General features: G+C 38.2%; 3 protein-coding genes across 3 annotated transcripts; all 3 read left to right on the forward strand.

The window, feature by feature from the left end:
• Positions 1 to 16,433: 16,433 nt before the first annotated feature.
• On the forward strand, positions 16,434 to 19,399 carry LOC110779726 (uncharacterized). The gene is made up of 3 exons (XM_056835691.1): positions 16,434 to 16,635; positions 16,730 to 17,073; positions 19,214 to 19,399. The coding sequence occupies exons 1-3, from the start codon at positions 16,434 to 16,436 to the stop codon at positions 19,397 to 19,399; spliced, it is 732 nt and encodes a 243-aa protein (XP_056691669.1).
• A 3,370-nt stretch (positions 19,400 to 22,769) lies between these two features.
• On the forward strand, positions 22,770 to 23,366 carry LOC130467240 (uncharacterized). Its single transcript, XM_056835692.1, has 2 exons — positions 22,770 to 22,793; positions 22,899 to 23,366. Exons 1-2 carry the CDS (start codon positions 22,770 to 22,772, stop codon positions 23,364 to 23,366), a joined length of 492 nt encoding a protein of 163 aa, XP_056691670.1.
• An 11,649-nt stretch (positions 23,367 to 35,015) lies between these two features.
• Positions 35,016 to 35,594, forward strand: LOC110779862 (glutathione S-transferase T3-like). The gene has a single exon (XM_021984325.2). It carries the CDS (start codon positions 35,016 to 35,018, stop codon positions 35,592 to 35,594), a length of 579 nt encoding a protein of 192 aa, XP_021840017.2.
• Positions 35,595 to 72,089: the final 36,495 nt, after the last annotated feature.

Consider the following 72,089-nt stretch of genomic DNA (forward strand, 5'->3'; position numbering starts at 1 on the left):
AGACTTTTCCGCTAAGGGTGGACGCCCCGCTCGCTGGAGGTGAGCGAACCTGTATTCGTCTTTTTGATTTGGGATTCGCGTGCCGCGGTCTTGCCTGATTGAGGTGGACAAGTCCCTATTTTATTTTTTCTTGTGATTTCTCTTGAGAATTTCTTTTCGTTCATTCTTGTAGGAGCGAATTCTTTCGAGGGATGCTCGGATTTATTTGTAACCTGAATGTGGGTTGACAATGTGTTTAGATGGACCATAGTCTCGTGGTCATCACCTTTTCATGGTTTTGAGCTAGTCCTTTCGGCTCAATTTTGCCACTACCTGGGTCCTTGATTAGGGGACTATGTATAAGTATCAACGGCGACCTTTGTCTTGATGTCGTAAACCGGTTTTATTTTTTGAGACATCCAAACACGGGACTTCGTACAGCGTAGTCTGGGAATATTGTTTTTAACTTTGCATAATATATTCCCCAAGCATTCGTGCTTGATGGTCATTTCTTGTCACAAAGGTTCCTTGGGGATAAGCATTTGTAATGTCCTTGATCGCGTTTGGGATCGTGCTCGTAAGTGCGAGTGATCTTTATAGTGGTGTGCTACTCTTAAAAAAGCCGTGAGGTGCGACTTTCAGTGAAGAAATCGGCAATTTTCAAGCCGAATGAATATGGCAGGGCCCAATAGAAGTTAGGTCCTTTTGAGCCTGGGTTCATTTTCGGCGCCCAGGCCTGGGCGTTGAAATAATTCACGCCCAGGTGGGGCGTCGAAAGTGTTGTTTGGGCTGGTCTTTTGATGACACAGTTGGCCTCTTGTTCATTCGTTTATTTCACTTGGAAGTTCTATGTATTCTCTTTTCTTTTGTTTTTTCTTTGTTTTTAGAACGTGATGATTTTCTTGAGAAGCCGTAGCCGATTGGTGGACTACGGTGCTTGTCGCTTTGGGGCGATTATTTTAAGGAACTGTTGCTCTTAAGGTGTTCAGTTATTGCAATAGTCGGGCGAGTGTATATGGCCCGAGGAACATACCTTGAGGTGTAAGACTTTGATCGCTCTTATATTTTTTGAACGTGTTCGTGAATGATGATATGTATGTGCAAACGAGCGTTCATAGAATGGCCGTTGTGTGCGGTCCATTAATCAGTTTGCTTGAATCATTTTTTTTTTTTTGAGCAATGACTGATTTTGAATAGTTTGCTTAGAAGTTTGATAGGGGTCAGGTCCATTCATGAAGTGGGCTCAAACATCGTGCCCTTTCGATTGTTCAAACATTTTCTTCGAGATTTTTTTATTTTGTTATGGTTGTTTCGTAGCTTGGAGCCCCCAAGCATGCATGTTGGGATGCTTCCTTTTGGAGTACGATTTTGTAGGTTCTTTCGAGAAAGATGCCTTGGGGTTTCGCTCGTGTAGGTGCGAAATATCCCTTCCGTGGTAGGTAATGTTTTGCTACCTTTAATCCTTAATGTAGAAGTCGTGTGGCTTGCATTTGGGCGATAAGTAGTCTTTGCCTCTTACTCTTGGTCGTGCTTGCATTAGTGCAATGTGCCTTACCCTTTTTTAGACTTGTACTGTGGGATTATGGTGCAACGCAGGCTTGTGTGGCCTAACGGCATGTCTTAGAACATTTCTCCAAGTGTTGGGATATCATTATTCGGAGTACTTCATCATGCCTCGTTCAGGTGTCCGAACAAGTGCGGCATTTTCTGCATGGGTTAGCACGGCTTATTACTTCGTTCGATGCGAGGATTCATAGGTGTTTCTTTCTTATTTTTATATCTGGGCAAAACTTGGCTAGCAGAAAGATTCAGCGCCCAGGCTGGGGCGTTAAAGATATCGGCGCCCAGCTCTGGGCGTTGAAAATGATTTCTGGGCAGAACTTTGACAGTTTTTTTTTTGATTTTTTTTCCTTTCGCTTTTGCTTTGGAACGATGTAGACTGTGTAACGGGCGCTTTATAGGGCGAGCGTTATGTGCAGTGGTTTGATCGGAGTTTTGGTGACTCGCGATTTTCAGTTACCCTTGTTAGTGGGGTGACTTTATATATTCTAAGTAGTGCTTTAGGATTTGGGAGGGGTTGTAGCCATTCTAAGGTTCGTTTTGCACGATTAAAGCTTAGGATTGAGCCCCTATGACATATGTATAGCATTAGCGTCGAGAATTTGCGATAAAATCGTCATTTCGAGTATTTTTAGAGTGTTTTTCTCAAGCCCCCAATTATAGCTACGGGATTGGCTTGGTGTTATAATGCTTTGCATACGTCTTTATGCATTCATGGTGACATGGATCATGAATAGTTTGAACCAGACTCGTTTAGTGCGAGGTACGTTCGAGTAGTGATTTTGCTACTTCTCTTGTAAATGTCGTATTGTGCGACATTGCCATGGTCAAGGTAGTCACATGTCGAAGTGTGCCTTGACCAATAGCTAGGTGCCTTTCTTTACCCATAATCATATTTAGAAATCTTTTGACTCACTTGCAATATCGAGACAAACGTATACTTAGATTAAACCAACGACTATTTATTATGTTCGAAGAAGTCTTTAAAAATCATTTGAAAATTATTTAAAATCCGAGTCCTACTGTGTACAATCCGAGGTGTCCTAAGTAGGTTGACTTATAGAAGGGTTCGTACATGATTACATGAGTGAATCAAAATACTGTTACGATTTTTGGAATGTTGTCTAAGGATTAGCTGGAAGCCAGGGTGCAGGCGTCAAGATATACTTGTGCCCGTTTGGCATAGCTTTTAGGGCCATCTTTTCCAAAATTGCGGGAATATAAACCGTTTTCAAATTGAATTAGATTTACTTGGTGTATGTCTGCATAAAAGGTCAAGGTATACTTAGTTCTTTCTCTAGCTCTTTCATTTCAATTTTTAGCCCTCAATTGCTATTATGTCTTCCCATTAATGATGCTTTTAGATTTCGATTTTAGATGTCCGTGTCATATGTCTGAGTCGGGTGAGCCTTGGTTAAGTGCCAAGTCCTATTGATAATGTACCATTTTTTTCAAAGGGGATTCGCAAACATTTGAATTACCATGAACGGGTGCCCTGAGTTCGAATGAACGATGGGGAGATGCCGTAGAAAAATCCTCTTCATTGCAAGCTTACTGCCTTTACTACTTGTTGGCGATTATGACTGTGTCTAGTGGTGAAAGAGGGTCTTTAAGTGAACGACTATGTCTAGTGGTGAAAGAAAGTCTTTAAGTGAGTTAGTTCGCTTTTAGGGAGGGTCAAGTTGAGTACTTTAGAGGTCATGGACGCTTGCACTAGCCCCCATTTAATTGAGGCAAAGCGATCTTTTGAGTCTTGGCTAAGTGCCTAGGAGTGTGAGTGCTCCTTCTGGCAAGGGTACGTGCCCTTATTATTTTTCGATGTGTGCTCATTAATTTTGGCATCTTGATGACTTGGATTCTTCCTTTGACTTAAATTTTTCTTTCGACTTGGGTTGCAAGTAATAAAATTTCAATAAGGGACTTCTATTTTTTATTCTTGTTTTTCTATAGGCTTTAATATTTTTGCAAATTGGTTGGACCGAATCATGGATTGCCTACGTATCCGCCTTAAATAGATTTAATTTGGAATCAGGTCTTGCGTAGTTCTTAGTCCTAGAAAATGGTTTCATAGAATGCCGATTTTAAACAAGTATGTTCTAAGGTGGAAACATATTATTTGAAATGGTAGAATAAGTGAAGTTTATCATTATTTTAATATGCTGATTTGCCGTAAGCCAAAAATTTGTTTTATATGTTTTTTTTTGAGTACATGTATTTTTTGGTGGTACGTATATCTAAATACGTGTTGTACCCCTCCAAGTGTTCGTTATTTTTCCGTGCGTGTGCGGATAAAATGACGAGCACTCCTGGACAAAATTTGGCAAGCAGAGAGATTCAGCGCCCAGGCTGGGGCGCTAAAGATTTCGGTACCCAGCTTTGGGCACTGAAAATGACTTCTGAGAGGATCTTTTTTTTGTGCGCTAAATGCTTCTTTTTCTTTTTAGACTAACTTTAGAGGCGCTGTGCAAAGTTCCTTTTTTATTATCTATTTCTTTTTTGTATTTTTCATTTTTTTTATTTGTGACTCAAGACGGCTTGAAAGATGGGTTGAATGAGATAGGGTAATTTGTATAGGTATTGGTCAAGCATAAGGATTACATCTGCTAGGATTCATATTTTACGGCCTCAGGCTAGTGTCACGAGTTTACATCGATCAAGGCCAATGAGTAGCATAGGGACGACTCAAGGGTACATTAACAGGATGTATCCACACAAGTTATATGGTCATTATGCTAATGGTGGTGTAAGAGCAGGTTTGGACTTTGGAAATGATGAGCATGACGCACGTGTCAATGGCCGTGCGTGGTTTGCGGTTGATAACAAGTTCAAAGATAAGAGTTGAGGTAATGGTTTCTTGGGTTATGGCAATGAGAACATGGATGGGTTAAATGAGCTGAACAGGGACCCCAGAGCGAAGGCGTCTAAGAGCATAAGGATTGGAAAGGGTAGACATCGTAGAATTTTATGATTTGGATTGGTTGACTTGATTCTTCTCCTTCGTTTACTTAGGTAAATGTTGCACTACGGGATAAGTATTCCCTGGCTTGCTCTTTTCGCTCTCCCTTTTCTCTTTTCTATTTTTTTCATTCTTTTTTCCTTGGGATTCCTCCCCAACATAAATTCTTCAATTTTTAATTTGGGCTAAAAGGTAGATGGTTGTGGTCTTTGAGTCACGAGGCGAGACTGAGTGAGCCTCGTTTGGTAGGCCTATAGTGGACCTTTAATTTTAGTAGGCCTAGGGTGGACCTTTTAAATTGTCTTACTTTGCAAGCGTATTTAGTCGTTTCTTAAAATATGCAAATAGCGTAGATTCAGAATGTTGTTTTTACCTTATTGAATTCTAACGAAAGAATTACATCGAAAATAGTTTTTTGCTTCTTTTCAGATTCCAGTTTCTGGGATTTAATTGGAAGTTGTGATTTAGACTCATACTTTCATTAATCTTTCTGATTATAACCCGTGTATGAATACAAGGAGGTGGCCTAGACTCAAAATAATGACATGGCGTAAGCCTATAATACTTGACCAAGCGACTCTCAGACTTAGGCTAATTGGACCATAACTTTCGTTGGTCGACACTTTAGATTTTAACCCTTGGGTGTTCATTTGTCATGTGCCATTTTGCTTAATGTCGGCGAGGTAGTTAATTGGGGAGATCGAATTTTTATTTTTGCAAGACTAGAATCATTAATGCGGCTTCTCTCTTAGTGTGTATTTCTTTACCCCGATGGTAGCTTTATGGTATGCCGATTTGGGTATTTTCATGGTTGGTCATGTTGCATTCATGGAAAATATTTTAGTCCGTACTTAGTAATATTTCAAGGAGTGAGTGACTTGAGAGGACTATGATAGTCGTGACCCAATGTGATCATAAGCCCTGAGGCCATTAATTTTGCCAATGGTATTGATACCTTAGGTTCACTTTGGGGGTTGTGCGACTATGGGGGAATGATTTTCAGAATGTGACCGTTTCCATTTTGCAAATACTATAGTATATTCTTTTTATTGGTGAGAGAGTATTGAGGCCGTGGATTCTTAGCAAGGGATGACAATTACATATGGGTGCTTATTGATTTAAATGTTAGGAGGAGAGACTCAATATGGTTTAACCTTTTAACTTGCAGAACGACACCAAGCATTGGGACCGATTCTATGGATAAGACAACTAAGACTTAGGATTTGGATTGTACTTTGGCATAGCCTAGTCTAGACTCGGATTTATTTTTTTATTCGAACATTATTTTTCTTGAAAACTTCATTTGAACATTATTTTTGAATACTTTGCCCATGTGACATTCATAATTATTAGCATGTTCGGTTTTGATGCCGAGCATTGTCGTCGTAGGAGGCCTAACAACGACACAAAGAGTTATTTATTTTTTAAAAGTCGCTTCTAGAATCGAGTGCTATTTCATACGCCCTCGTAGAAAAAAAAAATCGAAAAGTTTTTTTTTTTTGCTACGTGTTTTTTTTTGCGCGGGCACCGAGGCTGCTGTGCCTGACCAAAAGGCCAAGCAGCAACTTCAGCGCCCATCAGTGGGCGTGAGAAATTTCGGCGCCCAGCCAGGGGCGTTGAAAATGCGTCCCTGGCTGGTTCTCAATTTCTGTTTGCGTATACTTTTGTTTTTGCGACTTTAATTTAGCGTGCTTGTCTTATAACGTCCTTTACGCGTTGTGCAGCGTTTGTGGGATTCGTTACAGGCCATCCCGAGCGTCTCTTATTTTTGTGGCGATCACAAGGGAACCTACGGCCGTCGTGGTCAAACATAATTGCACTCCCTTTATGTCACGATAACCGGGTTTTGTCAGTTTTTCTCATTGTTGTTAAAAACTGAATGGCGACTCCTGTATTACTAGTCAATTGGGTGTATACTCACAGGAAATCCAATTACACTTGATTGAATAAAAAGAATCGTCACACCCACGAGGGACAAGGTCACGCGTTAGCCTCGCGCTTTTTCGACCCCCTCACAGTGGCGACTCCACTGGGGATAGTGAAGGAAATACTCGTGCTGGTAGGTAATCAAAATAGCCGAAGGGTGAAACGATCCTACCCCGCGTTTATTTCCCCATCAAGTTGGGACGACCTGAAAATCAACATATTAATGTGAACGGGCAGAACCGCATAAAGAATCTCGGCTCCCTCGGGAGTCGGGACTAAGGATACCTTTATTCGCCAATAGGGGGGTGCATACGCCGCGCATGTTGCCCACTCGGTACTTGTGTAGGTAGTACACCTATCCCGAACCCAATCGCTCGCTCATTAGGTCCCTCTCGCCTGCATGCCCCCTTGGCTTGCACTTGCGGGTTGGCCTCTTGGGAGAAATTCGTCTGTTGAAGACACTACCTCGACCGGGGCATGTGTTGGATCTACGATAGAAGCGGTACCAAGCCAGGCGCAAATACTACCCATAGAAGCCTATCATAAACTACGTGACATATTTAATTTTCAAATCCATGTTTGTAATGTAGTTATGTGTAGCGAACTCTGTGACTATGTTATGATTGTGCGTACGAATAATGCTAGACAAATAATGCTAGAAAGCCAACGACCTTAAAAATTCCCCAAACATTCATGAACCAATTGGCCAAAGAGTTATACCAACATACGTGTTCCGCAAGCCCGAACGATCGCCACAAAAATAAGCGACGCTCGGGATGGCCTGTAACGAATCCCACAAACGATGCACAACGCGTAAAGGACGTTATAAGGCAAACACGCAAAACTAAAGTCGCAAAAACAAAAGTATACGTAAATAGAAAACGAGAACCAGCCAGGGACGCATTTTCAACGCCCCTGGCTGGGCGCCAAAATATCTAACGCCCACTGCTGGGCGCTGAAGTTGCTGCCTGACCTTTTGGTCAGGCACAGCAGCCTCGGTGCCCACGCATGAAGAAAATACGTAGCAAAAAAAAACTTTTCGTAAAAATTGCTGCAAGGGCGTATGAAAAGGCACTCGATTTTAAAAGCGACTAAAAAATAAAAAAAATTAATAACTCTTTGTGTCATTGTTAGGCCTCCTATAACGACAATGCTCGGCACCAAAACCGAGCATGCTAATTAAACGACCTTGAATGTCACATAGGCAAAATATTCAAAAAATAATGTTCGAATAAAGTCTTCAAAAAAAAAATTGTTCAAATGAATCCGAGTCTAGACTAGGCTACGCCAAAATACAATCCAAAACCTAAGTCTTAGTTGTCTTATCCATAGAATCGGTCCTAATGCTTGGTGTCATTCTGCAAATTAAAAGGTTAAACCATATTGAGTCTCCCTTTCTAACATTTAAATCTATAAAGCACCCATATGTAATTGTCATCCCTTGCTAAGAATCTACGGCCTCAATACTCTCTCTCACCAATAAAAAGATTATATTATAGTATTTGCAAATGGAAACGGTCACATTTTGAAAATCATTCCTCCATAGTCGCACAACCCCCAAAGTGAACCTAAGGTGTCAATACCATTAGCAAAAAAGTAATGGCCTCAAGGCTTATAATCACATTGGGTCACGACTATCATAGTCCTCTCGAGTCACTCACTCCTTGAAATACTATTAAGTACAGACTAAAAGATTTTCCATGAATGCAACATGACCAACCATGAAAATACCCAAATCAATAGGGCTACCATTGGGGTAAAGCAATACACACTAAGAGAGAAGCCGCACTAATGATTCTAGTCTTGCAAAAATAAAAATTCGATCTCCCCAATTAACTACCTTGCCAACATTAAACAAAATGGCGCATGACAAATGAACACCCAAGGGTTAAAATCTAAAGTGTCCACCAACGAAAGTTATGGTCCAATTAGCCTAAGTCTGAGAGTCGCTTGGTCAAGTATGATAGGCTTACGCCACGCCATTATTTTGAGTCTAGGCCACCTCCTTGTATTCATACACGGGTTATAATCAGAAAGAGTAATGAAAGTTCGAGTCTAAATCACAACTTCCAGTTAAATCCCGGAAACCGGAATCTGAAAAGAAGCAAAAAATTATCTTCGATGTAATTCTTTCGTTAAATTTCAATAAGGTAAAAATAACATTTTGAATCTACGCTATTTGCACATTTTAAGAAACGACTAAATACGCTTGCAAAGTAAGACAATTAAAAGGTGCACCCTAGGTCAACAAAAATTAAAAGGTCCACCCTAGGCCTACTAACATTAAAAGGTCCACTATAGGCCTACCAAACGAGGCTCATTCAGTCTCGCCTCGTGACTCAAAAACCACAACCATCTACCTTTTAGCCCAAATAAAAAATTTAATGTTGAGTGGGGAAATCCCGAGCAAAAAAGGAAAAAATAGAAAGAAAAAAAAGGGAGAGCGAAAAGAGTAAGCCATGAAATACTTAGCCCGTACCTCCCAAATTGCGAAATTTACACAAGTAAAACGAAGGAAGAGAATTGAGTCAACCAATCCAAATCATAAAAGTTCTACGATGTCTACCCTTTCCAATCCTTATGTTCTTAGACGCCTTCGCTCTGGGGTCCCTGTTCAGCTCATTTAACCCATCCATGCTTTCATTGCCATAAACCAAGAAACCATTACCTCGACTCTTATCCCTGAACTTGTTGTTAACCGCAAACCACGCACGGCCATTGACACGTGCATCATACCCATTATTTCCAAAACCGTCTCTTACATCACCATTAGCATAATGACCATATAACTTGTTCGAATACATCCTGTTGATATACCCTTAAGCCGTCCCCATACTACTCATTGACCTTGGTTGATTTAAACTCATGACACTAGCTTGAGGCTGCAAATTGTGAGCCCTAGCAGGTGTAATCCTCATGCTCGACTAATACCTATACAACTTATCCTATCTCATTCAACCCGTCTTTCAAACCGTCTTGAGTCACGAATAAAAAAAAGAAGACAAATGAAAAGTACAAAAAAGTAATAAATAATAAAGAAGGAACCTTGCAAAGCGCCTCTAAAGTTAGTCTAAAAGAAAAAGGAGCATTTAGCGCACCAAAAAAAGATCCTCCCAGAAGTCATTTTCAGCGCCCATAGCTGGGCGCCGAAATCTTTAGCGCCCCAGCCTGGGCGCTGAATCTCTCTGCTTGCATAGTTTGATGCCAAATTTTTTCCAGAAGTGCTCGTCATCTTATCCACACATGCACGGAAAAATAACGAACACTTGGAGGGGTACAACACGTGTTCAGACATACGTACCACCAAAAAAAATACATGTACTTAAAAAAATAAAAAACAAAATTTTGGCTTACGGCAAGGCAGCAGATTAAAATAATAATAAACTTCACTTATTCTACCGTTTCAAATAATATGTTTCCGCCTCAGAACGTACTTATTTAAAATTGGCATTCTAAGAAACCATTTTCTAGGCTAAGAACTACGCAAGACCTGATTCCAAATTAAATCTATTTAAGGCGGATACGTAGGCAATCCATGATTCGGTCCAACCAATTTGCAAAAATATTAAAGCCTATAGAATAACAAGAATAAAAATAGAAGTCCCTTATTGAAATTTAATTACTTGCAACCCAAGTCGAAAGAAAGATTTAAGTCAAAAGAAGAATCCAAGTCATAAAAATGCCAAAATTAATGAGCACACATCGAAAAATAATAAGGGCACGTACCCTTGCCAGAAGGAGCACTCACACTCCTAGGCACTTAGCCAAGACTCAAAAGATCGCTTTGCCTCAATTGAATGGGGGCTAGCGCAAGCGTCCATGACCTCTAAAGTACTCGACTTGACCCCCCCTAAAGCGAACTAACTCACTGAAAGACTTTCTTTCACCACTAGACATAGTCGTTTGCTTAAAGACCTTCTTTTACCACTAAGACACAGTCACAATCGCCAACAAGTAATAAGGGCAGTAAGCTTACAATAAAGAGGATTGTTCTATGGCGTCGCCCTACCGTTCCTTCGAGCTCAGGGCACCCGTTCATGGTAACTCAAATGCTCGCGAATCCCCTTTGAAAAAATCAGACATTGTCAATAGGACTTGGCACTTAACCAAGGCTCACCCTACTCAGACATATGACACGGGCATCTAAAATCGAAATCTGAAAACATTAATAATGGGAAGACATAACAATAACTGGGGGCTAAAAATTGAAATGAAAGAGATAGGGAAGGAACTAAGTATACCTCGACCTTTTATACAGACATACACCAAGTAAATCAAAGTCAAGTTGAAAACGGTTTATATTCCCGCAATTTTGGAAAAGATGGCCCTAAAAGCCTAAAACATATGCCAAACGGGCACAAGTAATATTTTGACGCCTGCACCCTGGCTTCCAGCAAATCCTTAGACAGCATATCAAAAATCGTAACAGTATTTTGATTCACTCATATAATCCTGTACGAACCCTTCTATAAGTCAACCTACTTAGGACACCTCGGATTGTACGCAGTAGGACTCGGATTTTAAATAATTTTCAAATGATTTTTAAAGACTTCTTCGGACAAATAAAGTGTCGTTGGTTTAAGCTTAGTATGCGTTTATCTCAATGTTGCAAGAAAAACAAAGGCTTTCCAAATATGATTATGGGTAAAGAAAGGCACCTAGGTTTTGGACAAGGAACACTTCGACATGTGACTACCTTGAACATGGCAATGTCGCACAATACGACATTTACAAGAGAAGTAGCAAATCACTACTCGGACGTACCTCGCACTAAACGAGTCTACTTCAAACTATTCATGATCCGTGTCACCATGAATGCATAAAAACGTATGCAAAGCATTATAGCACCAAGCCAATCCCGTAGCTACAATTGGAGGCTTGAGAAAAACACTCTAAAAATGCTCGAAATGACGATTTCATCGCAAATTCTCGACGCTAATGCTATACACACGTTATAGGGGCACAATCCTAAGGTCAATCGTGAAAAACAAACCTTAGGATGGCTACAACCCCTCCCAAATTCTAAGCACTACTTAGAATGTATAAAGTCACCCCACTAACAAGGGTAACTGAAAATTGCAAGTCACCAAAACTCCGATCAAACTACTGCACATAACGCTCGCCCTACAAGCGCTCGTTACACAGTCTACCTCGTTCCAAAGCAAAAGCGAAAGAAGAAAAATCAAAGATAAAGAATTGTCAAAATATACCCAGAGATAATTTTCAACGCCCAGAGCTGGGCGCCAATATCTTTAACGCCCTAGCCTGGGCGCTGATTCTTTCTGCTAGCTAAGTTTTGCCCAGATATAAAAATAAGAAAAAAAAAACACCTATGAAATCCCGCGTCGAACGAAGTAATAAGTCGTGCAAACCCACACAGAAGGTGCTACACTTATTCGAACACCTGAACAAGGCATGATGAAATACTCCAATACTCCAAATAATGATATCCCAACACCTGGAGGAATGTTCTAAGACACGCTGTTAGGCCACACAAGCCTGCAATGCACCATAATCCCAAAGTACAAGTCTAAAAAGGGTAAGGCACATTGCACTAATGCAAGCACGACCAAGAGTAAGAGGCAAAGACTACTTATCGCCCAAATGCAAGCCACACGACTTCTACATTAAGGATTAAAGGTAGCAAAACATTACCTACCATGGAAGGGATAGCTCGCACCTACACAAGCGAAACCCCAAGGCATCTTTCTCGAAAGAACCTACAAAATCGTACGCCAAAAGGAAGCATCCCAACATGCATACTTGGGGGCTCCAAGCTACGAAACAACCATAGCAAAATAAAAAAATCTCAAAGCAAATGTTTGAACAATCGAAAGGGCACGATGTTTGAGCCCACTTTGTGAATGAGCCTGAACCCTATCAAGCTTCTAAGCAAACTATTCAAAATCGGTCATTGCTCAAAAAATGATTCAAGCAAACTGATTAATGGACCGCACACAACGGCCATTCTATGAACGCTCGTTCGCACATACATATCATCATTCTAAGTATCGAACATTCACGAACGCGTTCAAAAGGAAAAAAATATATACAACAACTAGAGCGGTCAAAGTCTTACGCCTCAAGGTATGTTCCTCGGGCCATATAGACTCGCCCAACTGTTGCAATAACTGTACGCCTCAAGAGCAACAGTTCCTTAAAATAAATCGCCCCAAAGCGACAAGCACCGTAGTCCACCAATCGGCTACGGCTTCTCAAGAAAATCATCACGTTCTAAAAACAAAGAAAAAAAACAAAAGAAAAGAGAATACATAGAACTTCCAAATGAAATAAACGAATGAACAAGAGGCCAACGGTGTCGTCAAAAGACCAGTCCAAACAACACTTTCAACGCCCCACCTGGGCGTGAATTATTTCAACGCCCAGGCCTGGGCGCCGAAAATGAACCCAGGCTCAAAAAAGGCCCTAACTTCTATTGGGCCCTGCCGCATCCATTTGACTCGAAAATTGCCAATTTATTTACTGAAAGTTGCACCTCACGACTTTGTCAAGAATAGCACACCACTACGAAGGTCGCTCGCACTTACGAGCGCGATCCCAAACACAATCAAGGATATTACAAAATGCGTATCCCCAAAGAACCTCTTTGACAAGAACTGACCGCCAAGCACGAGTACTTGGTGGCTCGAAAGGAAAAATATATCTCAAAAAAAAAGGGGGGTATGCAAAGTTAAAGCAATATTCCCAGACTACGCTGTACAAAGTCCCGTGTTTGGATGTCTCAAAAAATAAAACCGGATTACGACCTCAAGACAAAGGTCGTCGTTGATACTTATACATGGTCCCCCAATCAAGGATCCAGTCAGTGGCAAAATTGAGCCGTAAGAATTAGCTCAAAACCATGAAGGAAGATGACCACAAGACTATGGTCCATCTAAACACATTGTCAACCCACCAACAGGTTGTAATTACAAAAGCCCTTCTACATAGGCAAAATAAGAAATTCAAAATGGGCTCGCCCACCCTCAGCGGGCGGGGTCTGCGTCGCAAACCACGTAGGTCCTTATTTTCAAAAAAAACAAAACAAAATTTCAAAACAGATTCGTCCACTTCTATCGGACGGGGCGTCCACCCTCAGCGGACAGGTTCTCCATCTTCAGCCGGCGGGGTCTATGTCACAAACCGCGTAGGTCCTTATTTTCAAAAACATCAAAACAGATTCGTCCACTTCTATCGGACGGGGGGTCCACCCTCAGCGGACAGGCTCGCCCACCTTCAGCGTGCGGGGTCTGCGTCACTAACAGCGCAGGTCCTTAGTCGCTGCAGCGATAACTTTTATCGGTTTTCCCTTTTTCCGAAAATTAAAGGATCGGTTTTCCCTTTTTCCGAAAATTAAAGGATCGGTTTCCCTTTTTCCGAAAATTAAAGGATCGGTTTTCCCATTTTCCGAAAATTAAAGGATCGGTTTTCCCTTTTTCCGAAAATTAAAGGATCGGTTTTCCCTTTTTCCGAAAATTAAAGGATCGGTTTTCCCTTTTTCCAAAAATTAAAGGATCGGTTTTCCCTTTTTCCAAAAATTAAAGGATTATTTTTCCGTTTTTCCAAAAAAGAACGATGTGCTGGATTTTCCTTCGTTTTACGTCCTATAAAAAACAAGGGGGTTTTCACGTTTAGCTAGCCCTGAAAATGAGAATCTTTAAAAACGTTTTACCTCGTGATTGGGCTTGGCCAGGCCCAATTACACTTTACAGCTTTAATTTCGAAAACATCTGTAGTTACTCCCAATGACAAAGTGAGGGAGTTTCTACCCACCTTTATATCCTTCCAATGATAAAATGAGGAAGTTTCTATACTATCAGTTGACAAATCCCAATGACACGTGAGGGATATGTCGACACTTCAAGTGATGACCCTTAAGTCAAATGTTATCACTCGGGGGCTCGTAAGACCCTCGCAAAACAGGTCACATACACCATGGCTTGTGTAACGCACTCCGTCTAATACTTTGACCATCGTCTTACTCCAAGACTCAGGCAAAGTGGGGGCTAACTGTAGACACCTACTTTTGTCCCCGTTCCCGCAAGGGAAAGGTTCGATGATGAAAGCATAAAAACTCCACTTGACAACGCATCTCCTATAAAATAAACGAATCTCGATTCCCCATTTCATTTCACCCGAAACCTGCTATTTATGGAAACCTGCTAAAAATAGTAACTGCCGTAAAAGGTAGCTTCTAAAAGTGGCAAATCATAAAAGATAGAGACCTGTCAGAATTAGGTGTTGCATTCCAACATAAATCCTAAATGAGATAGAAAACTACGAGAATCCTATTCCTAATAGGATTCGGAAATAAGAGTCACATATTAATTAAAATCCTAACGAGCCTAGAGTTCGTAACGGGCCCAGACGCATTCCGTCATAAAATTGATACGCGCTAAAAGACTCGAATTAATCTCAAACTCTACGGATTTCAGGAATCCGAATCTGACCAAAGAATTCTGCCAGACCTTATTTTCAACGCCCAGCCCTGGGCGCCGAAAATTCCAGCGCCCAGAGTTGGGCGCCGAAAATACCTGGGACGGATTCTTTTCCTTATCCGTTTCGTATTCAAATTCCTGAAAAACTATCTTTCTACGCCACTTTTTCCTATAAATAGACCCCTAGTTTCGACGTGAAAGGACACACAACAACACATAATATATTCTGAGTATTGACTTTAAACCCCTAGCCTAAGCCTCTCGCTGCGAAACTGTTCACGCGTTCTGTCGCAATCGATCCATAAATCGAACAGAACGTATCCTGTCCCATAATTGAGATTCGTTAAATAAAAAGGAGAAATAGCAAAGTCAAAGTTGGTAATTTTCTGAGAACCGTGACGCACCTCTCAATGGTGCGTCGTAATGTGTCCCTTTTCGATGATTTAACTGCTTTCCTCGCCCTTTTTATGAACTGTTAAACTAACCTAACTTGATTGTTCTATCACGCCTAACAAATATAATATTTTTGGGAAATCGGATTATCATGCTAGGTCTCTTAATGTTATTTAAATTAGATAATCACGATCGAATTAGTATTATATATTGCATATTGCTAAAATCAACTCAGATAGGTTTAATAGTTAACGCATGTCCCTTCAATTATTTATGCTGAGCTAGTAAGGATATCCTGCCTCTGGAGTTATCGACGAGCGAATTACTCCTCTCGGTAGTTACAGTCCCCCGAACCCTCAATCTCTACCTTGCGGGTGTATATTGAGAGATCCCCACACCAGGGATCACAAGGGAACCTACGGCCGTCGTGGTCAAACATAATTGCACTCCCTTTATGTCACGATAACCGGGTTTTGTCAGTTTTTCTCATTGTCGTTAAAAACTGAATGGCGACTCCTATATTACTAGTCAATTGGGTGTATACTCACAGGAAATGCAATTACACTTGATTGAATAAAAAGAATCGTCACACCCACGAGGGACAAGGTCACGCATTAGCCTCGCGCTTTTTCGACCCCCTCACACTATCTTATCCGTACGTGTCTATAAAAGAAGAATTACATTGCACTTGTTTTTCAAAACAACCTTCTTCTTCCAACAAACACAAGAGCTTTCCCCTCTTCAAGTTCCTCACAAACATGAACCCAAATTAAAATTCCTCTAGCTCAAGTGATGATTTCTTTGATGAATATTTTAACAACATCATCGCTGTGAATGAGTGTCTAGATGAAGACAAATATTACATAATTGAGCAAGCTGCTCAATTGATTGTTGCCCCAATCGCAGAAGAATCCAGCAATAGAAGAATATCTTACAAGAAGAGTAGGTGCATTGATAGAGATCGTGAAGCTGCAAACACGAGGTTAATGAACGATTACTTTGTTGATCGTCCATTATACCCAGAATATGTGTTTCGACGTAGATTCCGTTTGCGTAAGCATATATTCCTTCGAGTTGTAGAGGCAGCTACTGCAAAACAACACAAATACTTCTAGCAACGTCCCGACGCTACTGGGAAACTAGGAGCCACCCCTATCCAGAAATGTACGGCAGCGTTGAGGATGCTAGCCTACGGAACTGCAGCTGATTCAGTTGATGAGTACATAAAAATAGCCCAGTCAACTACAAGAGAAAGTCTTGTTCACTTCGTTAAAGGGGTTCGACTAGCATTCACAGAAGAGTACTTGAGGAGGCCAACTGCTACAGATTCGCAGCGCCTCCTACATGATGGGGAAAGACGGGGCTTCCCAGGCATGATGGGCAGTATAGATTGCATGCATTTGGCAATGGAAAAACAGCCCGCGTGCTTGGAAAGGATTATACCAAGGAAGGAGCAAATCTATAACGGTTGTCTTAGAAGCAGTTGCCTCTGGTGACTTGTGGATATGGCACGCATTTTTGGGAACACCTGGAACTTGCAATGACATCAACGTGTTGCAACGATCTCCGGTGTTTGATGATATATATCAAGGTAAAGTTCCTGAAGTGAACTTTACAGTCAATGGGAATACATATACCAAAGGGTACTATCTAAATGATGGGATATACCCTAAGTGGCCAGTGTTCATCCCAGCTATTCGACTGCCAATGAATCCCGTGGATGAGTTATTCACTCAGCGCAAAGAATCGGTCCGAAAAGTTGTGGAGCGTGCCTTTGGAGTTCTTCAATCATGTTTCGCAATAATACAAAGACCAACTCTTGTATGGGACGAACACTTGTTGTGAGAGATTATGTTGGCTTGTATAATTCTTCATAATATGATTGTTGAGGATGAGCGAGATACATACCAGAATTATCATGACATGTCGGAATTTGAGCAAGAAAATAGGACAGTGATTTCTGGTCAACTCGTACAAACTATTCTGTGCAACCTGGTCAATTTAATGGTGTTGGACTTGACTAATATATGGAAAGGAGAGCTGACACATGGGATAGAAATGTTCACAATGCCTTACAAAGAGACCTGGCTCAACATATTTGGAAAAATTGTGGCCTGTCTACCGATGACGATTGATTATCAAAATTATTGCAATCTTTAAAAAATATATAAATTGTATGGTTTCCTGTCTAATTCATCTATGTGTTCTTTAATGAATTTATATTTTTTTATTTCTAAACCAAATTACAAATCTTATTTATTAAGTATTTATTTTTTCCAGTGATAAAAATTATCATCAACATCAGCGCGATTAATGATTAAATTAACGATCAAATAGCAATTAACGATTAAATTAGTGTAATTAAAAATTACGCTTTTTTTAACGTACTACAATTAATTATTTAATCCGATTAATTAAATGGTAATTATTTAATTATAATTAACAAATTTTGATTTAATTAATAACAAATCTTATTTATTAGAAAAGGTAGTGGGGTATGGAAAAGTAGGAGAGAGAAGGTAAATGGGGAGATTAATGAATGTAGGTATGAAATTGTGAAATGGGAAGGTTATGTGATAAAGTTAGTGAAAGTGATGTGGACCAATGAGATGAGGGGAGAGAAATTCATGGGTTCCCCATGAATGTGGAAACTCTTATGTGAAAAAGTTAGTGGAAAGTAATGTGGACTAATTAGGTGAGGGGGGAGAAATTGATGGGTTCCCATGAATGTGGATGCTCTAAGCATCAACATAACTTAATCTCCCCATAATTTTTCTATCCTCGCCTCATCAGTCCACGTCATTTTCACTAACTTTAACATATACCTTTATCATTTCACAATTTCATACATATATTTATTAACCTCCTCATTTACCTTCTATCTCTTACTTTTCCATACCCCATCGGCCACCACTTTTTCTCCCTCCTACTTCTCATACCCCACCAATATTATAAAAAAAATTGATTAATCACATTAATTTTAGATAATATTAAATTAATTTAATTTGTAAACGGTAATATTACCGTTGAAGATAATCAGGTTTTGTTGAAGAAATATTATCGTTGATGGAATGTATCAATTTTTTTTTTTTTTTAAATGGAGTCTGCTGGGGAGGGGGAAGCAGTGCCGCACGACAGTTTTTGTTGGGAGAGAGGACCACTAGTTTGGTTGATTGATTTTATGGGATGCTTCCATATTTATTAGGTTCCCCAATTTTTGCCAGTTTACGGGAAGGCTACAACATTGGTGGAAATGTTCCCATTTCCATTTTTTCACAAATGGGGAACCTATTTTCCCAGCAATGTTGATGCTCTCTCCTAAGAGCATCCACATTCATGGGATTTCACCCTTCCCATTTGAGCAAAAATGGAAAAGGGATGGGTCTCATGAATGTAAGGTGTATCTCATAATTCGAAAAGAAATGGGGAGGCAAATAATATAGGAAGCATCCAATAAGCTAGTGGTCCCCAAGAATGACCAAGTGGTTTCCCACTACCTCAATCAGCCACACGTTTTATTTTATTTTTTAAAAAAAAAATTAAAAAACCAAGAAATGCCCAAATGAAGTTGGAATGCAGCAGCAACCACACAATTTCTAACAGTAATATTACCGTTTATTAAATAAACGGTAAAAATACAATGTATTAAAAAAAATACACCAACAATCATATTTTTTTATCCTCTATAAAAGAGACCAATATTGATATATTTTCAACACATCCAAAAATCCATAATTTTTCATCATCCTTAAAATTTTTCATCTTTATAGTTATGGATCCCAATCATCCTAATTATGAAAATAGATATCAAAGACACTCAAATTACCAACAAAATCCAAACCAATCAAATCCAAATTACCAACCAAATCCAAATTACCAACAAAATTCAAATATAAATTATGATCCAAACATGCTAAACAATCCTCAATTCCTTGCTATGTACCAAGCATTTTTACACCAGAATACTTCACAACATTCCTCACCCGGCACACTGTGTCCAACATCTCCACAAGTAGATCCATATCCCACAACTCCCAGAGGTGACTGGAGTAGCACCAGAATGCCGTTTGAGAACCAATATCCAACACAATCACTCGGTGAAGATGAAGATGAAGATGAAGATGAAGTTCAAGTTCAAAACACTTAAGTAATTAAAGGTAAGAAAGGGAAGCAGAAGAAGGACAGGTGGTGTGCAGAAGAAGAAAAACACTTGGTGTATGTGAGGGGGTCGAAAAAGCACGAGGCTAATGCGTGACCTCGTCCCTCGTGGGCGTGACGTTGTCAGATCAAGTGTAATTGGATTTCCTGTGAGTTTACACCCAATCCACTAGTAATATAGTAGTCGCCATTCAATTTTTAACGACAATGAGAAAAACTGACAAAACCCGGTTATCGTGACATAAAGGGAGTGCCATTATGTTCGACCACGACGGCCATAGGTTCCCTTGTGATCCCTAGTGTGGGGATCGCTCAATGTACACCCGCAGGGCAGAGATTGAGAGTTCGGGGGACTGTAACTACCGAGAGGAGTGCTCATCGATAATACTCCAGAGGCAGGTTATCCTTACTAGCTCAGCATAAATAATTGAAGGGACATGCGTTAAACTATTAAACTATTCTGAATTGATTTTAGCAACATGCAACACATAATACTAAATCGATCGTGATTATCTTATTTAGATTGATTTAAGGTACCTAGCATGATAATTCAATTGTCCAGGGTATTATCTTATTAGGCGTGATAGATCAATCAAATTAATAGTTTGACAATTTTATAAAAGTGTGATGAAAGCGATTAAATCATATGAGGGACACATTACAACGCACCCTTGAGAGGTGCGTTGTGGTTCTCAGAAAACTAACCACTTGGCTTTGCTATTTCTCCTTTTATTTAGCGAATCTTGGGTTTCTAAGCAATGTTCCAGTATTTAGGCTTAATTCATCAAGCTACAAGGGGCAGGATGCTTTCTGTTCGACTTTTGGGTCGATTGCGATAGAACGCCGGATCAATTTCGCAGCGTGAGGCTTAAGCTTAAGGCTAGAGTCAATACTCAGATTATGGAATTGTGTGTTATTTTCACGTCGGTTTTAGGCCGTATTTATAGGAAAAGAGTGTGTGGAAAGATAGATTTTAAGATACGAATCCAAAAAGAATCCGGAGATAAAACGGCCCCAGGCACTTTCAGCGCCCAGGGCTGGGCGCCGAAGATTTCGGCGCCCAGATCCAGGCGTTGAAAATGGGATTTGGGCCGAGTTCTTGTCAGATTTGGACTCTTAGAACACGGAGCTTTTTGGGAGATTTATCCGAGTCTTTTAGTGCGTATTAACTTATGACGGAATGCGTCTGGGCCCGTTACGAACTCTAGGTTCGTTAGGAATTTAATTAATACGTAACTCTTATTTTCGAATTATACCAGGAATAGAATTCCTTTGTGAATTCTATCTCTTTTAGGATTTATGTTGGAGTGCAGCACCTAATTCTGACAGGTTTCTATCTTTTATGATTTTGCCACTTTTAACAACTACCATTTACGGCAGTTACTATTCTTAGCAGGTTTCTATAAATAGCATCTTTGGCTGAAATGAAAGGGTGATTGAGATTCGTTATTTTATAGGAGATGCGTTGCCAAGTGGAGATTTATGTTCTCATCATCGAACCTTCCCTTTCGGGAATGGGGACAAAAGTAGGCGTCTACAGTGTCTACTTACATAAATTGTTCCGGTGATCCGGAGAAAGGAACAGATCGGAAAAAGGGAGCGTTATGGAATGAAATCAAAGGATCTTATGACGCAATACTTGTTAATAATCCGAATCTCTTGCACAAAAGAACCATGAAATCTCTTAAAAAGCGTTGGGGTCAAATCAACGAAGCTGTTACTTCGTGGGTTGCAGCACTTGCTTTAGCTGAGCGTATGCAAGCTAGTAATGAGGTTATTAACGACCAAGAGGCAAAAGCACATGAACTTTACAGACAAAAAAAGGAAAGATGGTCAACCTTTCACATTTCACCATTGTTGGTTAGGAATGCAACACCTTCCAAGATGGATGCCTAGTAGAGATTCAACCATTGTGAGTGAAGGGAGTTCTAAGAGATCGAGCGATGAAGCCGGAATGCCAAAGCGTCCCGACGGGGTGAAGAAAGTGAAAGCCCAGAAGAAATTGAAAGGTGTTACAACTAGCTTGGATGAATTCAACAACACTTTAAGTGGGATGTCAAATGAGTGAGGTCTGATAAGAAAAGGAATGTCTAATATGCTCGAGTACCAAAAACATCGAGATGAAACAAAATTAAGGTTTAAGATGTTTCAATTGTTGATGACAAAATCGCATCTTGAACCATTTGAGGAAGAGTATCTTGCGAAGCTGAAAGAAGAGTTTATGAAGTAACTCATGTTTTATGATAAAGGTAATTGTGTTTTAATGCTTAATGTAGTAGTATTTTATGATTAATGAAATTGTATTTTAGTGTTTCATGTAATCGTATTTTAGTTAATTATTTATTAGTATTTTATGATTAATGTATTTGTATTTCAGTGCTAAATGTAATCGTGTTTTTGTTAATGGAATTACTAATAAATTAAAATTGATATCTTATCCACTGACGTTATAGATTGCATTCTTATTTTAATTATATACTGGATTCTCATGGATAGATTACAATCTTATCTTCAAAAATAACGGATGACAAAGCTTATCAACAGAAATAGATTGCAATCTTATCCACATAGATAGAATGCTATCTTATCCGTAGACAAAGATCGCAATCTTATCTGCAGATATATGGAATGCAAAGTTATCAGTAGACATAGATTGCAATCTTATCCGTATATGTCTATAAAAGAAGAATTACATTGCACTTGTTTTTCACAACAACCTTCTTCTTCTAACAAACACAAGAGTCTTCCCCTCTTCAAGTTCCTCACAAACATGAACCCAAACGAAAATTCTTCTAGCTCAAGTGATGATTTCTTTGATGACTATGTTAACAACATCATCGCTGTGAATGAGTGTCTAGATGATGAAGAAGATTACATAATTGAGTAAGCTGCTCAATTGATTGTTGCCCCAGTCGCAGAAGAATCCAGCAATAGAAGAAGATCTTACAAAAAGGGTAGGTACATTGATAGAGATCGTGAAGCTGCAAACACGAGGTTAATGAACGATTACTTTCTTGATCGTCCATTATACCCAGAATATGTGTTTCGACTTAGATTATGTATGCGTAAGCATATATTCATTCGAGTTGTGGAGGCAGTTACTGCAAAACAACACAAATACTTCCAGCAATGTCCCGCCGCTACTAGGAAACTAGGATCCACTCCTATCTAGAAATGTACGGCAGCGTTGAGGATGCTAGCCTACGGAACTGCAGCTGATTCAGTTGATGAGTACATCAAAATAGCATAGTCAACTGCAAGAGAAAGTCTTGTTCACTTCGTTAAAGGGGTTCGATGAGCGTTCACAGAAGAGTACTTGAGGAGGCCTACTATTACAAATTTACAGCGCCTCCTACATGATGGGGAAAGAGGGGGCTTCCCAGGCATGATGGGAAGTATAGATTTCATGCATTGGCAATGGAAAAACTGCCCGCGTGCTTGGAAAGGATTATACCAAGGAAGGAGCAAATCTGCAACGGTTGTCTTAGAAGCAGTTGCCTTTGGTGACTTGTGGATATGGCACACATTTTTTTGGAACACCTGGAACTTGCAATGACATCAACGTGTTGCAACGATCTCCGGTGTTTGAGGATATATATCAAGGTAAAGCTCCTGTAGTGAACTTTACAGTCAATGGGAATACATATACCAAAGGGTACTATCTAAATGATGGGATATACCCTAAGTGGCCAGTGTTCATCCCAGCTATTCGGCTGCTAATGAATCCCGTGGATGAGTTATTCACCCAGCGCCAAGAATCGGTCCGAAAAGATGTGGAGCGAGCCTTTGGCGTTCTTCAATCACGTTTCGCAATAATACAAAGACCAGCTCTTGTATGGGACGAACACTTGTTGTGGGAGATTATGTTGGCTTGTATAATTCTTCATAATATGATTGTTAAGGAAGAGAAAGATACATACCAGAATTATCATGACATGTCGGAATTTGAGCAATAAAACAGGACAACAATTTCCGGATCAACTCCTACAAACTATTATGTGCAACCTGGTCGATTTAATGGTGTTGGACTGGACCAATATATGGAAAGGAGAGTTGACACATGGGATAGAAATGTTCACAATTCCTTACAAAGAGACATGGCTCAACATATTTGGCAAAATTGTGCCCCGTCTACCAATGACGACTGATTATCTAAATTATTGCAATCTTTAAAAAAAAATATAAATTGTATGGTTTCATGTCTAATTCATCTATGTTTCTTTAATGAATTTATGTTTTTTTATTTCTAAACCAAATTACAAATCTTATTTATTAAGTATTTATTTGTTCCAATGTTAAAAATTATCATCAACATCAACACGATTAATAACATCGAGTAAATTAGTGTAAATAGCAATTAACGATTAAATTAGTGTAATAAAAAATTACGCTTTTTTTAACGTACTACAATTAATTATATAATTCGATTAATTAAATGGTATTATTTAATTATAATTACCAAATTTTGATTTAATTAATAACAAATCTTATTTATTAGAAAAGGTAGTGGGGTATGGAAAAGTAGGAGAGGGAAGGTAAATGGGGAGGTTAATGAATGTAGGTACGAAATGGTGAAATGGGTGTTAGGTTATGATACATATGACAATTCATAAATCATGCGGAAAAACCATTTAGCCAGGAATACATATTATTTACCCATAATCATATAGCATAGTTTAGATGCATACTCTTTGTTGCGTGCCTTCCCTAGCTGCGCCCGAACCGAACAAGAACAAGTCTTTAGGACTCCAAGTGTCGTCCCTCCGTAGATAGTCCACAGCACGTCCGGATCCGCCTTAAGATTGACCAACTAGAATCGCCCTTAAGGTACTGAAGATTTTCGGCACTTTTAGTCAAGGAATGTGTCTGAATTTTCTCTCAAAAAACTCACTTTGAATACTTTAATAATCTCTGAAAATATGTGACCCTAGGCACTTATTTATAGAGTTATGGAAAGGGTTTTGGAATCCTATTAGGATACTAATTTATTTAATTATAACCCTACTAGGACTCTAGTTAAATAATCATTATCTAATAGTTTTAGGATTTAATCACACTTCGAATCCTGATTGCTTCAGGATTCCCGCACAAGCATTGCACGAGCACCGTACACCCGCGCAAGCCTTGCGGCCCACGCTAGGCGCACAGCGCTCGGCCCACTGCCGTGCTCCCGCGCGCGCGCCCAAGGCCTTGGCTGGGCCTGGCCTTGCGCTGGGCCTGGTCGAGGCTTGGCGTGCGATGGTGTGCGTTGGCTCGCTGGGCGACGGCCTGGCTTCGTGCTGGGCCTTCGTCTAGCGGGCCTCGTCCGATGCTAATTCGTACGATACGCTTCCGATTAAATTCCCGATTCCGGAATTCATTTCCGATACGAACAATATTTAATATTTCCGATTCCGGAATCAATTTCCGTTTCGAACAAATATTTAATATTTCCGTTTCCGGAATTATTTTCCGATTCCGATAATATTTCCGATTCTGACAATATTTCCGTTTCCGGCAATATTTCCGATTCTGGCAATATTTCCATTTCCGATAATATTTTCCGATACGTACCATGTTTCCGTTTCCGGCAACATCTACGACTTGGATAATATTTATATTTCCGATACGATCCATATTTCCGTTTCCGGCAATATCATCGTTTCCGGAGTATTCATTTCTTGCCTGTGACGATCTCAGCTCCCACTGAAACCAAGATCCGTCGATTCCGAATATCCATAGATGGAGTATTTAATGCCATTAAATACTTGATCCGTTTACGTACTATTTGTGTGACCCTACGGGTTCAGTCAAGAGTAAGCTGTGGATTAATATCATTAATTCCACTTGAACTGAAGCGGCCTCTAGCTAGGCATTCAGCTCACTTGATCTCACTAAATTATTAACTTGTTAATTAATACTGAACCGCATTTATTAGACTTAACATAGAATGCATACTTGGACCAAGGGCATTATTTCCTTCAGTCTCCCACTTGTCCTTAGGGACAAGTGTGCATTTTCTAATTCCTTTGTCACTCGATGCTTGCTCTTGAACATAAGGTAAGAGTTGTCATCCTTATTATGTCCAGAGGTGTTTCTCGGTTTCAGAGTTCAACTGATCAAATAAACAGATAATCATAGCCTATGATTCATCCGAGCACGGCCATGCATTTTACAGTTTCTAGCTCTCCGAGTGGCCTTGTACAACTTTTAAGCATCTCATCCCAATTTATGGGAGGACAATCCCAATCTTACGATCTTGAGATTAGACTTCGTTTGATAGGTGATTACCTGAGCGTTGCCTTTATAGCCTCCTTTTACGGTGCGACGGTTGGTCAACGTCAAAGCAACCAGTTCTCAAACAAGTAATCTCAAATCACTCAGGTATTGAGGATTTAGTGTCTAATAATTTTAATGAAATTTACTTATGACAGATTTTCATCTCTTACAGTAAAGTTTCATAGGTCTTGTCCGATACTAGTCTTTCCAAAGTAAGTATCTATGCAAATGATTATGACATTGCCATGTCCACATAGTTCACGAAACAGAACTACTAGTCATCTTGCATTCTAATCGTCTAACGTTTTCTATGCGTCCAATTTTATAGAAAACTCCGACCAGGGACCTTTTTCAACCTTTGACATTCAAGTTCACTTGATAGACATTTCTTAGTCACAGGACTGGTCCTGACAGTCGATCTTGAATATATTGTCAAATTGAAGGGACTCATCATTTAATAAACCACAAATTAAATGGAAAAATGAATTCTTTTCATTTATTGTGAATGATTAACCAATAATGTTTTACAAAGATTTAAACTCTAAAACTATAAAACATTAAACAGAGACATCAAAGCCATTCTCCAATATGCTTGATTCCCATAGCTGCAGTGTGCGAGTTGTGCTTCGCCTGCGGCAGAGGTTTAGTCAATGGATCTGATATGTTGTCATCAGTTCCAATTTTGCTTATCTCGACTTCTTTTCTTTCAACAAACTCTCGTAGAAGGTGAAATCTAAGAAGTACATGCTTGACTCTCTGGTGGTGTCTAGGCTCCTTTGCCTGTGCAATAGCTCCGTTATTGTCACAATACAGGGCTATTGGTCCTTTAATGGAGGGGACTACACCAAGTTCACCTATGAACTTCCTTAGCCATATAGCTTCCTTTGCTGCTTCATGTGCAGCAATGTACTCCGCTTCAGTTGTAGAATCCGCAATGGTGCTTTGTTTAACACTTTTCCAGCTTACTGCTCCTCCGTTGAGGCAGAAGACAAACCCAGACTGTGATCTGAAATCATCCTTGTCGGTTTGGAAACTTGCGTCCGTATAGCCTTTAACAATTAATTCATCATCTCCACCATAGACCAGGAAGTCATCTTTGTGCCTTTTAAGGTACTTCAGAGTATTCTTGGCAGCAGTCCAATGCGCCTCTCCTGGGTCTGACTGGTATCTGCTCGTAGCACTGAGTGCGTACGCAACATCCGGGCGTGTACATATCATAGCATACATTATTGAACCAATCAATGATGCATATGGAATCCCATTCATTCGTCTACGCTCATCAAGTGTTTTTGGGCACTGAGTCTTGCTTAGAGTTATTCCATGAGACATGGGTAGGTAGCCTCGTTTGGAGTCCGCCATCTTGAACCTATCAAGCACCTTATTGATATAAGTGCTTTGACTAAGTCCAATCATCCTTTTAGATCTATCTCTGTAAATCTTGATGCCCAATATGTACTGTGCTTCTCCTAGATCCTTCATCGAAAAACATTTCCCAAGCCAAATCTTGACAGAGTTCAACATAGGAATGTCATTTCCGATAAGTAATATGTCGTCAACATATAATACTAGGAAAGCAATTTTGCTCCCACTGACCTTCTTGTATACACAAGATTCGTCTGCGTTCTTGATGAAACCAAAGTCACTGACTGCTTCATCAAAACGTATATTCCAGCTCCTGGATGCCTGCTTCAATCCGTAGATTGACTTCTTTAGCTTGCATACCTTTTTAGCATTCTTTGGATCCTCAAAACCTTCAGGCTGTGTCATAAACACAGTATCTGTTAAAATGCCGTTTAAGAAAGCAGTTTTGACATCCATCTGCCATATTTCGTAATCGTAATATGCAGCGATTGCTAACATTATCCGAATAGACTTTAGCATTGCAACTGGTGAAAAGGTTTCATCGTAATCCACACCGTGGACTTGCCTGTAACCTTTTGCAACCAATCTAGCTTTGAAAACTTCAAGTTTCCCATCCTTGTCCTTTTTCAGTTTGAAAACCAATTTGCTTCCAATGGCTTGGTAGCCATCTGGCAAATCGACCAAATCCCATACTTGGTTTTCAGACATGGAGTCTAATTCAGATTGCATGGCTTCTTGCCATTGCTTGGAGCTAGGGCTCGTCATAGCTTGTTTGTAAGTCGCAGGTTCATCACTTTCAAGTAATAGAACGTCATAGCTCTCGTTCGTCAAAATACCTAAGTACCTTTCCAGTTGAGATCTATATCTTTGCGATCTACGCGGGGCAACATTTCTAGATTGACCATGATTCTCACCAGATTCTTCTAAAGATCTCTGAGTTTCATCCTGAATGTCATCTTGAGCATTCTCTAGAGTTTGTTGTTCGACTCGAATTTCTTCGAGGTCTACTTTTCTCACACTTGTCATTTTGGAAATGTGATCTTTCTCCAAAAAGACACCATCTCGAGCAACAAACACCTTGTTCTCAGATGTATTGTAGAAGTAATACCCCTTTGTTTCCTTTGGATAGCCCACAAGGATACATTTGTCAGATTTTGGATGAAGTTTGTCTGAAATTAATCGTTTGACGTATACTTCACATCCCCAAATCTTAAGAAAAGACACATTTGGAGGCTTTCCAAACCATAATTCGTATGGAGTCTTTTCGACAGCTTTAGACGGAGCTCTATTTATAGTGAGTGCAGTTGTATTTAGTGCATGTCCCCAAAATTCTAATGGAAGTTCGGCCTGACCCATCATTGACCTGACCATGTCTAGCAAGGTTCTGTTCCTCCGTTCCGACACACCGTTCCATTGTGGTGTTCCAGGAGGAGTCAATTCTGATAGAATTCCACATTCTTTCAGATGGTCATCAAATTCATAGCTCAGATATTCACCGCCTCTATCAGACCGCAGTGCCTTAATCTTCTTGCCTAATTGATTCTCTACTTCACTCTGAAATTCCTTGAATTTGTCAAAGGATTCAGACTTATGCTTCATTAGGTAGACATAACCATACCTACCGAAGTCATCAGTGAAAGTGATAAAGTAGCTGAAACCACCTCTAGCATTTGTACTCATTGGTCCACATACATCTGTATTGATTAAACCCAATAGTTCATTTTCTCTTTCTCCAACTTTAGAGAAAGGTTGCTTTGTCATTTTGCCAAGTAAACATGATTCGCATTTACCATAATCCTCTAAGTCAAATGGTTCTAGAATTCCTTCCTTTTGAAGTCTTTCTAAGCGTTTCAAGTTTATATGGCCTAATCGACAATGCCACAGATAGGTGAGATCTGAATCATCCTTTTTGGCCTTTTTGGTATTTATGTTATATACTTGTTTGTCGTGATCTAATAAATAAAGTCCATTGACTAATCTAGCAGATCCATAAAACATCTCTTTAAAATAAAACGAACAACTATTGTCTTTTATTAAAAAGGAAAATCCCTTAGCATCTAAGCAAGAAACTGAAATGATGTTTTTAGTAAGACTTGGAACAGGGAAACATTCTTCCAGTTCCAAAACTAGCCCGGAGGGCAACGACAAATAGTAAGTTCCTACAGCTAATGCAGCAATCCGTGCTCCATTTCCCACTCGTAGGTCGACTTCACCCTTGCTTAACTTTCTACTTCTTCTTAGTCCCTGTGGATTGGAACATAAGTGTGAGCCACAACCTGTATCTAATACCCAAGAAGTTGAATTAACAAGTATACAGTCTATAATGAAAATACCTGAAGATGGAACGACTGTTCCGTTCTTCTGATCTTCCTTTAGCTTCAAGCAATCTCTCTTCCAATGCCCCTTCTTCTTGCAGTAGAAGCATTCGGATTCAGAAGTGGGTTGACTGACCTTCCTCTTTACAGATTTGGCGCCAGTTTGCTTAGTTGGGCTGGCCTTGTCGCCACCTTTCTTAGCATTCCTCTTCTTTCCAGATTTCTTGAACTTGCCCCCACGCACCATAAGCACATCCTGCTTATCACTTTTGAGCGTCTTTTCAGCGGTCTTCAGCATACCGTGAAGCTCAGTGAGCGTTTTGTCCAGACTATTCATACTGTAGTTCAGTTTGAACTGATCATACCCGCTATGAAGAGAATGGAGGATGGTGTCTATAGCCATTTCCTGAGAAAATTGCTGATCCAGCCGACTCATATTCTCAATGAGTCCAATCATTTTGAGAACATGTGGACTTACGGGCTCGCCTTTCTTAAGCTTGGTCTCAAGAATTTGCCTATGAGTCTCGAATCTTTTGACTCGAGCCAGATCTTGGAACATGTTCTTCAACTCACTGATGATTGTGAAAGCATCTGAGTTGATGAACGTTTTCTGCAGATCCGCACTCATGGTGGCGAGCATTAGACATTTCACATCCTTGTTGGCATCAATCCAACGATTGAGGGCTGCCTGAGTGACCCCGTCGCCTGCGGCTTCGGGCATCGCCTCATCTAGGACATACTCCTTTTCTTCCTGCATAAGAACTATTTGCAAGTTCCTTTGCCAGTCAAGGAAGTTTTTCCCGTTCAACTTCTCCTTTTCGAGAATTGATCGAATGTTGAATGAATTGTTGTTTGCCATATTAAAAACTACAATTGAAAAGAATAAACAAATAAATAACCATTCACAGTTTCTCTTAATAAACTTAAATTCTAGCATACATGCATAATTCAATGTTTATTAAGCATTTTATTCAAGTTATGTGTTCCGGCAGGTGTGAATAAAATGATTCCAAGATCCTAAAATCATTGAAGAACTAAGCACAGTTTGTCGACTTAATCCTAAAACATCTTAGGTAAGCAAAAGCCTTTTGCTAATAGTCTAGAAACTATTCTTGGTTGATAGGTACGTCTAAGAACTTATTAGGTAAACCTATCGATTTTGCCACGACATAAAAGGACTCCTTACTTATATCGTTGAGTTTCACCAAAACTAACATGTACTCACAATTATTTGTGTACCTTGCCCCTTTAGGACCAATAAGTAACACCTCGCTGAGCGAAAACTATTACTAGATTGATGTAAAGGATATCCAAGCAAGTGTATATTTTGGCATGGCACCTTTTAACTCAATTTTTAAGTTTGGAACTTAAGGCTCTTACTATGTTGGTTAGATTTTAAGTGAACTAAAATCCTTAATCATGCAACATAATCAAGCCACAATCTTATGCATAATTAAGACATATTTAAAGCAATAAATAACTTAAAGCATGCATAAGATAAATGTGATCTAGTATGGCCCGACTTCATCTTGAAGCTTTGACTTCAAAGTCCGTCTTGAAAATCTCCGTGGGAGGCACCATTTTCTTCAAATAGGATAAGCTATAATTAAAACTAATTACAACTATTTGATGGTACGCAGACCATATTTGAATTGAAAAACGACTTTGGTACTTTAGACCAATTACATTCAAATTAATGGTGCGCAGACCATATTTTCTATCCTATTTGGGCCATACTAGTCACTTCATAACCTGCAAAACAGTACATATACAATATATACCATTCACCCATTCATTATCATGAATGGCCCACATAGCTGGTTAGTAAAACACATTATGCATCACGTAAACATTTGCAGCAATTAATCAAGGGCACCAATAATCTACCAATTATTCAGTCCTTATTAATTCTAATCAAGTTGTTTTAACCTTAAGGATTTGTAGACCTAATCAAGAGTTTATGACTAAAAGGGCTCCCACTTAAACCAATAAATTCGTATGCTTTACTAATTTTAAACATAAAAATGTATTTCTAGTCTAACCGGAAACATACAAATTTAATTAAAATTTAAAGTTCATATGAATTTATAATTGAATCCAAAAAGTTTAATTTAATTTCAGTCGTATTTAAATTAATTCATGATTTTAATTTTAGTAAAATAATTAGAATAAATAAAATTTATTATAATTACAATATTCAAAATTAAAATCCAAGAAAATAATTTAAATTATTAATTTTAAAATTAATTAAAATTACGTAAACTGAAAATTTCAAATTAAACATTCAAAACGATCTAATCGCAACGCAAACACCCTACGCATCGCAAGCCCATGGGCCATACGCACACAGCCATCGCTGGCCATGTGCGCGCAGCCCATGCGCTCGTCGCATAGCTGCTGCATCTTCCCATCGCAAGCCATCGCACAAGTGGTGCTCGCTGCGCGCGCGCCAGCGCTCGATGCACGCGAGCCATCGCTCGCTGTGCGCGCTCGCCAGCGCTTGCTGCGCGCGCTCCAGCGCTTGATGCACGCGAGCCATCGCTCGCTGTGCGCGAGCAATTGCGCGCGATCAACGCTGGGTGCAGCGCTTGTGGCACGCGAGCTTGCGCTCGCTGCGCGTGGCAGTGCGCGTTGTGGCGCAACTCGCTTGCTGCCCACACGCGACTGCCATGCCTTGCCTTCGCCCATGCTCATTCATCCATAGCTCGTGGCCCACGACACAAGGCAGGGCTGCTGCTTTGTGCTCGTGCACCATGCCCCTGCTCATTGCATTCGTGCCGTACGGGCGACGAGCTCCCTTGCTCGTCGTCGCATGCCCGCACTATACAACACCCCTTAAGGGTAACACGAAGCGTCCATTGCTTTGTGCGTGCAAGTTATATGAACGAATCGCATAAAAATTTAAAATTTATATTTAAAATTAATGACAAATTAATAAATAATATTAATTTCATAATTTTAGGGCGAAAAATCGAAAATTTATTATTCAATTGATTTCCGATTATTATGGATTCAAGCCTAGGTCATAAAAATTTAAAATTTAACATAAATTTACAATTTTTATGGTGGTTTTTAATCATAGGTATCTAATTAAATTATAATTAATTATGAAAATCAAATTAATTCTAAATTATTCTAATTTTCAACAAATTAATCATAATTACAAATTAGATTGCATAATTAACAAGGCTAGGCATTCAAACTTGTTAAACATATACAGTAGGTCAATCAAAAATTCAAGATTTATCAACAAGAATCGCAAATATTTAATTTAACATCTTAAATTTACGAAATTTTGCATTCGAAAAACTAAAACCTTATTTATTAGAAAAGGTAGTGGGGTATGGAAAAGTAGGAGAGAGAAGGTAAATGGGGAGGTTAATGAATGTAGGTACGAAATTGTGAAATGGGTGTTAGGTTATGATACATATGACAATTCATAAATCATGCGGAAAAACCATTTAGCCAGGAATACATATTATTTACACATAATCATATAGCATAGTTTAGATGCATACTCTTTGTTGCGTGCCTTCCCTAGCTGCGCCCGAACCGAACAAGAACAAGTCTTTAGGACTCCAAGTGTCGTCCCTCCGTAGATAGTCCACAGCACGTCCGGATCCGCCTTAAGATTGACCAACTAGAATCGCCCTTAAGGTACTAAAGATTTTCGGCACTTTTAGTCAAGGAATGTGTCTGAATTTTCTCTCAAAAAACTCACTTTGAATACTTGAATAATCTCTGGAAATATGTGACCCTAGGCACTTATTTATAGAGTTATGGAAAGGGTTTTGGAATCCTATTAGGATACTAATTTATTTAATTATAACCCTACTAGGACTCTAATTAAATAATCATTATCTAATAGTTTTAGGATTTAATCACACTTCGAATCCTGATTGCTTCAGGATTCCCGCACAAGCATTGCACGAGCACCGTACACCCGCGCAAGCCTTGCGGCCCACGCTAGGCGCACAGCGCTCGGCCCACTGTCGTGCTCCGGCGCGCGCGCCCAAGGCTTTGGCTGGGCCTGGCCTTGCGCTGGGCCTGGTCGAGGCTTGGCGTGCGATGGTGTGCGTTGGCTCGCTGGGCGACGGCCTGGCTTCGTGCTGGGCCTTCGTCTAGCGGGCCTCGTCCGATGCTAATTCGTACGATACGCTTCCGATTAAATTCCCGATTCCGGAATTCATTTCCGATACGAACAATATTTAATATTTCCGATTCCGGAATCAATTTCCGTTTCGAACAAATATTTAATATTTCCGTTTCCGGAATTATTTTCCGATTCCGATAATATTTCCGATTCTGACAATATTTCCGTTTTCGGCAATATTTCCGATTCTGGCAATATTTCCATTTCCGATAATATTTTCCGATACGTACCATGTTTCCGTTTCCGGCAACATCTACGACTTGGATAATATTTATATTTCCGATACGATCCATATTTCCGTTTCCGGCAATATCATCGTTTCCGGAGTATTCATTTCTTGCCTGTGACGATCTCAGCTCCCACTGAAACCAAGATCCGTCGATTCCGAATATCCATAGATGGAGTATTTAATGCCATTAAATACTTGATCCGTTTACGTACTATTTGTGTGACCCTACGGGTTCAGTCAAGAGTAAGCTGTGGATTAATATCATTAATTCCACTTGAACTGAAGCGGCCTCTAGCTAGGCATTCAGCTCACTTGATCTCACTGAATTATTAACTTGTTAATTAATACTGAACCGCATTTATTAGACTTAACATAGAATGCATACTTGGACCAAGGGCATTATTTCCTTCAATGGGAAGGTTATGTGATAAAGTTAGTGGAAAGTGATGTGGACCAATGAGATGAGGGGAGAGAAATTCATGGGTTCCCCATGAATGTGGATGCTCTAGGAGCATCCACATTCATTGGAAACCACCTTTCTAATTTTAGCAAAAATGGAAAAGGGATGCTTCCCACCAATGTTCAATGTGTCTAGTAATTAGAAAACAAAAGTGAAGGTTAATAATATAGGATGCTTCCAATATGATATAGTGGTCCCAAGGCTTTACCAAGTGGGTTTCTCATCCCCTTCAAACAACCCACGTGATAATTATTTTATATAAAAAAAAGGCCAAATATGACCGGTGGATGTCCGAAATGCAGCAGCAACAACAAATCATTTCTAACGGTAATATTAATGATTACTAATTAAACGGTAACTTTAAAAATACAATTTATTCAAATAAACACCAATAATCATATTTTTTATCCTCTATAAATAGAGACCAATCTTGATATATTTTTAACACACCAAAAAATCCATAATTTTTCATCATCCTAAAAATATTCCATCTTTATAGTTATGGATCCCAATCATCCTAATTATGAAAATAGATATCAAAGAAACTCAAATTACCAACAAAATCCAAACCAATCAAATCAAAATTACCAACCAAATCCAAATTACCAACAAAATTCAAATATTACTTTTTATCCAAATATGCTAAACATCTTCGATTCCTTGCTATGTACCAAGACTTTTTACACCAAAATACTTCACAACATTCATCATCCAGCACACTGCGTCCAACATCTCCACAAGTAGATCAATATCCCACAACTCCCCGGGGTGACGGGAGTAGCACTAGAATGTTGTTTGAAAATCAATATCCAACGCAATCACTCGGTGATGATGAAAGATGAAGATGAGGATGAAGTTCAAGTTCAAAACACTGAAGTAATTAAAGGTAAGAAAGGGAATCAGAAGAAGGGCAGGTGGTGTGCAGAAGAAGAAAAACACTTGGTGTCTACTTACATTAATTGTTCCGGTGATCCGGAACAAGGAATAGATCGGAAAAAGGGTGCATTATGGAATAAAATCAAATACTCCTACGACGCAGCAGTCGTTAAAAACCCGATGAAATCTCTTACAATGCGTTGGGGTCAAATCAACGAAGGTGTTACTTCGTGGATTGCAGCACTTGGTTTAGCTGAGCGTTTGCAAGCTAGTGGTGAGGTTATTAACGAGCTAGAGGCAAAAGCACATGAACTTTACAGACAAAAAATGGAAGATGGTCAACCTTTCACATTTCACCATTGTTGGCTACGAATGCAACACCTTCCAAGATGGATGCCTGGTAGAGATTCAACCATTGTGAGTGAAGGAAGTTCTAAGAGATCAAGCGATGAAGATGGAATGCCAAAGCGTCCCGTCGGATCGGGTGAAGAAAGTGAAAGCCCAGAAGTAATTGAAAGGTGCTACAACTAGGTTGAATGAAGTCAACAACAATTTAAGTGGGATGTCAAATGAGCAAGTTCTAATAAGAAAAGGAATGTCTGATATGCTCGAGTACCAAAAACATCGAGATTATACAAAATTGAGGCTTAAGATGTTTCAATGGTTGATGACAAAATCTTATCTTGAACCATTTGAGGAAGATTATCTTGCGAAGCTGAAGGAAGAGTTTATGAAGTAACTCATGTTTCATGATAAATGTAATTGTGTTTTAATGCTTAATGTAGTAGTATTATATGATTAATGTACTTGTATTTCAGTGTTTTATGTAATCCTGTTCTAGTTAACTATTTATTAATATTTTATGATTAATGTATTTGTATTTCAGTGCTAAATGTAATCGTGTTTTCTTTAATGGAATTACTAATAAATTAAAATTGATATCTTATCCACTGACGTTATATATAGATTGCATTCTTATTTTATGGATAGATTACAATCTTATCTTCAAAATAAAGGGTGACAATCTTATCATCAGAAATAGATTGCAATCTTATCCGCATAGATAGAGTGCTATCTTATATGTAGACAAAGATCACAATCTTATCCGCAGAGATATGGAATACAATGTTATCCGTAGACATAGATTGCAATCTTATCCGTATATGTCTATAAAAGAAGAATTACATTGCACTTTTTTTCACAACAACCTTCTTCTTCCAACAAACACTAGAGCTTTCCCCTCTTCAAATTCCTTACAAACATGAACCCAAATGAAAATTTTTCTAGCTCAAGTGATGATTTCTTTGATGACTATGTCAACAACATCATCGATGTGGATGAGTGTCTAGATGAAGAAGAAGATTACATAATTGAGAAAGCTTCTCAATTGATTGTTTCCTTAGTCGTAGAAGAATCCAGCAATAGAAGAATATCTTACAAGAAGAGTAGGTACATTGATAGAGATCATGAAGCTGCAAACACGAGGTTAATGAACGATTACTTTGTTGATCGTCCATTATACCAAGTGTAATACATCGTATTTTTCTATAATTATAAATATATTTTATTATATTTATAAAGCATTTTGTTGTATTTATAAAGTTTTTATAAATTAATTCCATTTAATGAGAATTAAATGCACTTTTATTTTTAATTAATTTAATTATTCATTAATTACGAAAACCGTATTTTTATTAAATAAATTCAATGAATTTATTTAATCGGGATTTGTTGGGTCGTATTTCAAAAACGAATTTAATTTAATTAAAGCCCAGTCGTTTTGTCATGATCAAACCCAACAAAGCTTACAAGGAGTATAATTAAATGAGCCCGGTAATAAGTCCATCTCAAAATTACCTTAACCTAGCCCACATGGGAGAGAAAACCTATAAATAGACCTCATATCAAACCCTTACAAGAAAATTCAGCACACACTCTCTCTCTCCTCTCTTTTCTCTCCTTGCGGCACACTCCACGCCCCACACCCCTCTTCTTCGTCCGTCTTTTCTTGCAGCCCAAGGCATCCGTGTGCGCGTCCAAGCCTCGTGCTCGCCCAGCTCGCCCGCCTTGCAGCCGCAGCGTAGCGCGAGTGTGCCTGCGTGCTGTGTGGCCGTGCGCCCTCGCCTGCTCGCTCTCCTTGCCCCGCCCGCGTCGCGTCGCAGCACAACACCCCTGTTGTGTGTGTGTGTTCCTCGCCCCGTGCCAGCGCTAGCCTCGTCGCCCACTCGTCCCTTTGCGTGCGCCCATTGCTGCCCGCGGTGCGTGTTGCGTGCATTGTTGTTGCTTGTTGTGTTGCGTTGATCGTCGCACACACACACAAATGATTAATCGTTGTGTGTGTGTGTGTGTGTGTTGTTCAATTGTTTTAATCAAATTATATTTTCAAAAACATTAAATTTCAGTTTTGAATTGTTTTAATTGTATTATTTTAAATATTGGGTTATTTAAATTGATTAGAACGGTTATGAACACCGTATTGGGTTAGAGTTGTACTTTAGTTAAAGAGATTAGTGTGGATGATTGAAATTATTTTTTTCAGATTTAATAAGTTTATAAAGTGTTGATTTTTGAAGTCAAAACATGTTTTTATGATAAACTATTATTGGGGTTTTGATTTCAATTAATTAAGCGATTGATTCACATAATTTAACGACAATTTAAATTATGGGAATCAACTTAAATTTTCAGATTGTTTATAAGCTTTAAAAGTTGGTTTTTAATGGTTTTAAAGCTAAAAAGTCAATGTTTTTTTGTTAGGACTTGAGTTGACTATTTGAAACTACTAAATTAATGATTAATGAATGATTTCTAATTAAACTAAGAGTTTTAGAATCAATGTTAATTGTGGTTACATTCATAAGTAGCTTTAAATATTTGCTGGAAATTTAGTAAACATGGATAATAATTTAGTTTCTCCTTTTGTGTTTATAGGAGTTGATTTCTGATGAGTCGTGATTCGCACAGTGGCCCCCGTACTTAAGTATTCCAGGAACGTACAAGACTGGGGTGACCACCCATCCCCTAAGGACTTTATGAAGTGTATTGAATGCGAATCATGTGAACTTATATGTTATAATGAATTCATATTTGATGATTGGGAATGAATATGTTGTTATGAATTCATGTTTGATATTGAGAACGAGCATGTTATTATTATTATTGAATCTATGTGAACGAGCATGTTATGAATTGAATTATGCTTTATAGATTCTATTGAACTATCATGTTATTGACTTTTATAATCGTTGAATTATGTCAAGCATGTTGTTCAAGTGGGTTTGCATGTATGAGTAGTGCGCATGCAAGTTATTATTATTATTATGCTATAGTACAGGATGTCTAGCATAATTATTGAGCCAGTCGAATATTGCCAGTGAGAAATATATATTCTACCAAGGGGTAGAATATGTTAGAGAGTCTATGTAAATTAAATTAAGGACAATTCGTGCTAAGGGCACACCCCGCTTGTTAATAGGCAATGCCGGGTTATCTCAAACAGTGTTTTTGAGAAGGAACAATGGGAGTAATTTCACTTGAGTCTATGTTTGATCACAAGTCCTAAAGAAGTAAAATAATGAAGAGTAATTGTTAAATTGTTTAGTTGTTGAATTGTTTGTATGTTGTGTCTTGAGTAGAGTCTCGAGTCGCCTTGAACATAACATATTAATTAACGTAAAGTGTAACTCAAAGATCTTCAAAACTCTTGGAACGTATATACCTTGAGTATGAACAATGGGGGGAGTCTTGCCGGAAAACTTATACTCCTAGAATGATACAAGACGTTGTTTCATTCTTCTTTTATGCCATTGTGCATTGGAATTCCTGTCGGTATGGCCCGACTGTCGGTAGTAGCCCGACTTATTTTGGTGTATGGTTGGATCCCATCACCCTTCTTTCCTTTTGAGGATACTTTACTCCCTACAACAAATTGACACTTGTGCCACGAATTATGCCACAGGAATTCAAAATCCGTGGCATATTTTAATCTTGCCACGGGAAAAACAGTTTCTACCATGAAATAAAAATTGACTAAAAAAAATATGCCACGGGTGAACGTAATTCGTGGCAAACTAACACTTGTGCCACGAACTATATGCCACATGTAAACTTTTCCGTGGAAAAAATAAGAATTCGTTCTATACAAGAACTAATTGTGAAATAAAAAGGTGAAACTCGTGTTAACAATGATGAGTATTATTATTATTAGAATTTACATAAAACCTAATACTATGATTTGATAATTCATGCAAATTAAAGTATTAAATCTTTTCACCATAACAAGGTCTTAATAATCATCATAACTTTTAAAAGACTTTCGGTAAATTACATAGGAAGTAGAAACCTCATAAAAAGTGATAAATCTTCTAATGGGAAAAGTTACGGAGTGTTTAAACCGAGAAATTGCGAGGAAAGCTTTCCAATTAAATGGCAATTTACTAAATATTATGCTTGAAAATTGTAGGTAGTATAATCTTATTTGAGTATATTTTATGATTAGTGATGTATTACAAAAATAATATTTAGTTTATTAGCAAGTGATTGAATTGATGTTTATTGTATATGCTAGTTGTTGACTGTATATTATATAGTAGTTGATATATTACGAAATATAATGTTGACTGTACATGTGACCCATTTGAAGCAGTGTGACTGGATTTGAGCACCTCATCATCAATTTATTTACAAAAAACCCCTTTAAGTGAGAAGAATTTCTCAAACACTCGTTTTCACCAATTTCCAACAAGGCAACAAGTACTATTCCTTTTTACTTAAAAAAAAACTGAAAATAAAACCCAATGAGTATTCCCCACTCTTCCCTCAACTCATTACCGTTCCTAACTTCTTGTGAACTGCTAAGGAAGAAAATCAATTGTCAATCCAATTGGGCTACCACGTTCCATTGAGGTATTCTGTCTCAATTATTGAATAATTTTACCTAATTTTTCCGTCTTTAACTTATTTGTTCCGGGTTATCAAATTTCTAGGTTTTTTAATTTGCAAATGGTTGTTTCACTTGTTTGCAATTGATGCTTAGGTATGACAAAATGTGATTCGAATTTCAATTTCGGGATTTCTGAACTTAATTCAGTTACATCACCCCACCCCTTCTTCCGTCGTTGCTCAAGTGATTTAGGTATGTGTCCCTTTCCTTATCATTTCATTTTTCAGGGTTTTCTTGAAGGAAATAATGCCCTTGGTCCAAGTATGCATATAATATTAAGTCTAATAAATGCGGTTCAGTATTAATTAACAAGTTAATAATTCAGTGAGATCAAGTGAGCTGAATGCCTAGCTGGAGGCCGCTTCAGTTCAAGTGGAATTAATTATATTAATCCACAGCTTACTCTTGACTGAACCCGTAGGGTCACACAAATAGTACATAAACGGATCAAGTATTTAATGGCATTAAATACTCCATCTATGGATATTCGGAATCGACGGATCTTGGTTTCAGTGGGAGCTGAGATCGTCATAAGCAAGAAATGAATACTCCGGAAACGATGATATTGCCGGAAACGGAAATATGGATCGTATCGGAAATATGAATATTATCCAAGTCGTAGATGTTGCCGGAAACGGAAACATGGTACGTATCGGAAAATATTATTGGAAATGGAAATATTGTCGGAATCGGAAATATTGTCAGAATCGGAAATATTATCGGAATCGGAAAATAATTCTGCAAACGGAAATATTAAATATTTGTTCGAAACGGAAATTAATTCCGGAATCGGAAATACTAAATATTGGTCGTATCGGAAATGAATTCCGGAACCGGGAATTTAATCGGAAGCGCATCGTACGAATTAGCATCGGACGAGGCTTGCCAGACGAAGGCCCAGCACGAAGCCAGGCCCACGCCCAGCAAGCCGAGCGCCCAACACGAAGGCCACAGCGCAACGCCAGGCTCAGCAAGGCCGTAGGCGCGCGCGCTGGAGCGTGTGCTCGTGGGCTGCGAGGCAGCGCCCACTCGTGTGGGCCGCAAGGCCTGCGCGGGTGCGTGCGTCCCTCGTGGTCGTGCGACACTCGTGTTCGTAACGAATCCTAATCCTATCGGAATTTTTGCAATGATTAAATTCTAATCCTAATAGATTAAATTTATTATTTAGAGTTCAAATAGGATTCTAATTAATAAATCCATATCCTAGTAGGATTATAATTCCTTTCCATAAACTCTATAAGTATAGGCCTAGGGTCACATATTTAACAGACGATTATTGAAGTATTCAAGGTAAGATTTTTAAGCAAAAATCAGCCAAACACTTGCACCCAAATAGCCGAAAATCTAAGGAACCTTAAGGGCGATTCTAGTTGGTCAAGCTTAAGGCGGATCCGGACGTGCTGTGGACTATCTACGGAGGGACGACACTTGGAGTCCTAAAGACTTGTTCTTGTTCGGTTCGGGCGCAGCTAGGGAGGGCACGCTACAAAGTGTATGCATCTGAATTATGCTAAATGATTATGTGTAAATAATATGTTTCCTGGCTTTATGGTTTTTCCGCATGATTTATGTTTATTCATATGTATCATAACCTAACAGTGGTATCACGAGCCTCTTATTATTTTCATAATCTAAATTGCATGAACACGGTTAAATTTTACAAATGTGCAAAGAATTAAAGGGGTGATTAATTTTTGTAATTAATTGCAAATTGCGTTTATTTAATTATATGTACGCAGTTTTTCGGCAGTTTCTTCGTTACTCATCCAAATCGAGTGATTTTTGTGTCAATTCCGCATGTAAAAGGCATTCTAAAATTTTGACAAAAATAGTACTTTTCGGCCGAACCCAGAATTCCCAAATTCGAAGCCTAACTATGACTTTTTGGAGGTTTTAGTTTTTCGAACGCAAAAGTTTGTAAATTTATGATGTTAAATTAAGTATTTGTGTAACACCCCACATTTTCAAAAAAAAAACATATTTTGTTAATACTAATTATTATTAGCTTAAAAACGTCAAATTTTAATAACGTTATTATTAGTATAATAATTTTACTATTTATCATTTATGAATTACATATTAATTTATGAATTTGAAAACTAATCACGGAACTAGTATGAAGGGTTTAAGCCCAATTAGCCAACACTCATACCAAAATCAGAAAATTGTCCAAGTGGCAGAATTACGATTTTACCCCTAAGTCAACAAAAGAACAAAAGTCCATCTTCTTCTTCATCTTCCTCCATACTCCTCCCTTGCGTGTAAATGGAACACCATGAAGGTCAATGTTTCTTGACAAATGTCACACATGCTGCTTGCTCTAGCTAACTCAGCAAAGACAAAGTACACAGTTTTATTCTTCCTCTCTAAAATTTCCATGGTATTGAGCTTGGATGTTTTGCAAAACCATTAGCATGAGCTCATGGCTTACGTGATTTCTCCCTTCCAAACTCCCTATAAATACTCATGAAATCTGCTCATACTCCTCACTCAACCAAATTCGATTTACAGAAAAATAAGTACAAGATATTAGCTACACAAATTCGCGTAACTATCCTCTGCTTTCACGTATCACCACCATTGTCACCACCGCGGCACCGCCGCTTGTGCAACCTACTGCCACCATAAACACCTCCTCTCATTAACTAAAACAATGTAAAACCATTATCCATAATGTAGAAGCTAGATTATAGCAACCCATTATCGAACCCGCAACCCGAAAGTCACATTACCCCTCTCTCTTTCCTCACTTATGCGGACCACCACCATCACTGCCTAGGCGAAACCTTCTGCCTCCGTTCATTCGACCACCACCTCCCTGTGTCACCCTATTCGAGTTATTGCTAAGTGTTAACTCACGCAAGTCTCTTAGCCTCACCTCTCCTTTTCTTGGTTCTGTTCGTACTTTAATGTGAAGCCATGAGATTGGATTTTCTTTGCCCAAACCCAATTGAATAAGTTGCTCATATTTTAAAACAAAAGTCAACTTTCCTTACCAACCACTTAAGCTAAATTGGGTAAAGTTTCTTTTTCGTTTTTCTATACTACGTATTACTAAGATTAATTAATTTGAAAATAATTTTTGATGCAACTATATACTTAACAAACAAACTATTGTTGTTAATTATTTTTATGGAGAAGTACTAATCCGGCAAATTAATTTCGTATAACTACGAGAACAAATAGTGATCGGAGCTCAAAAGAACGGTCCATCAAACGGGAAGTATAAAACTACAGTTGAGGTAACATCTATTGTTAACACCCACAATCCCCTTATGAAATGTGTTTTGATGAGATTATGAAATATGTTTATAATGATATGTTTTTATTGGATTGTGGGATATGAAATGTGTTTATAAAGTATGTTTTATGATGATTATATTCAAGCATGTTTATGTATGATTTTATAAGAACGATGTCTATGAGTTAATAATAAGATACGAAACATGATAAATACAAGTGTAACCGGTTCTGGCAGTTAGCGGGGTTACTATTTCTAGGTCGTGCACGTACCGCCGTACCGCGGGACACCCAACAAGGGAGAGTGCTCCTTGAGGGTTACCGCAAGCTAAAAAAAGAAACGAATCAGGTACGGGCGTATGTCCAACAAGGGAGAGTGCTGCTTGAGGACAATCGCAAGGTGGGAGACGTCCCGCAATGCTAACTTGTCAGTTACCAAGTAAAATGAAGGTTTTATGAAAGATAATGGGAACTATTAAAGTTTCAAGTTATAAATGAAGTTTTATTATAATGATTATATGAAAGTGATTTACTATATTCTATTCTCCCTGATTGCAAAGTAAATAAAGTGAATTGAAATGAATTTACGTTGTTAGGGTAGTATGTTACTGGGCCTCGGCTCACGATGTTGCTTTTGTTTTAGGTACGAAGAAGATCATGGGATGCCTTAGAGTGAGGATGCAACCATCAAATTCACGATCGATGTTTAGTAAAGATAACTATGTCATTAGTAATAAAGGGATGTATTAATTAAACTCTAAGTTTGATTTCATGATTTGAGTTAGATTTTAATATTAATGTTTAATCAATGCTAGAAGTATTTATTATTAAAGTTTATTTAGTAATTTTAAAAGGTTATGTCGCCTTGTATTTCCCGCGAGGGAGGTACGGCATGTGACGCTCCGACTAAATTACGGTTTCCGCTGCTAATTAAAGATAATTAACCTAATTAATGGTGTTTAGAAGTCGGGGTGTTACAATTTGCGATTCTTGTTGATAAATCTTGAGTTTTTTATTGACCTACTGTATATGTTTAACAATTATGAATGCCTAGACTTGTTAATTATGCAACCTAATTTGTAATTATGATTAATTTGTTGAAATTCGAATAATTTAGAATTGATTTGATTTTCATGATTAAATAATAATTTAATTAGGTACCAATGATTAAAATCCACCATAAAAATTGTTAATTTATGTTAAAAATTTAATTTTTATGACCTAGATTTGAATCCATGTTAATCGGAAATTAATTGATTAATAAATTTTCGATTTTTCACCCTAAAATTATGAAATTAATATGATTTATTAATTTGTCATTAATTTTGGAAATAAAAGTTTTAATTTTTTATGCAATTCGCTCATAAAACTTGCACGCACAAAGAAATGGACGCTATGTGTTACCCTTAAGGGGTGTTGTATAGTGCGGGCATGCGACGACGAGCAAGGGAGCTCGTCGCCCATGCGGTACGATGCAACGAGCAAGAGCCATGGCACACGAGCACAAGGCAGCACGCTGCTCTGTGTCGAGTGCTGTGCGCATATGGGCGAGTGGGCAAGGGCGAAGGGCCAAGGCGCAAGTCATCGGGCAGACGTGTGTGGGCAGCAAGCGTGCTGCGCCACAGCGCGCGCTGCCACGCCCATCAAGCAAGCAGACGCGAGGCATGCAGGCGCGACGAGCGAGCGGGCGCGCGCAGCGTGGCCTGCACTGCTGCATTGCGTGTGGCCTGCTTGCGTATTGCTACACGAACAATCGAGGGGCGCTAAGCCTCGTGCACTCGACGGGGCTTGGGCGCAAGTCCAAGTTCTCGTCGTGTTACGATTGTCGCGTTTTAAATTTTAATTTGAGTTTTTCAGTTCAAGTAATTTTAATTAATTTTAAAATTAATAATTTAAATTGTTTTCTTGGATTTTAATTTTGAATATTAAAATTATTATAAATTTTAATTTATTCTAATTGTTTTACTAAAATTAAAAACCTTGAATTAATTTAAATTCGACTGAAAATAAATTAAATAAGTGGATTCAATTATAAATTTATATGAGCTTTAAATTTTAATTAAATTTGTATGTTTCCGGTTAGACTAGAAATACATTTTTATGTTTAAAATTAGTAAAGCATATGAATTTATTGGTTTAAGTGGGAGCAATTTTAGTCATAAACTCTTGATTAGGTCTACAAATCCTTTAAGGTTAAACAACTTGATTAGAATTAATAAGGACTGAATAATTGGTAGATTATTGGTGCCCTTGATTAATTGCTGCAAATATTTATGTGATGCATAACGTGTTTTACTAACCAGTTATGTGGGCCATTCATGATAATGAATGGGTGAATGGTATATATTGTATATGTACTGTTTTGCAGGTTATGAAGTGACTAGTATGGCCCAAATAGGATAGAAAATATGGTTTGCGTACCATTAATTTGAATGTAATTGGTCTAAAGCACCAAATTTGTTTTTCAATTAAAATATGGTCTGCGTACCATCAAATAGTTGTAATTAGTTCAATTATAGCTTATCCTATTTGAAGAAAATGGCGCCTCCCAAGGAGATTTTCAAGACGGACTTTGAAGTTGAAGCTTCAAGATGAAGTCGGGCCATACTAGATCACATTTATCTTGTGCATGCTTTAAGTTATTTATTGCTTTTAAATATTTCTTAAATATGCATGAGATCAAAGCTTGATTATGTTGCATGATTAAGGATTTTTGTTCACTTAAAATCTAACCAACATAGTAAGAGTCTTAAGGCCCTGTTCTTTTTGGCTTAATTTCAGCTTCGGGACTTATTTGGCAGTTCAGTTCAGTTCATTTCAGTTCAGGAGCATTCAGTTCAGTTCAGTTCAGTTCAGTTTAGTTCAGTTCAGGAGCATTCAGTTCAGTTCAGTTCTGTTCAGGAGCATTAAATTCAGTTGCGTTTAATTCAATTCAATTGAATTTAATTTAATTTAATTTAATAATAATAATAATTATTATAATATATTATTATTAATATTAATTATATTATTATTATTATTAATATTAATTATATTATTATTTATATTATTGTATTACTTATATTATTATTACTTATTATTATTATTATTATTATTATTATTATTTATAAATAAATATTTATTAATAATTAATATTAATATAATTTATTATTTATTATTTATTATTTATTATTTATTATTTATTATTTATTATTTATTATTTATTATTATTATTTATTATTTATTATTTATTATTTATTATTATTATTATTATTTATTATTTATTATTTATTATTTATTATTTATTATTTATTATTTATTATTTATTATTTATTATTTATTATTTATTATTTATTATTATTATTTATTATTTATTATTTATTATTATTATTTATTATTTATTATTTATTATTTATTATTTATTATTTATTATTTATTATTTATTATTTATTATTTATTATTTATTATTTATTATTTATTATTTATTATTTATTATTTATTATTTATTATTTATTATTTATTATTTATTATTTATTATTTATTATTATTATTTATTATTTATTATTTATTATTTATTATTATTATTATTATTTATTATTTATTATTTATTATTTATTATTTATTATTTATTATTTATTATTTATTATTTATTATTTATTATTTATTATTTATTATTTATTATTTATTATTTATTATTTATTATTTATTATTTATTATTTATTATTTATTATTTATTATTTATTATTTATTATTTATTATTTATTATTTATTATTTATTATTTATTATTTATTATTTATTATTTATTATTTATTATTTATTATTTATTATTTATTATTTATTATTTATTATTTATTATTTATTATTTATTATTTATTATTTATTATTTATTATTATTATTTATTATTTATTATTTATTATTTATTATTTATTATTTATTATTTATTATTTATTATTTATTATTTATTATTTATTATTTATTATTTATTATTTATTATTTATTATTTATTATTTATTATTTATTATATTCTGTTAAGTAAAGTTCAGTTCAGTTCAGTTCAGTTCAATTCAGTTCAGTTCAGTTCAGTTCAGTTCAGTTCAGGAGCATTCAGTTCAGTTCAGTTCAGTTTAGTTCAATTCAGTTCAGTTCAGTTCAGTTCAGTTCAGTTCAGTTCAGTTCAGCTCTAAGGAACAGGGCCTAAGTTCCAAACTTAAAAATTGAGTTAAAAGGTGTCATTCCAAAATAACACTTACTTGGATATCCTTTACATCGATCTTAGTAATAGTTTTCCGCCATAGCGAGGTGTTACTTATCGATACTAAAGGGGTAAGGCACTGTGAGGGGGTCGAAAAAGCACGAGGCTAATGCGTGACCTCGTCCCTCGTGGGTGTGACGATTCTTTTAATTCAATCAAGTGTAATTGGATTTCCTGTGAGTATACACCCAATTGACTAGTAATATAGGAGTCGCCATTCAGTTTTTAACGACAATGAGAAAAACTGACAAAACCCGATTATCGTGACATAAAGGAAGTGCAATTATGTTTGACCACGACGGCCGTAGGTTCCCTTGTGATCCCTGGTGTGGGGATCTCTCAACATACACCCGCAAGGTAGAGATTGAGGGTTCGGGGGACTATAACTACCGAGAGGATTACTTCGCTCGTCGATAACTCCAGAGGCAGAATATCCTTACTAGCTCAGCATAAATAATTGAAGGGACATGCGTTAACTATTAAACTAATCTGAATTGATTTTAGCAATATGCAACATATAATACTAATTCGATCATGGTTATCTGATTTAAATAGCATTAAGGGACCTAGCATGATAATCCGATTTCCCAAAAATATTATATTTGTTAGGCGTGATAGAACAATCAGATTAGGTTAGTTTAACAGTTCATAAAAAGGGCGAGGAAAGCAGTTAAATCATCGAAAAGGGACACATTACGACGCACCCTTGAGAGGTGCATCACGGTTCTCAGTAAACTAACCACTTTGACTTTGCTATTTCTCCTTTTTATTTAACGAATCTCAATTATGGGACAGGATACGTTCTGTTCGATTTATGGATCGATTGCGACAGAACGCGTGAATAGTTTCGCAGCGAGAGGCTTAGGCTGAGGGTTGGAGTCAATACTTAGAGTATAATTATGTGTTGTGTGTGTTCTTTTCACGTCGAATTTAGGGGTCTATTTATAGGGAAGACTTCGTGGAAAGATAGAATTTCAGAGTTCTAATCCACAAAGAATTAGGAAAAAACACGTACCCAAGTATTTTCAGCGCCCAGGCCTGGGCGCCGAAGATTTCGGCGCCCAGAGCCAGGCGTTGAAAATAGGGTTTGGGCTGTTTTCTTTAGTCAGTTTCGGATTCCTGAAATCTGTAGAGTTTGAGATTAATTCTAGTCTTTTAGCGCGTATCAATTTCATGACGGAATGCGTCTGGGCCCGTTACGAACTCTAGGCTCGTTAGGATTTTAATTAATACGTAACTCTTATTTCCGAATCTTATTAAGAATAGGATTTTTGCAGTTTTCTATCTCATTTAGGATTTATGTTGGAGTGCAACACCTAATTCTGACAGGTTTCTATCTTTTATGATTTGCCACTTTAGAAGCTACCTTTTACGGCAGTTACTATTTTTAGCAGGTTTCCATAAATAGCATGTTTCGGGTGAAATGAAAAGGGGAATCGAGATTCGTTTATTTTATAGGAGATGCGTTGTCAAGTGGAGATTTATGCTTTCATCATCGAACCTTTCCCTTTGGGGAATGGGGACAAAAGTAGGTGTCTACAGTTAGCCCCCACTTTGACTGAGTCTTGGAGTAAGACGATGGTCAAAGTATTAGATGGAGTGCGTCACACAAGCCATGGTATATGTGACCTGTTTTGCGAGGGTCTCACGAGCCCCCGAGTGATAACATTTGACTTAAGGGTCATCACTTGAAGTGTCGACATATCCCTCACGTGTCATTGGGATTTGTCAACTGATAGTATAGAAACTTCCTCACTTTGTCATTGGAAGGATCTAAAGGTGCGTAGAAACTCCCTCACTTTGTCATTGGGAGTAGCTACAGATGTTTTCGAAATCAGAGCTATAAAGTGTAATTGGGCCTGGCCAAGCCCAATCACGAGGTAAAAAATGTTTTTAAAGATTCTCATTTTCAAGGCTAGTTAAACGAGAAAACCCCCTTGTTTTTATACGACGTAAAACGAAGGAAAATCCAGCACCCTTGTTTTTATAGGACGTAAAACGAAGGAAAATCCAGCACCCTTGTTTTTATAGGACGTAAAACGAAGGAAAATCCAGCAAAAGTTATCGCTGCAGCGACTAAGGACCTGCGAGGTTTAATGGCGCAGACCCCGCCGGCTAAAGATGGCGAGCCTGTTCGCTAAGGGTGGACACCCCGTCCGATAGAAGTGGACGAATCTGTTTTTGAAATTTGAAAATAAGGACCTACGCGGTTTGTGACGTAGACCCCGCCGGCTAAAGATGGCGAACTTTGTCCGCTAAGGGTGGACACCCCGTCCGATAGAAGTGGACGAATCTATTTTGAAATTTGTGTTGCTTTTTTCAAAATAAGGACCTACGCGGTTTGTGACGTAGACCCCGCCGGCTGAAGAGCGAGCCTGTTTTAATTTTGAAGACTTTATTTTTTCGAAAACTGAGGACCTGCGCGGCTAGTGACGCAGACCCCGCCCGCTGAGGGTGGGCGAGCCCTGTCCGCTGAGGGTGGACGTCCCTGAATTCGTTTTCCTATTTAGAACTCGCGCGGTTCGTGGCGCGATCTTGCCCGATTGAGGTGGGAAAGTCCCTATTTCATTTGTTCTCGTGATTTCTTTGAGAATTTCTTTTTATTCATTCTTACAAGAGCGAATTCTTTCGAGGGATGCTCGAATTTAGTTGTAACCTGAACGTGGGCTGACAACGTGTTCAGACGGATCTTTGTCTTGCGACCGTCTGCTTTCGTGATTTTGAGCTAGTCTTTACGGCTCGACTTGGTCTTTGATCAGAGGACCGTGCACAAGTGTCAGTGACGTCCTTTCGATGAGGTCGAACCTGTTGTTGTTCTTTTTGAGATATCCAAACATGATATGGTGTATGGTGCAGTCCGGGAATGTGATTTTGATCGCGCGCTCCTTGTTGGAGTCTATTTTTTCGCGAGCCCCCAAGCACTGGGGCTCGTCGGTTGTTTTTTTCGCATCTTGTAATCATGTTTGGGGTCATGCTCGTATGTGCGAGCGACCTTTTATAGTAGTGTGCTACTTTGGCGAAGCCGTGGAATGCGACTTTAGTTTTCAGGCGACATCCGGTTTTAACTTGGCCCGGATTAACCCTTTGACAGACAAACATTTTTTTTATTTGGAAAACCAATGACTTGACGACACATATTTTTGGTGTTTCGAAGAATGACCATGATATTTAACTTGTTTTTTTTGAAAAGTGTACATAAGCATTTTCTGAGACGAGTCTATGTTTCGACCAAGTTTTAATGTTATATTTTTCTTGCTTATTTGGGAGCTAAAGGTGCTTTGGGCTTGATCCTACTTGCAATAGGGCCTCGTATTTAGCAACACGGTCTTAAGTCCTTTCCTGTTCTGTGTTTTGTGAAATCTGGGCCTTGGGCTGCATTTTCAGCGCCCAAGGCCAGGCGTTAAACATTTCGGCGCCCAGCCGTGGGCGCTGAAAGTCCTTTCTTGGTAATATTTGATTTTCGGATTTCCTAACACGTTTCCGAATGGGATCAGGATGTCATTGGGTGTGTTCAGCTATATATAGGGGCTAGATACGTCCCTATTTTCTACTACTCTCAAATTCTTTCTTTTCTTTTTATTGTGCTTTAATCATTCATTGCTTTTGCCATGTCGATCCCTACTTTCTCACTCCAACGGACTGTTAGGCGTTGGCTACGGGCCCTTTCTCCCACAGAAAAAGCTTTGTTAAAAGAATACCACTTAGAGCCACTTTTAGGCTTACAACAAATTAATATTGATTATAACTTTCTGCATGCTACCCTATGCTTTTGGGACTGCGATCATCATGTTTTTGCCTTTTGGGGCAATGAAATATGTCCTTTGCCTGATGAATTTGCTGCAATCCTTGGTTATCCTACTAATGCTACTCCTGTTACCCCTGGCACTATTGAAGAGGGTAAAACAACCATAAGGGCTTTCCTAGGGCTAGATGATAACATGTTTGCTGAAATTGTTGTAGATGATAAGGTTAACTTGGCAAAACTTGTAAAACATCACTTTAGGCCTAGTAAGAATATGACCGAACAGAAATTGAATATTCGAGCCCTTGTATTTTGCTTGTTGAATCATTCTTTGCTATCGAATAACAATGGTGAGTTCGGTGACATAAGGTTGATCCCCATGATTAGCCAGATGGAAAGTTGCTATTCTATCATGCCGTTGGTTGTTGCCGAGACTTTGCTGAGTGCGGATGAGCTGAAGAAGGATGCCAAATCTGAACATTTTAAGGGAAGCCCCCTATTACTGCAGGTAATCGATTTTTCTTTGCGCGCGTACACGTCCCTTTTGCGTATATTTCTTTTCGCCTGGGGCTGAGTTTTAGCGCCCAGGGCTGGGCGCTGGAATTTTCGGCGCCTGGTCCTGGGCGTTGAAACTGCGCCCCAGGAACCGTTTTTTCTTTCTTTTCATTCTTTTGATTCGATCGTACCTGTTTTTTGCAGATTTGGCTCGCGGAACGGCTTAGACTTTTGGAAGCTCCTGCCGATCCTAAACATTATCGCCCTATAGCTTTGGGTAACCGAAAATACTTGCACCAAGGCCAGGACGAGGCCGAATGGACCTCCTTTTTTACTTATGGCATTTGTTCTATTAAGTGGGTGGTACCATGGTGGGGTTTGACCCTTATGACAGGGGGTTCTGATGTATCGGTTTATGTTTCTTTGTTGGGGCTATCTCGTCCCATTTATATTTTCCCGAGTCATGCGTCAATATGGTTTAAGGCAGACTATCCCCTTTTCTGATACGGTACCACCTAAGGTAGCGGCCTTTTCACAAACACGGGTCTTAGCGTGGGCTAAGTATTATGATGGTCTCCCGCGTTGGGCCGTAACTACAAATGGCTTTGTGGGTCTTTCTGAAAACTACAAGTTGTGGATGAGCACCGATGACAAAGATGTGAGGACCGAGGCTCGTAATGGGGAGCCGACTGAGCTTTTGATACCTCGTATTCGTGTTAAGTATGAGGGTCCTGATTCTGCCAAACCTCGTACCTATAGTGTTAAGACCGTGAAAGCTCGTCCTGATCGAAAGTGAAAGGAAGTTCCTCCCCGTTCCAGTTTCAGGCCTAAAAAGATGCCTAACATGAAGGGGCCTGCTGTTGTTAAAAGAAATGCAAGTTCTCGCGGAGATCGTCGCCGGAACAATGTATGGGTTAGGAAGGCTCAGCCGCCTGTAGAAACAGTGGCTAGTCTAGTCGATGATAATAATCCTTCTCACACCATTGCCTGTGCCCTTGAGGCTGAGCGGGCTATAACTGAGAATGTTTCTGAAGCCTTGGCATCTTTGAAAGTTAGTGTCCAGGAGCCGGTTCTTATGGAGATTGACATTGGGGCAGTGCAGAGGACTGTGGGAGTGGATCCTGCGAATATTTCCCTCTACAAGACTTTATTTGATGATCCAGAAGAACTAGAGTAGCGTAGTTCTTGCTAGGGTGTAGGTGCCCTCTATTTATTTCAGTCGTGTTTGTTTTTTATTTTTAGCACTCTGTTTTCCTTCTTATTATATTTTAATAAAGGCGTATTTTTAGTTTTCATTTATTTTTGTTTCTCCTCTTTTATATGTATTTTATATGTCTAACACTTTTTGCACAAAGAACATTTTTTATTTTTATATTTGGACCGAATCCTTGGTAAGGATTGCCTACGTATCTTGTCCGAATCAGGTCGCGCGTAGTTCTAGCTTTAGAATAAGTTCTAGTATGTCGGATTTCGGTAGATATGCCCTGAGGTGGAAACATATTACTTAATCGATCAAATGAGTGAAGTATTATCATTATTTTCATCTACCGTTTTTTTTTGCCATAAGTCGTGTAAAATATGAAATTCGAAATTCGACTAATTTGTATGGCTATATTCTTGGTTGGTAAGCCTATTTGGATACGTACTGTACCCCCCAAGTGTTCGTTATTTTTCCGTTGTGTGCGGATAAAATGACGAGCACTTTCGAAAAGAAAACTTTTGGCAGGCAGAGAGTTTCAACGCCCAGGCTGGGGCGTCAGAAACTTCGGCGCCCAGCCCTGGGCGTTGAAAATGACTTGGGCGGTCAATTTTTGACGCTTTGCTTCACATGTTCTTGCGTTTATTTCTATTTCTTTTTTTTTTGTGCCTTGATACTTTGCTCATATTTAAAGTTAATTTTGAGGCTATTTTGGAGGCTTTTTTTGACTGTTAGCGTGAAATGCATTTTTGTCCGGATTAATTTTTTCTATTGGTGACTCAAAACAGTTTTGAAAATGGAGTTAGGGTGCGGGAGTTATGAAGACCTTTGTGTAGGCTTTGGAGGTGGGTTGTTAGTGAAGGGTATGATGGAATCTATGTTTTATGAATCTGTTTTTTTGGTAACATTGGCATTGTTTTGGATTTTGATTTCCTTTGATTTTGGGTTGCATGGATTGGCTCTTATGATGACACTGGTTGGCTTTTTAGGTTTTGGGGATATGAATGGGATAGTGTGGTTTATTTTGTGGGTTTCGGGAATTGGTTCCCATGGCACTATTTCAAAACCGAGTGGGCTTTGTTTTTTGGGCCTAGAGTGGGCCGCCTCTTTATTTTTGTATTTTGCAAGTACATTTGGTGTTTATTTAGTGTTAGAATAAAATTTTTAGGAGAAATATTACGCCTTTATTGATTCGGAAAGTAAGGAAAACACACTGAAATAAAACTGACCTATATTCTAAGCGGCCTTAGGACCATCTAAAGTCTCTATTATTTTTTCTATCAATCTAAAGAACTACTAGGCGCTTTTTACTAATGGTGCTCTATGTGGCTCAAGCCTAGGGTTTAGTCTCATAAAACTTCGGTCCTTCACCGGTACTCATCTTGAATTCCATTCCTTTTGCATTGACCCACTGATCTGTCTTTACCCATCCGTTCTCGACCTCTTCTAGTGTTGATGCAGGAGAGATTAACCGGGTTGGATCGAAACCTTCATCTTGTAAAGCTAGGGTAGTCATCACAGTCTCGTTCTCCATAGGCCTCGATTCGTTAAACAATGTCCATAGAGCCTGGTTGTCCAATATTTCAGCTGTTTTAGTCTCGGTGGGGTGGGGTGCCTCATCCAAGGTGTGGCAGTCATGGAAAATTTCAAATCCGGGTTTTAGCAAGCCATCCTGAACGAAGGGTTCAGGGAAATCACAGCATGGGTGTTCTTCTCCTTCCCGAACGAACACCCCGTTAAGGGTCCTTTGATATGGGGGAAGGAGGGTGGTTTTTTGGCTTTGTTAAGGCGTAGCTTAGATAGGCGGTCAGCCATATCTTCCTCCGTTGGTTCATAACCTAAGCCAAAGGGAGTAGATTTGTCGGGAAAAGGATGGAATGTGTATTCCTTCTTCCTTATGCCCAATGGGGTTCCTGGGAAATAACCTTGAGCTAACAGCATTCTAGGGATGATTCGGGATGCATGCGGGTCTAGGAATGCTGGATCATAATCTTCGATGAACTGGATTGTTTCTTCCATTTGAAACCCATAAAGGTCGTCTGCAGTTTCGACCGTTCCAACCATAGTACAACTGACGTCGAGAGGAGGGGCGCGGATTTCTAGTATTACCTCGTTATGGTTAAGTTTAACCATTTGGTGCAAGGTAGAAGCCACACCTCCTAAGTCATGGAGCCAAGGTCGCCCCAAGAGGAGGTTGAAAGTGGGCTTGATGTCGATTATTTGAAACTCCGTGGTGCGTGCCACAGGCCCGGTTTGTATGGTAAGGTTGATTTTTCCCAATACAGGCCTTCGGGAGTTATCATAAGGTCGTACCCCTTGCGTGGAGGTTTGGAAGTCATCGTTTCCTAGCCCCTAGCAATGGGCGGTTCGCAATGGGCAGACATTAACCGCCGAACCGTTATCTACGAGCGCTAGAGGGATGTTTTGTCCTTTGCATCCAACCACTAGGTAAAGGGCTTTATTGTGAGCACCCCCCTCTTTGGGTAAGTCTTTATCAGTGAAAACTATGGCCTTTTCCCCGGCATCTCTCGTGACATGGCTAACCAATGAGTTAGGTGTGATATCTGTAGGTACTGAGATGAGGTCAAGTGAGCGAATAAGCTTCTCGCGATGTTCCTTTGAAGTACACATAAGATCCCAGATGGTAATCTCGGCCTTGGTTCTTTTTAGTTGTTTCAGGAGAGGATTTTCAATGACTTCCGCGACGGTGGCGTGCCGTCCATTCTCAGGAGTTTGCCTAACCGGGATGTCGTCCATAAGAGGTGGGTGATTATCCGGTTGGTATATCCTTCCGGATCGGGTGAGGTTGTCGACCTCGGGCTCCTGAGGGGTGGTGTCAATGAGAGCATACCCGGGCCAAGTTTCAGTGAAGAGGTCCTGGCCCGAGACTTGAGATAGGTAAATATCTTCAGCATCATCATTCCACACACCGCACACTTCCCTCTCGACTCGATCCATAGGGACCACAGCGAGTGGTGCACCTTGAGGTGTAATATACACCGTGGGGTCGAAATTCTCTGGTTGGTCGAGAGAGATGTGACAAGAGCCGAGTGGGCTCTTGTTGTTGTTGGGTTTGCCAACGTTAGGGAGAGGTATCACTTCATCCTCTATCATATCCTGGATCGTATGTTTTAGATTCCAGCAGTTTTCAGTGTCATGCCCATTTCCTTGATGGAATTTGCAGTAAGTACCTTCGACCCAATATTTGCTTTTGACAGGAGGGTCACGGGTGGGGCCTATAGGTCTCAACTTTCCTTGATTGGTTAGTCTTTCAAAGGCTTGTACCAAAGTCGACCCGAGTGGGGCAAACTTTCGGTCTCGGACCCATCTTCCAGGGTTTCTTCGGGCGGGAGTCTCTTCTACAGCATGGACTTCTTGGGCTTGGGATGTGTTACCCCGATTATAGGTGTTGGTCTTATATGTGGGTTTGCTCTGTATGGTTTTGGCGAGGTCGTCCTCGATCTTTATTCCCACATCATAAACTCTTTTGAAAGTGTCAAGTCCCAGGTACCTAAGGTGTTGTCTGTAAGCCGGGTCCAGGTTGTCAATGAATTTTTGGACCAATTCTGTTTCGGGAGGCCTATTGATTAGCTGGGCCGCCTGGTCCCTCCATCTAGCAAAGTAGGTTGTGAAACCCTCATTTTTCTTTTGGAAGAGAACTTCCAGCTCGCGCATGGTGACTTGGAAATCCATGTTCGACGAGTATTGCTTGATGAAGACATTGACAAAGTCTTCCCAAGTGGGGAAGAGCTTAGGGTCCTGGTGATAGTACCATTTGAGCGGCACAGGTTCCAAGGACAAAGGAAAGGCAGGTAAATACATGGACTTGTCCACGCCTTTCAAGTTCATGGTATTCACAAAGCTCAGTATATGATCACGGGGGTTGTCCGTGGCCTTGAACTTTGGTAAGTCAGATGAACTGAACTTTTCTGGTAATTTGCCAGGAAAAGGTTCAGGATCGAGGGAGAAGTATTTGCTCCCCATGGTTTGCTGTAAGACCATTTTTTCAATCCTCTTCTCGCTATCGAGGTCATTTTTGGCTTGCGCAGCCGCTAAAGCTTCACTTATAAGTTGGGTCATTTGGACCGTCTGGTCTCGCAAATCTTCGATGGACATGTTTGAAGGTGCGAATCGAGGTTGGGGAAGCGGAGATCCTTGAAACGAGGGACGACGGACGGAGCTTGGAGTCACTAAACCTGATGTTGGTGGTGTATCTTCGAGATGCACTAACCGTTGATTCCCTGATCGGCACCAAGTGGCAGGACCAGTCCTAGGCATAAGATAAGCTAAAGTTTAGGTTCCCAAAGTTTCAAGCATTACTTAGTCTAGACTTCGACTCTCTAAATTGGTTTTTCACTCTTTCTTTTGTCGGTACACTTTTTGGTTTTTTATTTATTTTGGTCATTCTTTGGATTTTCGAAACACTTGCACGTGTGACATTCATAGTTATTAGCATGTTCGGTTTTGGTGCCAAGCATTACCGTCGTAGGAGGCCTAACAACGACACAAAGAGTTATTAATTTTTCACGAGTCGCTTTTGAAATCGAGTGCTTTTCTTACGCCCTCGTAGCAATTCTTTTTACGAACATTTTTTGTGCTACGTAATTTCCTTTTGCGCGGGCACCGAGGCTGCTGCGCCTGACCAGAAGGCCAAGCAGCAACTTCAGCGCCCAGCTAGGGGCGTGAGAAATTCTGCCGCCCAGCCAGGGGCGTTGAAAATGCGCCCTTGGCTGGTTCTCGTTTTCTGTCTTCTGTTTATACGACTTCGATTTGCGTGCTTGCCTAATAACGTCCTTTACGCGTAGCAGCGTTTGTGGGATTCGTTACAGGCCATCCCGAGCGTCGCTTATTTTTGTGGCGACCATTCGGGTTTGCGGAACACGTGTTTCGGTATAACTCTTTGGCAAATTAGTCTATGAATGTTTGGGCAATTTTTAAGGTCGTTGGTTTTCTAGGATAGTTTGTCACACACAATCACATATTTCGCTACACGTAACTACATTACAAACATGGATTTGAAAATTAAATATGTCACGTAGTTTATGATAGGCTTCTATGGGTAGTTTATTTGCGCCTGGCTTGGTACCGCTTTTATCGTAGATCCAACACATGCCCCGGTCGAGGTAGTGTCTTCAACGGACGAATTTCGCTCAAGAGGCCAACCCGCAAGTGCAAGCCAAGGGGGCATGCAGGCGAGAGGGACCTTAATGAGCGAGCGATTGGGTTCGGGATAGGTGTATTACCTGCACAAGTACCGAGTGGGCGACATGCGCGGCGTATGCACCCCCCTATTGGCGAAAAAGAGGTATCCTTAGTCCCAACTCCCGAGGGAGTCGAGATTCGTTATGAGGTTCTGCCCGTTCACATTAATATGCTGATTTTCAGGTCGTCCCAACTTGATGGGGAAATAAACGCGGGGTAGGATCGTTTCACCCTTCGGCTATTTTGATTACCTACAAGCACGAGTATTTCCTTCACTATCCCCAGTGGAGTCGCCACTGTGAGGGGGTCGAAAAAGCACGAGGCTAATGCGTGACCTCGTCCCTCGTGGGTGTGACGATTCTTTTTATTCAATCAAGTGTAATTGGATTTCCTGTGAGTATACACCCAATTGACTAGTAATATAGGAGTCGCCATTCAGTTTTTAACGACAATGAGAAAAACTGACAAAACGCGGTTATCGTGACATAAAGGGAGTGCAATTATGTTTGACCACGACGGCCGTAGGTTCCCTTGTGATCCCTGGTGTGGGGATCTCTTAACATACACCCGCAAGGTAGAGATTGAGGGTTCGGGGGACTGTAACTACCGAGAGGAGTACTTCGCTCGTCGATAACTCCAGAGGCAGGATATCCTTACTAGCTCAGCATAAATAATTGAAGGGACATGCGTTAACTATTAAACTAATCTGAATTGATTTTAGCAATATGCAACATATAATACTAATTCGATCGTGGTTATCTGATTTAAATAGCATTAAGGGACCTAGCATGATAATCCGATTTCCCAAAAATATTATATTTGTTAGGCGTGATAGAACAATCAGATTAGGTTAGTTTAACAGTTCATAAAAAGGGTGAGGAAAGCAGTTAAATCATCGAAAAGGGACACATTACGACAAACCCTTGAGAGGTGCGTCACGGTTCTCAGAAAACTAACCACTTTGACTTTGCTATTTCTCCTTTTTATTTAACGAATCTCAATTATGGGACAGGATACGTTCTGTTCGATTTATGGATCGATTGCGACAGAACGCGTGAACAGTTTCGCAGCGAGAGGCTTAGGCTGAGGGTTGAAGTCAATACTCAGAGTATAATTATGTGTTGTGTGTGTTCTTTTCACGTCGAATTTAGGGGTCTATTTATAGGGAAGAGTTCGTGGAAAGATAGAATTGCAGAGTTCTAATTGACAAAGAATTAGGAAAAAACACGTACCCAGGTATGTTCAGCGCCCAGGCCTGGGCGCCGAAGATTTCGGCGCCCAGAGCCAGGCGTTGAAAATAGGGTCTGGGCTGTTTTCTTTAGTCAGTTTCGGATTCCTGAAATCCGTAGAGTTTGAGATTAATTCGAGTCTTTTAGCGCGTATCAATTTCATGACGGAATGCGTCTGGGCCCGTTACGAACTCTAGGCTCGTTAGGATTTTAATTAATACGTAACTCTTATTTCCGAATCTTATTAGGAATAGGATTTTTGCAGTTTTCTATCTCATTTAGGATTTATGTTGGAGTGCAACACGTAATTCTGACAGGTTTCTATCTTTTATGATTTGCCACTTTAGAAGCTACCTTTTACGGCAGTTACTATTTTTAGCAGGTTTCCATAAATAGCAGGTTTCGGGTGAAATGAAAAGGGGAATCGAGATTCGTTTATTTTATAGGAGATGCGTTGTCAAGTGGAGATTTATGCTTTCATCATCGAACCTTTCCTTTTCGGGAATGGGGACAAAAGTAGGTGTCTACAGGTACACAAATAATTGTGAGTACATGTTAGTTTTGGTGAAACTCAACGATATAAGTAAGGAGTCCTTTTATGTCGTGGCAAAAATCGATAGGTTTACCTAATAAGTTCTTAGACGTACCTATCAACCAAGAGTAGTTTGTAGACTATTAGCAAAAGGCTTTTGCTTACCTAAAATATTTTAGAATTGAGTCAAAATACATAATGTGCTTAATTCTTCAATGATTTTAGGGTCTTGGAATCATTTTATATATTCACACCTGCCGGAACAATAAATTCGAATAAAATGCCAATAACTTGTTCAAATTGCATGATTGCTTTAATTTTCAAGTTATTACTCATGAGAAATGTTTAGACTTTGCATGCTTCAATGTATGTTTTAATTATTGTTTATAATTAAATATCTTGCACTGCAGTAAACCCTTTTAGAAAAGTAAGAGTAAATTTCCTCGATTGGTAGTGAATCCAAGAACGATTCACGGAAATGAGAGAAAATGAGCAATTTAAAATGTACGTTTCTTTTAGCGACTTTTATGGTTGTTTTCGAATATCAAAGTCGAATGGCAAACCGATTGGTGCTTGTGAATTCAAAATACAATGTAGTTTTGAGATCATAAAGCATTGAGTTTAAACGCTCAACTTTACCAATGGTTAACAACCTAAAATCCTTTTTCCATTTAATTCTCGAATGAGTCTAGTCCCTAGACATTCGAATAGATCGATGCTTAGAGAACTTTAGAAGCTTCTGGTAAGATCATCTAGTTGAACAGAATATTCAACATAAATGGTAAGAACTTTGTTGGAGTGACATTGGACATGTCTAAACAAAGTATAAAAGTCAACACTAGATAATTCAATTCTTAAGGCTATTAGAAAGGGTACAGGAAATAGGAAAACAAAGGAACAAATGAAAGGAATTTACAATTCCGTTTCTACCTATAAGTTTAAATTTAAAGAGCAGTGACCTAGAAATCAAACTTCCTTGGTATCATATACCGCTTGAGGTTCTTACTTCGGTAATAAATCAAACAATGGAAGCTAGGCTACACTAGTGGCCTACAAGTGGGAAATGAAGCATGGCAATGCTACATTAGTTTTAGGGTCATCTAGTTTGTTTTAAGTCCATTCAAGGCTGGAACTTAATGGCTATTTTGTTCCATAATCAGCATACCTAAATTCCTGTTTTCAAACACAGAAAGACTCACATTCAAGAAAAACAAAAACAATGTTTGTTTGTTTATTTGAATGAAATGGTCAATTACGGGTTGAGTCAATATGCTTGATTAAAAAAAACAACTCTTTAACAATAAGAACTTTACTAGGTTCAGATCAACCCCTTGATTTGAGTTCCACTAATCTTTGGCATTGTTGCTTAGACCATATCAACAAGTTAACATTCATAAGCTCTATGGACTTTTGAAAGTTGATTGATTTCTAGATCAATTCAAGACAAGCTAGTCTTACTTGTTGAAAGTAACAAAAGATATGAACTATTGTTAGAATGCCTAGATGATAGAGTTCAAAGCTAAAGAAAGGTTTTATGACTTTATTATTTCACACGGATTTGAGTGAATATAGGTTTATTTACTCAATGTGATATAAGTTTGAATCTGTTTGGCTAGTTCAAAGATTCAGAAGTATAAATCCCACTTGCAAGAAATCATAAAGATCTAGGTTAGATCATGTTGATGATTACTTAAGTCAAGAATGATCATCAATGATTGTGTGTAATAAATTCACAATCTAGGTCCATAAGATATGGCATATCTAAGTGGGAATGATCGAAGTCGATTAGTACTTGATTCGATCAATGATGGATCATAAAGACTTTTTCCTATAATTTCTAAAACAAAATGCTCAACTACCACCAAACTAAACCAAATTCGTCAAAGCTATTGAAAAGTAATTTCAGAATATCTTTTCATAATATATCTAAAGAGTTCCTAAACTCAGTGGGAGCTTAGTGTTTGTTATTCAACAAACTAAGGCCCCAAGTGTAGATATATGTTTCATTGTGATTTATTCAAATGAGACACAAGGGTATTGTTTCTACCACGAATTTTTGAGAACATAATGTTTGTTTGCTCGAAATGATGTCCTTTTGGAGATTCGTTTCCAAAATGACAAGTGGGAGAAAATGGACCTGGAAAGTCTTCGAGGCGAACAACAAACATAAACGGACAATCTGGAGGCTTTTCGAAGTTCTTTAGAAAATCCGAACACCTATTCTTTAAGGACTTTAGAAGTGGATTTTAAAGAATAGACATCTCTTAGAAGACTTTACAAGTGCTTCAAGGAGAACAGAATATTCAAAGGACTTTCAAGTGGCAATTGATATTCTATTGTTTGATGTTCTATACCTAAGTAGGCATAGAGTTCAAGTCACTGAAACTATGAGATTCTTCTATTAGATAGTGAAGAAACATGGAGTTCAGGTCACTGAAGCTATGAGATTCTTCTATTAGATAGTGAAGAAACCTACAACTTGCAGTCAAACTATTAATGAGTTTGTGACCTGTAAGAAAGCTATGACGAAACCCAGATTCCCTAAAATGGTTAGAGGCCATATATAGACCCAAATGTTTTAAATGGTTAGAGGCCATAAAACATACTCAATGTTTTGATGACAAAATTGAAATGTTGTTGATTTGCAAGAATAGTTTCACACCTATTGGTTGCAAGTTTGTTTTAAGGATAAAAACCATCAAACATGAAATTGTGTTCACACACAAAGCTAGATTAGTTGCTAAAGGTTACAAGCAAATTCATGGCATGGATTGTGTTGAAAACTTATGCATAATCTTAATGCTCAAGTCTATAAATCAAGCAATAATTACATATTGGTACATATGACTATTGGATGACAAAACGTATTCCTCAATCAAATGTTGGAAGAAACTATGTACATGGTATGTCATAGGATTTGTGGATCCAAATAAATGCTTGAAAAAGAAAGCTAGCTTATGAAATCTAAGTACAGATTTAAGCAAGCAATTGGGAATTAGAAATGTATTTTAGTGAAGCTAATAAGTATTTTAGTTTCATAAAATGTACATGATTCTTATAGATATATAATAAGTTTAGTGGGAGTACATAAAAACTTAATTGGTCCTATGTGTATCACACATATCTCTCTATTGTAAAATAACATTCAAATGCTAATGACTTAGATTTGAAATTATTCATCAATGATGGACCAAGGCGAAACTTAGTACATACTGGGTATTAAGATCTATTTACAAAGATCTTATGATATTGTTTAGTAATGGCATTTACTAAATCAAACACGAAAGACTCCATTGGAGATATTCGATCCATATGAATAAATCTAAGTAATGAATGTTTGAACTATGTATAAGCATTTACTAAGTTAAACATCAAAGAATCTAATGAGATTCTTCACCTATATTATATGTCAAAGAATTTAGTTGGATTCAGTATCTACTGTAACTGAATGAGCTAAAGTTACATGAATAGAATTCAATTGGGAATTATTCTGCAAAAGAATTTATCATGTATATAATATAATATGAGGATCGCCAAAAACGTATCGTATGACTTTAGGCATGACGAACATATACCAATCTCTATTGATGTAAGTGAAGATCAACTAGATTGAGATCAAGAACACTTATGGTACTTGAAAAGGTACATAGGAATAGTTCTTGATTCAAGGAAATAAAGATATGCTAAATATTGATGCTATACGCATAAACACTGGCAAAGGATCAAGCAAGACCCTTTGGAGTTAACCATTGACAAGGACGAGCTAAAGAGCATCGTGTTTTGAAATGGCAACATGGATTGAAGACCATGAGTTGTTGCGTGGGAGATTAAAATAATAATTTCTATGTTCTAAGATATAGTTGGAGAGTCTTCCACATATCTGTGAACTGCTTGGATAAGTAGATCCAAACAAAGCATCACTAGCAACCTATACAGTTGAAGTAAAAGTAATTATTGCCTAAGAAGCAATAAAATAGAGTTGTTTATATGAGTTCTTCATTGAACTTGGGAAGATCACATGTCTGTTGACTTAATGGTTCTTCATTGCAAAATGCGTAGAACCACTAATGTAGCAAGAAAGACTAGATCACAAAATAAACATACTCAAAAGTTCTTATCATCATATCACGAAGAACATTCGATGAAAAGGATGTTAAGATTGGCAAAGCGTGATAACTAAACCTATGCAACAAGTGAGAATCAACACTCACGTTGTAGCACTGGAAATCAAGCATAGCTTTGAATTCCATGAACTATTTTAAAGATGGGTTTGAGGCCCATGGTTGTAAAACAATGGGGTTGAACATTTATCATATATGAAATGTATTTTCATATTGCATTTAATCTTGGTTTAGTATTAAATGATGAGTCCCTTCAATTTGACGATATATTCAAGATAGACTGTCAGGACCAGTCCTGTGACTAAGAAATGTCTATCAAGTGAACTTGAATGTCAAAGGTTGAAAATGGTCCCTAGTCGGAGTTTTCTATAAAATTGGACGCATAGAAAACGTTAGACGATTAGAATGCAAGATGACTAGTAGTTCTGTTTCTTGAACTATGTGGACATGGCAATGTCATGATCATTTGCATAGATACTTACTTTGGGAAGACTAGTATCAGACAAGACCTATGAAACTTTACTGTAAGAGATGAAAATCTGTCATAAGTAAATTTCATTAAAATTATTAGACACTAAATCCTCAATACCTGAGTGATTTGAGATTACTTGTTTGAGAACTGGTTGCTTTGACGTTGACCAACCGTCGCACCGTAAAAGGAGGCTATAAAGGCAACGCTCAGGTAATCACCTATCAAACGAAGTCTAATCTCAAGATCGCAAGATTGGGATTGTCCTCCCATAAATCGGGATGAGATGCTTAAAAGTTGTACAAGGCCACTCGGAGAGCTAGAAACTGTGAAATGCATGGCCGTGCTCGGATGAATCATAGGCTATGATTATCTGTTTATTTGATCAGTTGAACTCTGAAACCGAGGAACACCTCTGGACATAATATGGATGACAACTCTTACCTTATGTTCAAGAGCAAGCATCGAGCGACAAAGGAATTAGGAAATGCACACTTGTCCCTAAGGACAAGTGGGAGACTGAAAGAAATAATGCCCTTGATCCAAGTATGCATTCTATGTTAAGTCTAATAAGTGCGGTTCAGTATTAATTAAACAAGTTAATAATTCAGTGAGATCAAGTGAGCTGAATGCCTAGCTAGAGGCCGCTTCAGTTCAAGTGGAATTAATGATATTAATCCACAGCTTACTCTTGACTGAACCCGTAGGGTCACACAAATAGTACGTAAACGGATCAAGTATTTAATGGCATTAAATACTCCATCTATGGATATTCGGAATCGACGGATCTTGGTTTCAGTGGGAGCTGAGATCGTCACAGGCAAGAAATGATATTGCCGGAAACGGAAATATGGAACGTATCGGAAATATAAATATTATCCAAGTCGTAGATGTTGCCGGAAACGGAAACATGGTACGTATCGGAAAATATTATCGAAAATGGAAATATTGCCGGAATCGGAAATATTGCCGGAAACGGAAATATTGTCAGAATCGGAAATATTATCGGAATCGGAAAATAATTCCGGAAACGGAAATATTAAATATTTGTTCGAAGCGGAAATTAATTCCAGAATCGGAAATATTAAATATTGTTCGTATCGGAAATGAATTCCGAAAACCGAGAATTTTATCGGAAGCGTATCGTACGAATAAGCATAGGACGAGGCCTGCCGGACGAAGGCCCAGCACGAAGCCAGGCCATCGCCCAGCAAGCAATGGCGCGCCACAACACAGCCCAAGGCTGCGGCAGGCCTACCGCAAGGCAGGCCCAGCGCGCAGCTTAGGCCATGGCAGCCTCGTGGGCTGCGGTAGCTCGCATGGGCTTCGTGGGCGTGTGGGCTGTGCGCGGGCATGGCCTGCATGCTTGCGGGTCATGCTCGTGTGTGTGTTTGTGTCCATGAATAATTCCTAAAACTATTAGGATTTGATGTATGATTAAATTCCTATTCCTATTAGGATTATTTAATTAAATAGAGTCCTTGTAGGATTCTAAGTTTAATTAAAACGTATCCTACTAGGATTCCATTTCCCTTTCCGAACCTCTATAAATAAGGGCCTAGGCTCATAATTTATACACACAATTGAAGTATTCAAAGGGTAAGTTTTTGAAAGAAAATTCAGCCACACTCTTGCACAAAATAACCGAAATTCCGAAGCACCTTAAGGGCGATTCTAGTTGGTCAATCTTGATGCGGATCCGGACGTACTGTAGACTATCTACGGAGGGACGACACTTGGAGTCCTAAAGACTTGTTCTTGTTCGGTTCGGGCGCAGTTAGGGAAGGCACGCTACAAAGTGTATGCATCTATACTATGCTAAATGATTATGTGTAAATAATATGCTTTCCTGGCTTTATGGTTTTTCCGCATGATTTATGAATTGTCATATGTATTATAACCTAACACTTGGAGTCCTAAAGACTTGTTCTTGTTCGGTCCGGGCGCAGCTAGGGAGGGCACGCTACAAAGTGTATGCATCTGAATTATGCTAAATGATTATGTGTAAATAATATGTTTCCTGACTTTATGGTTTTTCCGCATGATTTATGTTTAATCATATGTATCATAACCTAACATTGCTGTATTTTTGTTTTGTTTTTGGGATTTTGGCAGTTTTTTGATGAATTGAATTGAGATTAGGTTCTATTTAATTGATAATTTCTTTGACTTGAATTCGAGCCAATAGTCCGATGATGACTTAAACTAGAGGTTATCTGATTTCATCCTCTCTCCTTTTCTCTTTACACATTTGATTTTGATTTCTATCTCTGCTTTGTTCAATTGAAATTTGTTGTTTTATTTGTGTATTTTTAATGGTTTCGAGAATCAATTAAAATAAAATAATAGTTAGGGTTTTGAAGGGTTAGGATTCTGAATTATGTACTATTTTTTGTTAAATATGATGAACTATATAAAAGGAAAATTATTACCTTGGGAGGAAGTTTGGGTTAGAAAAACAAATTTAGCTTGGAGTAATGGATTAGTATCATTGTATAATATATTAAAATTTGTTTGTCTTGTAAATATTTAGGAAATTACGTTGCTATTAGGAAACAAAAATTGTATATTCAAAAGGATTGGTTTGATTGGAGACACCATGAACCTGGGGAACTAGGAATTTGTGACATATGGTTTGCTTTTTTGTATGCAGTGCTTTTTCCACTTCCTGGTCATATTTCTCTCTACATCTCATCAACTTCTCAAGGTCTACCATGCTTCTATGTCTGGTAATCAAGGTTGACTCAATGTCTCCAGTTGCCTGTACCTGGTCCTATTTCATAGTATCACTATTTGATGCCTCACTTGACTAAAATCAGATTCAGGAGGTATAACATGTTTCTAGAAATTCTAAGCTAATTTCACTCTGTTTAATTAATGATTATGATTCTAATTCTTTTTTATGATTTAATTACTTAGTGATGTGTGAATTAATGCCTCTATGGTTTAGGTAAGATATTTACTTGGATTGATTAGTCCGAATAAGTGTGCAAGATCTGACCAGCCACACCATAACTAGTGTAATTAACATAGTTATATGATCACATCAGTTTACTCAAGTTAGAGTACTTCTTGTTGAATCTCTTTCTAATAGTAAACAAATTATATCTTGCCATGTGTGAATCTTATACTGAAGATGTACTCCGTATATGCGTCAAATGCGAGCATATAGAACTATAATTGATGAAAGTTTTAATGTTATCTAATGGACTCTTGACTTTTTTTTTTTTTGTTTAAATGACCTTTAAATTGTTAGGGTTAGACAGAATCTACGCTTCACAAGAAATGAAAACTAATTTCTTAACTTGTCCACCAAAATTATAATAGTTTTTGTACCTTGTTAATAATTTATTTGAGATTTCTATAGGCTAACTCACTTATGGGAGCCTATCGTAAAGGGTTAATGTAGATGTACAATGGTTGACTTTCTTATAGGTTGAATTCTATAGCTCTTATGTAGTACTTAGATATGAATTTATGCTACAATTACTTACTCTGTATTAATTAGAAGATGATCGGTGTTTGATTGATTCAAAATAGTCTTAACATGCCAAAGCTTATATTGTATAAAGTTACGATTTATAATGGCTTGAGTTATGTCCTTGAATAATTTTGATGTAAGAAACCTGCACTTATGGTTGGATTTAAGTTCTACAATACAAGATCGGTGTGTTTTTCTAATCAAGCTTAGGTTGGAAAAACTATTGACAAGCTTAAAGATGCCGAGCCAAGAATCTTGCGTAAGTTAAAAGAAATGGCTCTCCAGATGTGATCTAACATGGTAATTTGCAATTTCCAGAAACCTTATGAGTTATGACTGCATTTGGCCTTTCCTGAAACCCAATACCCCCTTTACTGTAGATGCAATTGTACTTTTTTAAGACACTCTTTCTACAGAACTATAGTAGGTAGGTCCTTAGGTGTTAATTGTTGTTGTTGGGACCTTAATTCTTATTGGTTGTAAGTTGGATATCACGCTAATATGGTTATCGGCATGATAATTGTGTGAATTTCTTTTGGACCAATTTATGAAGACATGTTCTTCTACGGTATGATGCTGGAAATGTTCAATAAGTTATGCCACCTAGAAAAGGCGTTAGTGTATACGAAATAGTTATAAATCTTATTATGTTTTTGGCCTTTGTTTCCTTTTAACTGGTAAAGAAAGTAAATAAAAATGTATAAACATAATCTAATAAAACTACTCCATATGTAGTATGATTGGATAAAAACGTGATAAGTAATCATAATGCAAAGGGAAAAGTCTATTTCTTACCAGATTGTCATTTATTTTATGGGTGTTATAACTGATCATTTTGTATATTTTTTTGTCCTTACAGGTTAAAAGAAGTCAAATTTAAACCCATAGTGCAGAGTGAAAATTGGTTCTCTTACTGGAGATTACGAAGCACAAGAGAAATGTTGTTCATATTTTTTTTAGCTTGTATAAAGAATGTCGTTTATTTTGATCTTTTTTCCTTCACTGTGTGAACACTTGTTATTGTAAGTAATTTACTCTTTGTATAAACTTTATATAGTTATAGAAATTCATTGTGCAAAATCTAATTCGGTTTTACGCTCAATTTCACCTTAATTTTCTATTACTCTTCACAACAAGGATTCTACATTTATACCCTATAATATGCTGTGTATGAAACTAGTATTTTAATAAAAATTTTATTTTGTAAATGCAATGTTTTCAGCCACGGGCGTGAATATGTGGCTAGATTAAGAAACTAGCCACGAGTATATCCTACTTGCCACATTTGTACTTGTGGCAAAGGGATGTTGCCAGCCACGGGTAAGTCCGTGGCAAAAAAATAATTTTTTTTTGCCACGATTCTATTTTTCCCTTCGCAAGTTCCTAGCCACGATCACTTGTGCCACGAGAGTCCTTTGCTTGAATTCCCGTGGCTAACTAGGATAGCCACGAGAATTTCACACTTGTGCCACGGATACAACCGTGGCACAAGTGTTAATTTGTAGTAGTGTACTTTACCCGTTTGAAGCTACTTTTTATTAAACTGTGAGTCAAGAGTCGTGTCAAGTGTCGAGTCTTGGCTCCATGTTTATCTGTTTATTATATGGCTTTTGCATGTGGATTATCTAATTTGTCGAGTGAAGCATGTTAGGATAGTATGTTATTCTAGCTTGTTCGTACTCAGCTTTCGCTGACTTCGTGCTTCATGTCTTCTGGTCATGGCCTTTGCCTTAATCACCCTATGATGATCCATCAATTGCATTTGCGTTGTTGGGGAGTAGATTTATAATAAAGCAGGTTTGTAGAGATAACTTGCGGGAGAAGTTATCGTGGGATTCGAGTGGAGAGTTTTATTCTTCCGTACTTTATAAACTCTATTTTTATTTATAGTCATGACTAATACTAATGCTTATAGTTAATGAATTTTTAAATGGTTTAATACTTTTGGATTTGGGCCTCAACGGTTCCAACTTGTTTTAATAACCATTAACTATTTATTTAATATGTTTTGAAAGTTAGTTAATTTCGCTGCGTAATTCTGGTAAATAGCCTTAGCCGTTATCACGGTGGCGGTAATATCTTGGTAATTAATGTGTTTTAAGTCGGAAAATGTTTTATAAAAAGCAAGGAATTATTAGGGTGTTCCAAAGTGGTATTTGCAGAGCTCTAGTTTGAGAGCTGTTTTGCATTAATTAATAGTGCAAAGTGGTAAATCCTTAAACTACGATTGAGGAACTTTAGGATTTTTCCTAAATTATTTTCCTAAAGTCAAAATGTTGTTTCTTGAGTACTCAAAATTTTGAAAAGCCAAATACCAATTATTTCCAGTATTTGAAAGTTATTTTAATTATTCGAGTTTTATTAAATTCGAATTATTATTTTTATTTTTTACGAAATATTTTAGGATTTTTCAAAAAAACAAAAAATATTAATATTTTGATTTTTCCGAAATACTTATTTATTTATTTATTTATTTATTTATTTATTTATTCCTTTTAAGTATTTTGAAAAATAACCGAATTAATTAATTAAATTATTCGATTACTTATTTTAAATTTTCGATTTTAATTTTAATAATTTCGTGATTATTTGAAGTTATTTATTTAAATTAATTTCGAAAAATTTTATTTACTCTAAGTGAGGAAAGGGTAGATTAAGAAGGGCATATTTAGACTAAGTATGCATCTAAGTTAAGTATGCATTTTTAATCAAGTGTTTATGTGATTATGCCTTGATTATGTGATCTTTTCTTTAAAGTTTGATCATGTCTTGTTTTGCTTTATGTGATTAATTGCATCACGATTCATGATTAAGCATGTACTTGCGCATTGAAATTGTATGTCTCAACGAACTTACTTTGTTTTTGGAACACTTTAGTAAGACTTTGTAGTTGCTAATTTTCAGGATTTAAGATGTTGATTTCAAAGTACGCAAACCTACGAAACCTAGAGAAGCTAGACTGTGAAACCCCACACATTTATGTGAAGAAGATCGAGTTTGCTTGCAATTATTTTGCTACAGTGCAGAACTTGCCCGAACTAAGGAAGAAAGATGTTATGGTAGAGATGGTTATTCATTGCTTACCTTCTAGGAACCCATACATAGAGCTTAAGAATCGATTTTGTGATATGCACATGGAAAATGGTATTCCTAACTATTACAAGTATGGTACTTCAGATGGTAGATGGAGATATAATTTGGAGATTATGACCACGATTATAGAGCTTGCGGAGGAATGTTTTGATGATGGTAAAACAGTGGAAAACGTCAACCTTACAGGATTAGATAATGAGACAGAAACTCAGATGGATGAGGATAGTGATGATGATGTTGTTAAGATTGAGAACCCTAATCCTATTATTCCTGAGCCTACTATTGAGATCTCCAGTGACATAGAAATTGAGCCTGAGACTAGCAATGATGAAGTAAACAGTGAGCTACAACAGAATAATGAGGATATGGAGTATGAGTCTGATCCAGAGGAAGATTTTGATGACTTTGAAGGCCATGAGCACTCTTAACCAGTTTGTGAAGGAGGTTGGATAGTCGCTAGAGTAGCATTTTAAAGACTTTTCTAATGTAATAGCTAGTGCTTAAATTTCAGTGAAGTAATAAAGTTGTAAATTACTATTTATGGTTTTAGTAGTTTAGTTTTGTGGTCTTTTCGAATAAAGTACGATCCAAAGGATGTATTGTTCTTCCCATTGAAGTAATAAAGTTTAAGATTCTTTCTTTTATCTCTAATTCTAAGTTTATGTTCTCTTTGAGCGATTATCGCAAAAGGATTTCATGTGTTTCTTCAATTAAATTGTAGTTGCAAGGTGGTTCAATTTTCACCACTTGAACTTTGTGATGCGGACTTAGGGAGAGAAAGCGGCCCATAACAGGCGCCTATCTTGCTCAGGGTCCGAAATTTTCGTGTATGTGTACTAATTGTATGGCTAGTTAGTGCAATGTTTCAGTAAGGCAGTGTCCAAACTCAGTTGTTAAAGTTAGTCTTTTTTTTATTTAGGAGAAGGGAAATTACTACCCAAGGGATTGCCGATGTGGTTAGGCAACTAGCTGAAGTAATGCAAAATTGAGCATAGAATAGGAATAACCAGGGAGTTGATCCAGCTGGTGAGATGTTTAAGAAGGAGGCC

Source organism: Spinacia oleracea, chromosome 2, assembly GCF_020520425.1.
Source record: "Spinacia oleracea cultivar Varoflay chromosome 2, BTI_SOV_V1, whole genome shotgun sequence".
In the NCBI taxonomy this organism is placed as follows: domain Eukaryota; kingdom Viridiplantae; phylum Streptophyta; class Magnoliopsida; order Caryophyllales; family Amaranthaceae; genus Spinacia; species Spinacia oleracea.

Bases quoted from the DNA above. Each gene is read 5' to 3' on its own strand.
- LOC110779726 (XM_056835691.1), top strand. From the start codon at position 16,434: ATGCTAGCCTACGGAACTGCAGCTGATTCAGTTGATGAGTACATAAAA. The intron at 16,636-16,729 runs GTATAGATTGCA...CGGTTGTCTTAG, and splicing joins CTTCCCAGGCATGATGGGCA to AAGCAGTTGCCTCTGGTGAC. The intron at 17,074-19,213 runs GTATGGGACGAA...TTTTTACACCAG, and splicing joins TAATACAAAGACCAACTCTT to AATACTTCACAACATTCCTC.
- LOC130467240 (XM_056835692.1), top strand. From the start codon at position 22,770: ATGGGGAAAGAGGGGGCTTCCCAG. The intron at 22,794-22,898 runs GCATGATGGGAA...CGGTTGTCTTAG, and splicing joins GGAAAGAGGGGGCTTCCCAG to AAGCAGTTGCCTTTGGTGAC.
- LOC110779862 (XM_021984325.2), top strand. From the start codon at position 35,016: ATGATGAAAGATGAAGATGAGGATGAAGTTCAAGTTCAAAACACTGAA.